At 54.9% G+C, this 67,709-nt stretch overlaps 5 protein-coding genes across 20 annotated transcripts; 4 read left to right on the top strand and 1 right to left on the bottom strand.

Annotated features, from left to right (window-relative positions):
• Positions 1-11,137: 11,137 nt before the first annotated feature.
• Positions 11,138-15,267, bottom strand: LY6H (lymphocyte antigen 6 family member H). 8 transcript variants are annotated; one of them, XM_081070664.1, is made up of 6 exons: positions 14,949-15,123; positions 14,612-14,674; positions 14,344-14,386; positions 13,989-14,116; positions 13,183-13,302; positions 11,138-12,938 (listed from the first exon to the last, which is right to left on the bottom strand). In XM_081070664.1, exons 4-6 carry the CDS (start codon positions 14,053-14,055, stop codon positions 12,703-12,705), a joined length of 423 nt encoding a protein of 140 aa, XP_080926790.1. In that variant the 5' UTR covers positions 14,056-14,116; positions 14,344-14,386; positions 14,612-14,674; positions 14,949-15,123; the 3' UTR covers positions 11,138-12,702. The 8 variants fall into 8 exon arrangements, with proteins under 8 accessions (XP_080926790.1, XP_080926786.1, XP_080926787.1 ...); XM_081070660.1 differs by having other exon boundaries at positions 14,344-14,447; positions 14,564-14,674; positions 14,949-15,038; XM_081070661.1 differs by having other exon boundaries at positions 14,564-14,674; positions 14,949-15,038.
• Positions 15,268-20,251: 4,984 nt separating this feature from the next.
• GPIHBP1 (glycosylphosphatidylinositol anchored high density lipoprotein binding protein 1) lies at positions 20,252-23,828 on the top strand. Its single transcript, XM_081070784.1, has 5 exons — positions 20,252-20,370; positions 20,549-20,650; positions 21,224-21,343; positions 22,247-22,363; positions 22,461-23,828. The coding sequence occupies exons 2-5, from the start codon at positions 20,599-20,601 to the stop codon at positions 22,694-22,696; spliced, it is 525 nt and encodes a 174-aa protein (XP_080926910.1). The 5' UTR covers positions 20,252-20,370; positions 20,549-20,598; the 3' UTR covers positions 22,697-23,828.
• Positions 23,829-26,205: 2,377 nt separating this feature from the next.
• ZFP41 (ZFP41 zinc finger protein) lies at positions 26,206-37,657 on the top strand. Of its 9 annotated transcripts, none has more exons than XM_081069984.1 (5): positions 26,260-26,766; positions 29,227-30,568; positions 30,660-30,827; positions 35,551-35,705; positions 35,930-37,657. In XM_081069984.1, the coding sequence occupies exon 2, from the start codon at positions 29,414-29,416 to the stop codon at positions 30,008-30,010; it is 597 nt and encodes a 198-aa protein (XP_080926110.1). In that variant the 5' UTR covers positions 26,260-26,766; positions 29,227-29,413; the 3' UTR covers positions 30,011-30,568; positions 30,660-30,827; positions 35,551-35,705; positions 35,930-37,657. The 9 variants fall into 9 exon arrangements, with proteins under 9 accessions (XP_080926117.1, XP_080926110.1, XP_080926116.1 ...); XM_081069983.1 differs by having other exon boundaries at positions 26,262-27,792; XM_081069985.1 differs by lacking the exon at positions 26,260-26,766 and adding an exon at positions 26,908-27,253.
• Positions 37,658-38,487: 830 nt separating this feature from the next.
• On the top strand, positions 38,488-46,979 carry GLI4 (GLI family zinc finger 4; the record flags this gene model as incomplete). Its single annotated transcript, XM_081070880.1, has 6 exons — positions 38,488-38,659; positions 40,064-40,225; positions 41,950-42,066; positions 42,884-44,172; positions 45,188-45,273; positions 45,483-46,979. The coding sequence occupies 4 exons, from the start codon at positions 38,488-38,490 to the stop codon at positions 43,783-43,785; spliced, it is 1,353 nt and encodes a 450-aa protein (XP_080927006.1). The 3' UTR covers positions 43,786-44,172; positions 45,188-45,273; positions 45,483-46,979.
• A 2,429-nt stretch (positions 46,980-49,408) lies between these two features.
• On the top strand, positions 49,409-58,128 carry ZNF696 (zinc finger protein 696). Its single transcript, XM_081071275.1, has 4 exons — positions 49,409-49,656; positions 53,004-53,160; positions 54,807-54,900; positions 56,509-58,128. Exons 3-4 carry the CDS (start codon positions 54,867-54,869, stop codon positions 57,588-57,590), a joined length of 1,116 nt encoding a protein of 371 aa, XP_080927401.1. The 5' UTR covers positions 49,409-49,656; positions 53,004-53,160; positions 54,807-54,866; the 3' UTR covers positions 57,591-58,128.
• Positions 58,129-67,709: the final 9,581 nt, after the last annotated feature.

Here is a 67,709-nt window from a genome sequence, read left to right as displayed (position 1 = left end):
ATAGAATTCTGGGCAGATCATTTTTCTTTTCTTTTATCACTTTAAAGATATTATTCTACTGTCTTCCAGTCTCCACGCTTTTCTGATGGGAAATCAGCTGATATTTGTGCTGTTGTTCTACTGCATACTCTGGCTGATTTCAAAATTTTCTTATCTTTGATTTCAAAATTTTCTTATCTTCGGTTGTCAACAGTTTGATTCTGTTGTGCTTAAATGTAGTTTTCTTCATATTTATACTACTTGGGATTTGATGAGCTTCTTAAATCTGTAATTTTATGCCTTTCATCAAATATGGAAAATTTTTGGCCATTATTTATCCACACAATTCTCTCTGTCCTCTTATTCTTCAAGAACTCTTATTCTATTTGTGTTAGACCTTTAAATATTGGTCCACAGTTCCCTGAGGCTCTGTACAATTTTTTTCTATCTTTTCCTGTGTATTCTTCATATTGATTAACTTCTATTAGTTTTATCTGTAAGTTACTAACTCTTCTGTCATTTCCAATGTTCTGTCAAGCCAAACTGGTAAAATTTGAGTTCAAATATTGTCCTTTTTTGGTTCTAGAATTTTCATTCGATTTATCTTATAGCTTCGATGTCTCTGTTGAGATTTCCTATCTGTTCATTTACCACAAGTATATTTTTCTTTACGTCCTCAAACATAGTTATAGTGGCTGCTAATGTCTTTATGTGGTAATTACAAAATCTGGATTATCTCAGAATTGATCTCCAGTTTTTATCCTTTCTTTAGAGTGTGGGTCATATTTTCCTGTTTCTTCATGTGTCAATTTTAGATTGCTTCCTGGACATTGAAAATGATATTACAGAAGCTGAATATCTTATGTTTTTCTGAAGGGTATTAATATGTTTTTTAATCAGGCTATTAACTTGGCTGAACTCAGCCTGCAATTCTGTTTCTTCTGCAGTGGATGGCGGAACTAAAACTTCAGTTCAGTTCTATTAACTTTAGGTAGGCTACTTGGAGTCTGCTCTGCACATGCCTTGTTCAGAGGTGAGCCAGAGACTTGAGGTTTTATACATGGAATTTTGGGTTCCCCTTCTCTGGTCTATCTTTCTTGGATTTGTTCCCTCATTTTCCAGCTGGTATAGTGGTCCTGAACTCTGCCCCCTGGTTCTTCAAGTCAGGAAGACTGCATTTTCTACCTGATTTTTAGCCTCCCCACATGGCATAGACTGGAAGCTGTCCTCAGGCTGAAATTCATAGCAATAAGAAACAATAGAAATTCATAACAATAGGAAACACTTGTCCCAAGTGTTGACTACCCTTCAGTATCTACCTGCTATTGGTCACTCACCAGTACCCTCAAATAGTGGTGTTGTTAACATTTTCTGTGATTTATAGTTATCTAAGGGAGGGTGGATCCAGTAGGAGCAATTCAGCCACTATCAGATGTAAAACCGAGTAAATACAACTCAAAGGTTCTAAGATTCTAGAAGTATCAGAAATATGGGGGGGGGGGTGATTGTTTATATTTTCCTCCAATGAGTCAAATTTCATGTTATAATTTATACGGCAACTATTAAAAATATTTAAAGGCATCAAATATATGGTGATGGAAGGAGAACTAACTCTGGGTGGTGAACACACAATGGGATTTATAGACGATGTAATACAGAATTGTACACCTGAAATTTATGTAAATTTACTAACAATTGTTACCCCAATAAATTTAATTTAAAAAAAATTAAAAAAAATATTTAAAGGCTATATGGACTAAGTTAGTAGAAGGAAAAGTGGAATAATACAAATATTTGATTAATCTGAAGAAAAATGAAACAGATAAGCTATAAAAAATACAAATAATAAGATGGTAGATACTATCCTAACTATATCAATAATTTCATTAAATGTAAATGGGTTAAGTACTGGAAGTAAAGAAATGAGATTTTCAGATTGGCTTTAAAAGACAACTATAAGCTTCTTACAAGAAAAATATAAGAATACAGAAAGAATGAGAGTAAAACCATATGGAAAAGTAAACCAAAAGTAAACACCAACCAAAAGAAAATAAGAGCGGCTACACAAAGGTTTTTAAGGCAAGAGGTATTGTGCAAATCTTTATCCTATTTTTTCCTTTTAGGAAAAAAGATACTCTTTTTTCTTTTTAATTAACATTTATAGGGGTGACAATTCTTAGTAAAGTTACATAGATTTGTACAGGTGTACAATTCTGTATTACATCATCTATATATCACATTGTGTTCACCACCCACAGTCTGTTCTCTTTCCATCATCATATATTTGATGCTAATAGATATTCTTTAAAGTTATTATAAAGGGGGGGGGGGTCTTTGAATTGGAGAGTCCATCTCCTTGTGCTCTCTTAGAGTGTCTTTGTTATGATGACTAAGGCAAGAAAAAGGAATGGAAAAACCTGACGACTGGGTGCCAGGACGCCTGTCCGAAATAAAACAGTGAAAGTCTAGAGGCAGCTACAGGAGACAAGTCTAACAATGGATTATGGAGGAAACAGAAGTGGATCATTTGGAACTGGCCGAATGGACAGACAGAGGGACAGTAAGAAAAAGTTCTTCTGTGGCTGCTGTTAACTAGGCCCAGGGACAAGCTAGACCTTTATAAGAAGCTGAGATCAGGAGAAAGAAGTCAGGCTGGTTTTTCTAGTCAATGGAAAGTCTTCTTTCTCTTGTGAACAATTAAACAGATGTTACACTCACTTGAAAAGTAACTCAATCGAGAGCATTGATTATCCAAAAACCTATGCTGCCGGTTGAAGGCCATGCTAGGTAACCTTGGAATCCCAAAGGTATTCTGTGAAAGAGCTGGGACACGGGGAGAAGTAACAGCAGAAGTCTGATGACTCATCATCTGCAGGAATTCTGAAACGAACAATGTGAGGGGGCAGGCACACCACTAATTGTAGATACTGCTGAATTGAAGTAATTATTCAGAAGTAGTCATATGGACACCAGTTCCCAGGCAGTCCCCAAATGGCTACACACTTGTGTGAGCAAACACTTCCAGATGGCTTAACAACTAACTTCCTGCAGTGGGTGAAAGGGGGGCTGTTATGGGGAGAAGTAACCACCTCATCCTCACCAACCTGCAGTTGACATTCCTTCCAAGGCACTAGGAAAGTTACAAGTGCAGGTAACCCTCCCTGGCTTTGTGATACACAGGGACACACCTACTGAATGCCATGGACAGGCTGTGGCAGATACTGTAATTCAGGGGGTTTCCCTTTTCTTGGTGAGGAAGTGATTCATGCTCACCACAGAGAGGAGACATGAAGGATAGGAGGAGGGGATTTGGGGCTGGGGATAATAACTGGACTGGGCGCCCTATTCTGGGCCTTGTTTGTCTGTGGCAGAGGCGACCTTGAAGACACACTTCTCTGCCCAAGCAACCTACCTGGGCATGTTTCTTCTGATGTGGGTACACACTCTTATGGCCTCCAGCGTACTCAAGTGACCCAGGGGACACACTGGCATGTGGGCATGCCACCTTTCTGTCACCCTCTGCAGCAGTTGCATGGGAAGTTACAATGGGCAAATGGAACATCAGTTATTCAAAACAAGTGTGAAGAAATGGGAGCTGTTGGCCAAGTCATTTAAATGGTGTGTCTTTGGGTGAGTATGGGGAGATGGCAGACGGGGAGCCCCCTGGCCAGGTTTCTGGGGTTGGAGGAGGGAGTGAGGATGCAATTACACTTTATATCTTTTCCGTCTCTCAAACACTTTTTTCATTTCGCCTGAGCTGGTGGTCCCAGGACCCAATGTCCAGTTGGCAACATATGCTCCTAAATGAACTTCAGTGTGGGTCATCACTTGGCCCATGTCGCAAAATGGACAGACAGCCGTGAATGTGGCCCCATCACCAAGCAAGAGCGTTATCCCGTGATCCTTGACTGGCAAATGCTGTGACACTAGTGGGACTGAAGAGAAGTGTCAGCAAGGCTGTGGGTGCCTGCTCCAGGGTGGCATGGCTGAACCAGAGGAAAAGTAGTGATCAAAATAGGAGTGAGTGGAAGTGGGGAGATCATGTAAACAGGAGGGGCACCCAGGGGCCACGATCCCTCAAGGAAAGAGCCCAGTTTCCACGAGAGTCCTTAGAGCAAGAAAATAATACTTTTGGTGTTTCACCAAGCACCTCCCAGGAGGGGAGCAGGTTCCCGCTGATGTGGGAGCTCTGCCTCAGGGCGTCACCTGGGCAATCTGGGAGCATACGTTAGATGTACCCCTTGGTGCCTCTGTCACTGGCAGCCAGCTGGAGATTTCCATTCACAACATGTGCCTGTATTTGCTATCTGGTTGTTTTTCAGACAACCTGTGAGAAATAATGCCAGTGAAATCGTGCTGAACTGCACAAACTCTGCCCTCCGTGCAGCCACGAATCTGCTAAGGCAACTGCCTGCAGAAGGTGGGGGCAGGTGGCTGCTACCCCTAGGGTCAGGGCTGGACTTACTCCAAAAAATACACACCAGGTGTGGATGTGGACGGGATGCAGAGAATGAATGTGTGACTTAGCAGCCTGCAGGTACACTCCGGAGGTTACAGGAGTGTCTGTCACAGCCAGATGGAGTGCAGGTCAGTGTGGAGTACCCCCAGCAGAGCCCGTGCTCAGGGACACATTTCTGGAAGCATACCCCCTCCCAAACTGAACAAGCTTGTGCGCTGGCCTGGATAGGAAGTTCCAGGGGGATCTTAGGGTCTGGCTTTGGGGCCGAGGCAGGAGGAAATAACGTTCTTACCAGCTGCTGATGATGATAAGGGCCTGCTGTCCCGAGTACGGACACTAGAGGGAGCTCTCGTCCAGGGGACCAGCCTCCCGGGAAATGAGCGTGAGAGGCGGATAAAGCTAAAATAAAGGCTAATCAATCAAAAGATGACACTGTCACCAGCACCGGCAGAGGGCGCCTCTTTCATTACCCAGGAAGAGCTCCTGCATATTCATTCCAATCACTATGGCACCTGATTTCTCTGAGTTCCGAGGCCAGGCTGGGAGTGTGGTGAGGGGCAATTTATTGGGCATTACAGGGATACTGCGTCACCGAAGGACATCAATGGTCCGTGTGGCTTCTGTTGTGGTTCTCCAATCACCCGAGAACTGCAGTATAAAGGGACACTTGACTTTGCTTTTGTTCAGCTGGCTGGGCTGAGTACGTCGTCCCTCGTCCCCAAGGGAAGGTGGGCATCAGCGTCCAGTGGTCCATCAGGAACACCTGGAAATCTGCGTCTGGGAATACCTGTGCTACGCCTCCTGGGAAATGGTTGTCCCCACACCCGAGGAATGCAGTACTTGACTGAACAACGTCTCCCAACGCCCCAGTTCCTGGAACATGGGAACATGTGTAAAGGTCATTTCTGTTGTGAAGGAGCAGGAAATGATGCTGCGATTTTAAGTAGCACAGAGCAAACATTGTTTTAATCTCTGCCACAGTTGTATGGTGTGGAAAAGGGGTTAGAAGCTTATGGGTGGAATTAAATGAAAAAAAATGGGCCGATGCTGACAATATTTGGGGAGGCCGATTTGAAACCCTGGGTAGATGTATTGTATTTGACAGCTGGTTGGACAGGGAAAGAAGTGCACGTGGCCTTTGAAAAACCACACACACCAATGCGTCCACTAGTATGTAAAAAAAGCCTCAGGTAATCGCCGAGGCTGAGGACAAACTGGAGTGGAGCTGGAGGTCAGAGCTGGCCGAAAGCCGGCTGGAAAGGAACAACACGCAAACAGGAAGTGGCCTTGCTGACAGCTGGGACCCCTCCCACTAAATAGTCCACTTCTCACTGGAAGTTTTGATCATCTTTGGGCAACTGTCACTAAGCCTGAGAAAGCTGATGATATGTCTCCCTCCTGGCCAAGGAAGAAACTGACATTTAGCTGCTTGATGTCCAAACCAAGGGGAGGCCCCAAAAACAAATCCCAAATTCTCCACCAGTTCTCCAACGCAGATAATTTAAGCAGATGTCTCAAAGGGCTGTCCTTGGCTGTAACTACAGCCGACTCTCATTTTTCGTGGTAGGTCTGTTCTACGACGTCATAAACACTGAGTTATGGAATACTGAACCATTGCCTGTAGAGAAAATGCAGGGTTAACTTCCTATAAACCTGTGGACATGTTTTCATCAACCAGTCAATACATATTTACAAATCACACCTCTGATAAAGGTTAATGTCCAAAATATATAAAGAACTCATACAATTCAATAGCAGAAAACTCCATTTTTAAATGGGCAAAAGATCTGAACAAAAGATAGTCAAACGGCCAACAGATGCGTAAGAACCTATTCACCTCACTCGTCATGAGGCAAATGCTCATCAGAACCGCAGTGAGATGTTACCTCACACCTGTCAGAATGGCCATCATCAAGAAGACGAGACGTGGCGCGGATGTGGGGAGAGGAAACCATGTGCACAGTTGGTGGGATTGTAAGTTGGTGCAGCCACCATGGAAAACAGTACGGAGGGTCCTCAAAAAATTAAAAATAGAGCTGCCACATGACCCAGCAATTTCATCTGGGTGTTTGTCCAAAGGAAACAAAAGTACTGTGTGAAGGAGATCTCTGCATCCCCATGATCATTACAGTATTCTTTACAACAGCCAACACACACACACACACACACACACACACACGGCACCTGCCCAGCCCAGAGGGGCTTCCCACACCCTCATTTCCGAGTTCTGGCTGTCCCCATCTATCTTTCTTCCCATTGGCTCCTAGAGGATGTTTTTGGGACTCCAAATCTGGCCTCGTTCTCACCTGTTTTCTGCCCCAGTTCTTTAACCTGCTGCTGATAGGAATTGTCAGCAGATCAAAGGTGTGAGTGACCTCGTGAAGCTCGTGTAAGTGAAGTTGCAGCAGGGTTTTCTCGAACCAGCGGAGAGATTCTGGAATGGTGGGGGACCGGCCAGGGTAGGGAGGGGATTTGGAGAGAGAATCAGGGAATCAGAAGGACCCTGCTGGTCCCCAAGGCACACAGTACACCAGGGGCCACAGCTGGTTACTAGGACAGCACAAAACATACTGAGAATAAAAGAGAGAAAGTGTGGGTCAAGGTTTTCTAACCAGCAAGACGGACAAGCTGTTTTCAACCTCGATGAACTCAGGGCATTTTGTTCCCATGAGCTGTTCCTGAGGGCTCTACCAGAGAAAACGCTGCAGACAACCAGATCAATAAGAGAGGGTTTGTGGTGAGGACTGGTGTGGACGCTTAAACAAACACGTGTAGAATGGGGATCGTGTCAGAGGGGAGCTGGTGTAATATGTGACGACTGTGCGCAGACAACAGCCACAAAAAATGTGAAAGGAATGCACAAACGAATTCTGGGCGCTCAGTAATTAGATAGTGGGTGACGGCTGTAGGGCTGCTGTTCTGAGACAAGTGTGTGTGACATGGGATAAAATAAATGAGGAATTAGGAGATTTCTACATTCTAAAAATGTTTATTTCCTCCTGTGTCCCAGGATTTTTGGTGTGGATGATGAAATATAAAAACAGCATGGGACCTTATTTGGAAATAGGGTCTCTGCAGGTGCCATTCAGGTAAAGACTGAGGAAAGACCACCCTGGATTAGAGTGGATCCTGGCTTAGAGGGTGAGACAAGAAAGGACCCACAGAGACTCAGGGAGGAGGCCACGTGAAGACAGAGCCGAATTGGAGTGATGCAACCAGAGCCAGGGCGCACCGGGAGCCCCCAAACACTGGGAGAGATGAGGGGGGTCTTCCCTGAGAGTCCTCAGAGGGAACTGGGCCCTGCCCACACCTTCATTTTAAATTCTGGCCTCCAGGACTGTGGGAGAATATGTTTTGTCGTTGCAAGCTACCCCATTTGTGCTGATTTGTTACAGCAACCCCAGAAACTCCCACAAGAAGCATCTACGGCTGGAGCGCAGACATTGATGCCCTGAGTCCATCACAGGGCGACTTGTCCTCAAAGCCATGGCCGCTGCTCCTCCCTCAGTGCTCCTTTCCCCCCTGCACCTCAAAACCCTGTTCTCCTCCTCCCTGGGGAGGGAGGGAGCGAGAGATGGGGGAGAGAGAGACAGAGACAGAGAGAAAGAATCGAGAATAGATGACAGAGTTGATAGATAGTAGACAGATGATAGGGTAGGCAGATGACCGAGGCGATAGACAAGATAGCTTTACTGCCTATAAAGCTGTACTTTTCTATCGCAGTCACATAGAACAGCACAGAGTGCTTTATGTAGAGTAGCAGCTGCGTGTAACGTGCTGGGACTTTCCTCTGTTCCATGTTGTTAGCGCCCTTCCACACTCCTGTGTGACACTGTGGCTCATTCATTGCAACTGCTGTTGGAAATAGAATGCTTGGCTTGAGCGGAGGGCTCTGAGAAAACTACGGGGATTTGAAGGCGAGGTAACCATGGTGATTCCTGCAGGGAGCGCTGGGGACCGTCCCCAAGAACGACTGGTTTTGATTTGCTAATCTTAAGTTGGCTTCCCAGCCAGGTTCCCTCAGGTAAGCCAGCTCTTCCCTCCGAGGCTTCCCCTGGATCAAGACGCCAAAGCGGGCCGTCTCAGGAAAATGAATGATTGTCTTTTTGTCTTGACTCCATCTTGGAGTCTGTGTCTCATTGCCCAGCTGGGACAAGCACGTTCCCCAGCTCCTCTGGTAGGGGAGGGGACTCGGTGCTCAGGATGGATGCAGCACGGTCCCCGGATTTCCCTTCAGATCCGGGTGACCTGGGGAGGCAGGCAGCTGGCAGAGTGGGGTTGATAGGAAGTGTTGACCTTGGGGGTGCCAGCCGGCCATCCCGGCCTCTCCCCAGGCACCCGCCATCCCTGCTTAGTCATCCTCGTTTTGTGAAGCCCTCTTCTCACCAACTGGTCCTTCATGACTTGGGCTGAGGGAAAAAGCCATGGGAAATCACAGGGACTTGCGCACAGGGTGGAGGGGGAGGGGAGGAGGCTTGGCTGTACTTGGAAATTCTGAAACTTCAGCCAGGAGAGCCACTGGCCAAGCCCACAGGCAGGTGATATGATGCTGCCCCACCCCCAGACCTCTTTCTGGTGCCAATGGCCCTGCTCTCAGCCCCTGTCCTCTATCTCCCCGTCCTCCAGGATGTCCCGTGGGTGCCTCAGCTCAGCCCGACAGCCCTGAGCTGGTCATTGGTTCCATCTGTCCCAACCTGGTCCTCACCTGTGCCCCTCACCTGGGTGGTCCTCTCCCAGGCCAGCACGGGGCCGTCCTGGGCACCTCCAGCCATTCCATCAGCCCTCACTCTCTCCAACCCAACTGCCCACAAAACACAAGTCCTGTGGGCCCCCCACCCCCCTCCCAGCGTCTCCAAATCTCACTGCCCTAGACGGGCCCCACCGACCCTTCCAGTGCCCCTTCCCCAGCTTCGAGCAGTGGCCAGCTGGCCCTTCTGAGGGCCTGGACCTGAGCCCATGACCCCAATCAATACTTAGTTAGATCCATGCTGATCACAGGAGTTCTCGCACAGAACAGCAGAGGGGTCAGGTACAAGCCCCAGGGAGGGAACTGAGGGACGAGTTCGTCCTCCCAGATGCCCACACTCATCATTCCTCATCCACCCCGCCTGGCTAGCATTCTGCCAGGCTGGGACAGAAGGGGCCAGAGGCCTGGGTTCTAGGCTCTGCCCTTCTTCAACATACGACCCTTCCTGTGAATCTTCCAGAATCAAAACAGCACGACACGGACCGTGTGATAAAGTGCCCACTGGGATCCCACTAGGTAGCAGGTCAGAAGCATGCAGACACGTGTGGTAATGCATTCTATTCTCACGGTGTCAATGGGAGAAAGTCTTATATAATAAGTGGCATTGAGGAAAATTAGCCATTTCTTTAGAAGACGTCCCTGCCTCCTGCAACATCATAAACTCCAGGTGGACTGGCTATCTGAATGTGGTTGCCAAGTTCGTAACAATATTGGAAGAAAATAGAGACGACTTTCCTAAGATAAGGGCAGAGCCGGTTCTCCTAAGGTCAGAAGCCCAGAAACCATAAAAAAACAATGAGGTTCACCCATGGAACTTGAGAACATGCATGCATGTACAGTGAAGACACCAAAACAGACCCAAGGAAATATTTGCAAAACATACACCATGGGAAAACTGTGTCCCTAATACACAAAATGCTGCACAAATCAGTAAGACAAACACCACAATGGAAGGATGGGCTGAGAGTGTGGTCAGTCACGGGAGAAACATGATGCCTGACGAAGTCCTAACCGGTTCAGCCTCACTGGTAACTGTTTAAATGGCAATCCGGTAAGATTCTAATTTTTATCTACCAGACAGACTGACAAACATTCCTAGAGTTGGATAACATCCACTGCTAGTGAGGGTGGAAGGAATGGGCAGGACCAGAGTGTGACACAGCCTTTCTATGTGTTGGTTTTGTATCTGGGCAGCTATCCTTCGTGGTTCAGCTGTCCACTTCTCAAAACTGACCGGCAAGAATAATCACGAGTCCCCGAGGATGTGAGGATGAGGATGGTCACATCAGTGTTGCTAAGAGCAGACCCTGGACCCACAGGTAAGGGTGGTTCAATAAATCCCAGTTTGTTCGTTCAGAGCAATACTCAGCAGACACTGAAAACAAAAGGTCCACCTGGTCGTGCTGACCTGGAAAGATGCCTTTGGATAACTGTTCAGAGAAAGAATCAAATGGCTGGTGTGTTGGCATGTCCGTGTGCCCACTGGGCTGAGCTCCTGACGTGGGCTGTGGAAGGCAACCCTCCAACACCTTGTCAGGGTGGGGACTACACTGAAATGCTGTGAGAGGTGGGGCCACGGACTCAGGCCCAGCAGCTTGGAAGTGGGCACTGAGGTGTCGTGTCCAGACTCTCTGTGCCGTGCTGCCCTCCCTGGGAGCCGCCATTGACTTCTTGTTGTGAATCATTCTTAAAAGAGCTAGGAGAATTCCCCTCCCTTTTCTGTCTTAAATGCATCCCTCAAACAATAAATTCAGTGCACAAAGACTCGCGGTGGGTGCGGGGGCCAAGGCCACACCCGCCACGCCTCTGGGCTTTACTGCTCCCCACTGCCCTCTATCTTCCGGCCTCCTCGGACCCTGAACTTTCCCATTACACGGAGCGAGCTGCTGTTTTCCAGATCGCCTGCCAGCAGCACCCAGTCCCTGCACTCCCCAAAGCACACCAGACACCAATGTGGGTAGCACACTTTACTGAGGTTCGGGCAGGGGCAGGATGGGGGACATTGCAGAGCATCAGAGCGAACTAAAATAGCGGACACGTCCCCCGGCCATTTCCACCAGCAGGAAGTTGACACCAGTCTCCAGTGACCCCACTCTACTCTCTGGTTCACTCACCCTGGACCCCAGATCCCTCTCCATGGCTCACCAGAAGAGCCTGGAATGGAGGTCAAGGCCAGCTCTTAGTGGAACCATTGTTCTTTCCAAGGAACCCAGGACCTAGGAGTGACCATGGCCTGGGTCAGCCACACAGGGAGGAGGAAGAAATAGCCAACGATCTGACCCCAGAGGAAGCCTGGCGTGGCCACCAAGTGTCACGTGTCCAGTGGGTAAACCACATGTGCAGTGGGTGCAGGAGGCTGGCCTGCACTTTCGTGCAAGGATGAGACCACAGAGCCATGGCTGGAGCAGGAAGGGCCAGAAGCAGCACCCTCAGACCTGCCTCCTCCCACCCAAGTGCCCCAGTCCATCCGAGCCGTCCCACACAGGGGTGGGCTTCCTTAGCCAGATGGGGGGCTGGCCTTCAGGACCCTGCCCACCGTGCTGCCCAACTCAGGGTGAGGGTGGGGGTTGCCTGGTTAAGAGGCGGAATGCAAGCCCATGAGGGCTGTGGGGGGAGCCCAACGCAGCCCCAGCAGCTCTCAGGGGAGCTGCCCTGGGTCTCATCATCCGTGGGGCTGAGACAGAGCAGGGATAGGAGTCCCACACACACGGGCCTGTGTGTCTGTGTGTGTGTGTGTGACATGGGCGTGTGTGGATGTGTCTGCGCTGAGGCACAACGATCCACGTGCTAGTGGGGTGTGCATGGTGTAATGTGCACGTGTGTGCACATCTGTGGGCGTGAGCATGGGGACATGTGAGCATGGGGGTGGACGCAGGTGTCCCTCTCTGCAGGCAGCGGGGGGACACCGCTGTATTTGTGTGGCCAGTGTGAGCCTGTGCGTCTGGTGTCTGCAGTGCAGGCGCAGGTGTTAGGGCTCCCCCCGGGCCACCCTGTCATCTGGTGCATCTCAACTCTAACCTGCGCCCATCCTATTGCTCCCAAACCTCATGGGGCCCAAGGTCCCCCAGGCAGCCCAGCCCTCACAGCCCCCACAGCGCACCTGCTCTTTCTCAGCGCCTCATTCCCTGCTGTCTGCCAGGAAGCTTCTGCCCCCCACACCTAGGTTTGGGCCTAGGTCTCCGGACTCAGAAGTGACTTTATTTCTCCGTAGGTGGTGCTCTCATAGCTAGGCTGTTGGGCTGGGCCTGGCTCAGTCTGGCTTCCCTCAGAGACCTGGAGGTCCCAGCCCCCCACCACCCCGCCCTCACCCCCGACCTCCTGCCCACCCGACACCTGGTGTTCTGGAGACGTCCTGCTGGCTAGTACTTGGAGCTGGTGGAGAGACGGGGAGTGGTGAGGGCCACAGATGGTGGAGCCAGGCCAAGGCTGCCTCCAGCCCCAGCCAGGCCAGGCTGAGGAGGGGGTAGCCACAGGCTCCAGGGGACAAGCTCAGAAGCCCTGCAGGAGGGAGGGGAACTCAGGGCCCAGCCCGGAGGAGGGTGGGCCCCAGACTGAGCAGGAGCCCTCCGGCCAGGGCCCAGGGGTTGCCGCTGGCCCCGGACACGCCGTTGCACAAATCTTTCTCGCAGCAGTCCACGTCTACTTTTAAGATCCCAGAGTTAATGAAGCCCATCAGATAATCTGAGAAAAAATGCCGCTTAACAAAGTCGCAGGACGAGGCACACATCCTATTCACGGAATGGTCCTTCCTGCCTGAGGAAGAAGGGGAGCATGGGATTGGAGCCCCAGCTGGGCCCTCTGCCTCGTGCCCAGGACCCAGCTTGGGACCCAGAACAGCAAAGCTGAGGCTCTCAACCCACCCATGCTACCCCAACAACGTGGAAAGGGCCATGGAGGGGCCAGGGCAGGACAGGCACCTGCTCACTGTCACACAGCAGGTCAGAGGGGCTCAGAGGACCCCCAACCTCTCCCCACTCCGGGCCACGTCCTGACTTACTGCTGCTGGGATCTGTGATCCGGACGCTGGCACACACCGTGTCCGATGGCTGGCACTGCTTCGGGGTGCAATGGCTGGAGTTGGTGGTCAGTGTGCAGTCCTGGCACCATAGGCCATGAGCTGGTTGAGGCCCGAGGAGGAGGATGACCAGCGGAACTGAAGGCCAGGTGGGCCAGCCCCACATCCTCCCCACCTGCCTGCTGCAGGCACTCCTCGGACAACCGTGCTGCTGTGGGGGGGTTGGCACCCTCGGCCAGCAGTGACCAGGCCAGACTGGCACCTGGAGGGCAGGCCCTGCGAGAACCTGTGTCCCTTCCCAGGAGTCTGCAGAGAGGGTTCTACCACTGGGACTCTGGAAATTCCTGTCCCCCCTCCCTGCCCCGCCCCCACACAGCCACAAGTACCTCACACCTATGGTGTCCTCCCACACACTCCGATCCCCTCATGCACTCACCCTCCCCATCCCAAAGTCCAGTTGGTTCTAAGCTTCAAAGGACCAAACAGGACTTGATGGGCAGCCAGGTGGGGCTCTGAGAGTGCTGGAGCACAGAACCTCTGCACTGAGCAAGGGACAAGCGTGCAGGACCAGTCCGGGTTCAAGGCCCAGGAGGAAAAGTGCTCCGAAGCCCGCAGGGACCCGCGTGGCTGGAGCTGGAGCAGTGCAAGGGAGGGACACAGGAGCTGGAGTCCCAGGGGCTGGGGAGGGGGTGTGGGTTTCATGGGCACCATCGGAGGATGACAGCCCCACGGCCCCATCCTCCAGGAGACTTGGCTCACCCCAGGGCAGGCTGCCCCCCCAGACTCACCGGGCGCAGAGCACAGCAGAGAGGCCAGCAGCACCAAGCCAAGGCCCTTCATGGCTGCAGGCAGCATGCTCCAGACGGGCCTTGGGAAGACGCAGGGGCTGCGGGCGGGGGTCCTCTGGGGCGCAGGCCTGGCAAGGAGAAGCCTCGGTCAGCAGACCCAGCCCTCGGCCGAGGCCGAAGGACCCTCTCTTTTTCTAGCCTCCAAATGCAACCTCCTCGCAAGAATACACAGCGGGGTCGTCTGGGAGATCGCAAAGCCCCACCCCCAGCCCATCCCCCAGAGTGTCCATCATCACAGCATCTCCTCCAGCCAGAATAGGTACAACCCGAGATGTGCCCACCCCGCGCCCAGCACCTGTGGGATGGGGGGGCGAGATCGGGGGTGCGTCTTCTCTTCCCTGGGGAGCCGTAGGTGCGTCCGGAGAGAAAAGGGCAGGGCAAGGTGCGAGCGAACGGTACCTGTCGATGGGGGGAGGGGCGAGCGCCACGTCCCCACCCCCACCCCTGGGCTGGGGGGCCGGGAACCCCGCGCTGAGACCCCTCCCATCGCCTGCCCTGCGCGTCTCTGCGCTCACCGCTGATCAGAGCGTGGAGCGCAGGTCACGAGTCGGGGGCACACTCACATCCCTGGGGTGTCGGCACTCCGAGGCTCCGGGAGGCGCGGGGATCGGTGCCCTTCGGTCTCCCTGCGGACCGGAACCCGGGCGCAGCTTCGTCTTTCGGGGAACGCAGCCGCAGACGCGGACCCCGCGCGAGGGGCGGGGCGGAACTGGGGCGGGGGGTTCGCGGGGGCGGGGGCGGGGGCGGCGGGAGGCGTGCGGGGAGCACCCGCGTCCCTGAGGTCCGCGCCGGGTCGCTGTCCCGGGCCGTCCTGTGCCCCTCGGCAGCAGGCGCCCGCTTGACCGCTCGCGCCCGCCCTCTCCGGTTCCCACTCCCTCCACCGCTGCCACCTCCCCCTACCCAGGCGTGGGCAGGATCCCTTCCCCCTCTGCTTGGCTGAGGTCCCCTTGATATTTCTCGGAAGAACGTTTACTGCGAATTGAAGCAAAACGCACAAAGACGCAGAGAGGAGGAGGGAGGGAGTTAACGAGGGGAGGTACTCGCGCCTGTTCACAGCCTCGCATCCCTGGGGCCCCTCCCCTCCTCAACCCCATCCTAGGTTCCGATTGTGAGTGTTCGAGGCTGTTCTCCCTTGAACATCCATGACGATTCCCACCAGCAGCCGCAGCCCCGGGGACTGCCGTCTCCAACAACACTCACACCTGAGGGCAAGTCCCACAGCCTGGGCTGGGGATCAAGGCCATCTGGCCCCGCTCTGCCTGGGTTCTCAGCTTTGTCTCTCGCCTTCCCTGTCACAAAGCTCTGGGCGTGCTCCGCCTTTGCACCTGCGTCCCTTGTGCCTGGAATCCGTCTCTTGGGCAAGTGTGGGGGATCTTCCTTTCGTCCTGTCGTCATTTGTCCAGCAAATATTGATGGAGCGCCCACTATTGGCCTAGCGCAGCTCTGGGACCCCCTACAAGAAGATGAGCTGAGGGTATCTGCCGCCGTCCCAATCTTCCATTAGACGGGTGATGCCCACTTATATGTCCCAATCATGGCAGTCACTGAGCTCATGCATGTGCTCTGATCCCTGTGCATGTTCTCTCATCACGGTCTCACAACAACCCTACCATCAGGTATCGTCATCATTCCCATTTTATAGATGAGGAAAGCACAGCACCCAGAGATTGAGCTCCCTGCCATGGTCACACAGTGTGTGACAGTGACCAGGAGATACAGCCACGTTGGAACCTAAGCACTTGGCTCCAAAGCCTGTACACTTCACTGCTCTCCTGCTGCTCAACAGGAGTGAAGGCTAAGGAGGAGATGGACAGGGAACGTCTCACTTGGGAACGGGGATTTCCACAGGTTCAGCAGAACTCAAATATGAGCTGGAAGTCAAAAATCAGCAAACATCCAAGTGAAATAGCCTCCAAAGTGAGACACAGCAGAAATGGTGGTGAGTGACAGGTTTAAATTCCCACAAACTTTCTAAATCGAAGGTATCATACATAGAATATAAAATCAAATTGTTTCATAGGTTTAAGATGTATTAAAGGAAGTAACACTATTAAAACTGACCATGCTTAGCTGGACAAAAAAAAAGAACCTCTAGGAATGAAAAATCTTTCATCGAAATTAAAAGGTCGGCAGAAATCTTGAAAAAATTATGCTAAGTGAAAATAAAAATAATAAAGAAGCATATACTGTGTGGTTTCCTTTGTATGAAATGTCCAGATTAGAAAAATCCAAGAGACAGAAAGTATATTAGTGGTTGCTTGGAGCTGCGAGGAGGAAAGAATGGGTAGTTTCTGCTAATGATCAAGGGATGTCTTTTCAGGTAGTGGAAATGTTCCCAAAATAGATAGTGAAGATGATTGCAACAAGTCTGTGAATATACTAAGAATCATTGAGTTGTATACTTAAAAAGGATGAATTTTCCAGTATGTGAATTATATTTCAATAAAGTGGTTGTAAAAAAAACTCAGCAAATGTGTTAGGCAGCAAATTAGACACAACTGAGGAGGGAATTTGTGAACTGGAATAGAAATCTGAAGACATTATCAAAAATGTAGCACAGGGATTAGGAGATGAAATATAAGAAAGAGAAGTTAAGATACACAAAAGATGGTGTATCAAGAGCTCATAGAAGCCTGGTTGAAGTCTCAAAAGGAAAGAGAGTCAATATTTGAAGAGATTATGCCCCAAAATATTTCAGAATTGGTGAAAAATAAGTATTTACAGAGAAGCATGACTAAATAGAATAAACATACTCAGCATACGAAATAGAATAAACAAAAAGAAAACCCACACTTAGGTACAACATAGTGAAATTGCAGACCACCAAAGACAAAAGATAATATTTAAAACAGCCAAAATAAAGGGAGATCAACTCTTAAAAAAAAAATAGTGGCTACACTGACAGCACAATTTCAACAGCAACAATAAAGGCCAAAAGACAGTGTAATGATATCTTTAAAGTGTTTAGAGGAAAATAACTGGGATTAACACTTACATCAGTGGGCTGTGAGTGAAGCAGATTGCCCTCCGTGGTGTTGGTGGGCCTCATCCAATCAGTTGAAGGCCTGAATAGAACAAAAGACTTTCCTTGAGCAAGAGGGAATTCTGCCAGCAGATGGCCTTTGAACTTGAACTGAAACATTGTTTTTTTCTGACTCCTGTCTGTTGGCCCACCCTACAGCTTTTGGACTTGCCAGCCTCCATAATCGCTTGAACTAATTCATTAATTCCTTAAAATAAGTCTCTCTCTCTCTCTCTCTCTCTCTCTCTCTCTCTCTCTCTCTCTCTGTATATATATATACATATATACATGCCACAGGGATCTTCTGACATTTCAGTGAATGATGTCAGTCCCTTGCCTCAATCCTTTCTGTTTCCATTTCTGCAGACTTCACTGACCACTAACCTTGAAGCCATTCCCAAGCTCTTTTTCCTTTGGCCAAGACGCTGTGAGGTCATAAATGATGTTTTTTTAAGCCCTTAAGTTCTGGGGTAATTTGTTATGCAGCAAAAGATAAGACAGGTGGGTGGGGCCTGGCTTGGGTATATTGGGGGCAGGGGGCAGATGCCCAGTGTCCAAAGAGTAATGTCCAAGGAGTTGGGGCCAGTCCCTGGGAAATGCAGCTTTGGGCCTGCTCCCCAGAGAGCAGAGACCGGTGCTCTCCCACACTAGGATTGGTTGCCAGGGAAACAGAGATTCCTATCCTGGTTTCCAAGCTACTCTCCTTCCTCCCTATACACGTGGGACAGTTTCACCCTATTAGAATTTTTGCAAACAAGAATACTAGTCCGTCCTGGTTAGCAAAAGAAAGGATTTTCTTTAACAGAATGAGAGCAGAACATGTCACTGTGTGGCTTTGGCCCCTTCTGTTTGAACAGTCCCTGCAGGGAGCTGGTAAAAGCTGGCCTTGACCTCCCTTTTCCCAGACTGAGCTGCCCAGATGCCCAGATCCTGGGGACGTAGCATTGGGATCTCACCCTACTCTGTGTCCTTCTGACTAGTACCCACAGCCTGAGGAGACTCTATGGCCATGGCCCGAGTTTCACATTGTCCTCAGGATCCAGGACCATTGGCAAGCCTGACCCATAGCAGAGCCAGGTGGTCAGAATCAAGGACAGCGTTATAGGCTGCTGCTCTCCAGCCATTGGCTGCTGAGCTTCCGGTGCTCAGGGGCAGAGGGGACAGGTCTCTGGATCAGGCCCTGACCAAGAGAGGGGTGAGGTTGGGGTCATGCAGAGATGTGTAGCAGAGCTTTCTACCCGTATTTTTGGCTGTCCTGGAGGTTGTGGCTGCAGGCCTTGTTACAAAGAAGGGCCATTTCTCTAAAGACCACCTGGCCTCACCGAGAGGATCATGCAAGGGTCAACAGGGACACTCTGTGCCACCCACACAGCGATTGTTTCCTGAAAGGTTGTCAGACTCTGAAACAGAGAACATCCCTGACTTCCAGAACAGTGGGGAGATAGGATGTGGGCTGGGCTGAATGCGGCCCCCCAAAAGATATCCAAATCCTAACTCCCAGACACTGTGAATGTGAGCTAATTTCATTCACAGGAAAAAGGTCTTTGTAGATGGAATTAAGGATCTGGAGATGGGGTCATCCTGGTTTTAGGATTGGTCCCTAGATCCAATGTCTGGTGTCCTAAGAGACAAAGGACAGGGAGCCCTGTGACAGAGACACACAGGGAGTGGCCATGTGAAGACCGAGGCCGAGATTGGAGTTTTCAGTCAGATCGGCTTCATCGCAAGCCTAGCTCCTTATGGGGCTGCCACCTGGCTCCCAGCGGCCAAGAGCTCAAGGCGGCAGATCTGCTTCCCTGTCCACAGTATGTGTGGGGCATTCCCTAAGGTCCTGGAAGCCCCCATCGTAAGGTGCCGCACTCCTCGGGGCCTGGTGTCAGGAGCCCATTGAGCCTGTACTGGGAAAGGGGAGATGTCAGCAATGATCTCAGACTTGAGCTCCCTCCCCAGAGCTGAGGCCCCCAGGGGTGATGGGTCACCAAGAGGAGAGGATGGATGTTTGGGGGACAACCTCAGTGTTGGCATTTACCCAAAGGCGCTGAAAACTTGTCCACACAAAAACCTGCACATGGACGCTTAAGCAGCTTTACTCATAACTGAGAAAACTGGAAGCCGTCAAGATGTCCTTCAGGAGGTGAGTGGATAAACTGTGGTCCATCCGTCCACACACTGGAATAGTATTCAGCACTAAAAAGAAATGCGCTGTCAGGCCATGAAACGACACACGTGGAGGAACCTGAAATGCACATGACGGTGCAAGCAGCCCTCGTGAAAAGGCCACACAGTGTAGGATTCCAACGGTACCCATTCCGGAACAGGCGACACTATGGACACAGTAACGAGCTCGGTCACTGCCAGGAGGGGCTGGGGGGGAGAGAAACAGCTGGAGCACAGAGGGTTTCCAGGGCAGAGAAAGTCCTCTGGCATGAAATTCTAATGGTGGGTGCACGTCATCATACACGTGTCCAAACCCCCAGAATGTCCAACACCAAGAGTGAAGCCTGATGTAGACCCTGGACCTGGGGTGGTTACGAAGTCGTGAAGCTCATCGATTGTAGCTCACGTAAGACTCCGGTGGGGCGTGTTGATAATGGGGGAGGCGCTTTGGGGTGGGGGAGCATATGGGAACTCTCTGTATCGTCTCAATTTTGCTGGGAAGTTAAAATTGCTTTGAAGAAAATGTCTGATTTAAAAAATAGAAAGTTTAAGAACTGAAAAAAAATCAATGCTAGCCTGGACCTCTGGGACTGAGTCAAGGGCACCTCTGAGCCAGGCACTCCTCTCCCAGGCACCAAATCTTCCTCCGTAAAAGAAGGGGCCAGGACTAGCTCACATGCAAGGTCCACCAGCTCTAACATCTTAGAACTTTGGACACGCTCCCACCATCACGTGGCCTTCCTCCACCCCTCTGTGAGCTCCCTGCACTGCCCTTCCAGCACTGGTATGTCTGTGTTTTCTCCCTTGCTCACCCGCTGGCCTGATTGTGGCCATCCCCAGGATGGCCAGCAAATTCCACCGGGGACAGTGGGGACGCAGGGACGCCAAGGTCAGGCTGCCCTCCGGGAGCTCCAGCCTGGTTGGAGAGACAGGGCATCAGCCATCCTCCCCCACTCTGTGTGGGGATCAGCAAGATGAGTGTCAGGGCTCGAGGCAGCTGGGCTGAGCTGGAGAAAGGGGAGAACAGGGCCCAGGGTTTCAGCGGAAGGGTCTGTCCAGCTCAGAGACCAGGTCTTGTGGGGGCCAGAGGTGGAGTCTGGTCCTGAGCCTCACCAGCCCCAAGTACTGGGGCCGGCAAGCCAGGTCAGGGCAGAGCAGCACAGATGGACAGGACACCCAAGGCCAACACTGACTTCCCTTCCCCTGGGTCCCTGAAGTCCAGGAGGGAAACTGTCCCATTGTTTGAGGCTGGAGCTGGGGGGGCCAGGCCTGGGGGCTTCCAGGAAGCCCCCAGCAGTACTCTTTGTCCCATTTCCCACAGATGCAGAGCCCCAGCAGGACAAAGTGAGCAGATCCAGAGCTCCTGGCAGGATGAAGGTGCTCCCAGCTGTCCTGCTCGCCCTGCTGTTGTGCAGGCAACCAGGTACTTGTGGCAAGGGGACAACCCTGCTACGACAGGGGACCTCATAGTCTGGGCCCCCAGGGAACCCCATCCTGGGGACAAGACATGGCTTGGGAGAAAGAGGGGATGAGGCTGGAGTCTGAGGCCAGAGAGAGGTGGACGGGGGCTGTCTGGGCTCCCAGAGGTCCCACACTTCCAGCCCAAGCCCACTCCCGGGGGACACAGACTCCCATCCCCACCAGCCCCAGGCTTGGCCTCTCCGAAATGCAGACTTTGGGGTGCCCTCTCCTCTCTCAGCCTCAGTTTCCTTTTCTGTAGAATGGGCAGGCCACTCTGAGGGTTCAGGGGCAGGGTGGGGGGCAGCTGCTGTAAAGGGCTGGCCACAGCGGCTGGTGGTAAAGACAGTGCCTGGTCAGAGTCAGGTGCGGGGCCAGGGTGTGTGGAGACCCTGACAGCGGCCTCGCCTGTGTGGGAGGCTGCAGGCAAGGAGGACAGAGGGGTGGGAACAGGCCGGATCCAGGGGCTCGGCACTGGGCCCCGCGCGTGCCCTCTGTACCTGGACAGCGGAGGTTTACGGGCATCCCTGCTGGCCAGGGAGAGGGCGGGCACAGGATGAGGACAGTGACGACGACTTTGGCTATGACGAGGACGACGACGAGGACGACGACGACGAGGATGAGGAGGAGCAGGACGAGGCAGGCAGCAAGGGCACAGGTACCTGTCCAGCCCGAGCCCCCACCACGGGCATCCGTGCCCCTCTTTCACTACTTCTGAAGGGAGCCCCTGAGTGCCAGGCTGGGTGTGGGGCTGCAGTAATGTGGACGCACAGGCGAGGGCCGCCTGTGAGCTTGCCTTCCAGCGGGGCAGGGGAGGGGGTGAGGAGGGGACCCCGACACTCAGCACACCCCTCACCTCACTCACCCTGACTGTGCCCTTCAAGTGCCATCCAGAGTAGGGAGCCTAGAAGGAGCTCCTACTGGGATGGGCAATGGTCCCTGGGCAGAGAGGTTGAATAGGGGTTCACCAAGCAGAGAGGGGCTCAGTGGAGCCCCAGGATGGAGAGAACAGTGAATACAAAACCCTGGATATTGAGTCATGAGCAGAATGGCCCTTGGAGCAGGGCAGGGAAGGGGAAGGTGGGCTGGCCCTGGGTCAAAGGGGTGGATAGGCTCCTGCAGGTGACAGGTAGCGGGGACAATGGCTTAGAACAGAGCAGAGTGAGAGATGAGAGCCACCCCACCCCTCACCTTGACATGGAGGCCACGCTTCCTCTGTCCCATACCCAAAGATAAAGCCAAGGGTGTCACCAGCATCCAACTTACATGGCCTAGGGCTGCCAGCCCAGCCCTGCCCCTCATACCCCCAGCATGCCCCCCGCCTCCACCCCTACCCCTTGGGCTCTCTCATCCCAGGCCTTGGCCAGCGTGGCTCTGCAGGCCAGAGGAAGCATGGAGGGAGGCTCTGGCAGGGCTGGCTTTGTGGGCATCAGCTGAGAACAGCAAGGGGAACAGGGAGTGGAAGGAGGCCTTGGCAGAGAAGAGGCCGGACTTGGACCCCCGGGTGAGCTGGGGGCTCTGAGGACTGTGGCGCTTGGCCTGAGCCCACCTTGCCACACAGGATGGCTGCAGTGCTACTCCTGCCGGGCCTTGCGCAAGGAACATGACTGCAAGGAGACGCAGAGCTGCCCCCTCAGCCAGCCCTTCTGCAAAACCTTGAACTCCCAGGAGAGCACTGGTGAGCAGCCACCCTGGCACCCTGGCCCTCGGGGGGGCCTCATCCCTGCCCGGGCCTTTCCAGGGTGACACACCTTTTCTCCACTGCCCCCCCCCAGAGGCGGGTGCTTGGATTACCTACTCCGGGTGGTGTACAGACGCATGTAAACCTTCCTCCAGAAAGGTAGACGAGACCCTCATGATCACTGCCTGCTGCCAGACCTCCCTGTGCAACAGCCCACCTTGGCAAGGCCTCCAGGGCAGGGGGGCAGGGGACCCCCAGGGCAGCCCTGCAGCTGTGGCCGCCGCCTTCCTTTGCAGTCTCCTCACTGGCCTTTGGGCAACGGCGTCCTGACTGTGGCGGCACCATGTCCCCCCCCCCCCGTCTTGTACCCTGGTGGGCCAGCACCCTGTCCAATCCGATCCCCTCCTGCCCCTCTCGTCACCAGCAGCTCTGGAGAATAAACTTGGAGTGCCTCTAATGACTCAGCCCATCTGCATTTCCTCAGTTTCCCCATCTGGCATCCTCGCCCTCTTCCCACTGCCTGAGTGGCGAGATGGGCAGCACATGGGCCTCAGGTCCAGGCCTCAGCCTCTCACAGGGCAGGTCCACAGGCTTGGGCAGAGAAAGCACACACTGCATGTCATTCACTCCCCAGCTTCCCACCTCCATCCACTCATCTGCCTCCCAGCCCACCTGCAGGACGCTGTAGGTGGGGACGAGGTAGCATGAATGAAGGGTGGCTGGAGGAGCAGGAGAAAAGGGTGAGGCAGGAAGGTCAGTTGAGGTGGGACTCTCCAGCCAGCCCCTCAGCCTGGTGGGCATAGGTAGAGGGGAATGGTGGGGGCAGTGTGCTGAGGGGAGTGAAACAGGCCTGTGGGTTCCTGAGAAAAGGAGTGGGACAGTGGGAGGGTGCTGGGTAGGTGAGCACAGCCCTGCCTGGGCCAGGGGGTGGCCCAGGCCTTGTGGGTACCCCAGGATCTGCTCTGGCTGGGTTGTGCGGTTGGCAGCTGGGCACTTGGCCTTCTTGACTGCACCAAACTCTGCTTTCTCACCAGTCGGTGCCAGGACAGAGCTCTGTGCCTCAGTCTCCCCATCAGAGCAGTTATGGAACAAGGCTTAGAGGGCCCCTAGATCCCCACCAGCTCAACATCCCTGGGTTGGGAAGTCCAGAGCCCTCTCCTGCCTGTCGCCTCCCCAGCAGGAAGCATAGTCTTCCACTCTCCATTCTCCCCTTCCCTTAATGGAAACCTCAAGATCTAGCAGGCAAAGGTGGCAGGCTTTTCCCCCTTCCTCCTTCTTGCTGGTTGGAATGATGGCTGGAGCTCAGCATCCACATTGTACCACGAGGCAGCATACTGAGAACGGCAGGGCCGCATGGAGGAAAGGGCCTGGATCGCTGATGATCTGAAGCCATTCTACCATCCCTACACTGCCTAACCCAGAACCCCACTACCTGGGAGGGAAATAAACTTCTGCTGTATTGAAGCTGGTTATTTTAGGTTTCTCTGTCACTGGCATTTTTACATACTCTCACACACACTCATGGACACTCGCTCACAGACAGCTCCTGTTAAGTTACAGCAGATGAGAGCACAGCTCAGGGGTCATGCTGCCTGGGTTCAAATGTTCAACCCACGCTCTCCAACTCACATTCCAATACCCTCCAGCTCAATCTCCAGGTGAACCCCTTCACCTCCCCAACTGGTTTCCTTGTCTGCTAGGTGGGAGGGTAGGTGAGCCCCCCAGTAGAGCTGCAGGGAGAATAATGAAGTGCCACATGTAAAGGGCTTAGAGCCCACGTCTGGCAGAGTGCGCTTAGCAAATATGACCTATTGCTGTCAACACGACCACGATGCCCTGGGTGCCACCTGTGTGCATGTTGGTGGGATCCCCCACCAAAGTCCCTTATGACCAAAAGAAACCTCATTAGCCTCACCTGCCTGCGTTAGGAGCACTGGGTGCTGTCACCTGTGTTAGCAGAATTCTTCCTTCACCCCTTGCCTTGGAACCCGGCAGAGGTCTGAGTGCACAGACCCCACCCACCACACTCCCCAAAGATGACCCCTCTTTAAGGCCCTTGCATCAGTTGGGAGAGGGGCTGCGGGCTCGGTCTGAAGCCATAGGGGCTGCCCTGGCCGCGGGCTCCTGCTTTGGGGACATCCTCTTCTCCAGGGTCCTGAGGCCAGGCCAGCAGTTGGGGCCCCAGTCCTGCCCCTGGGGAAGCACAACCCCCACTCATCACTGGGCTCTAAGGGGGACCTGCGGGCACAGAGGAGGCAGGGCTCAGGCCCTGGCGACCTTCCAGAGCACACCCCTCACCCCAGGCACGTGCAGGTGCTTGGCCTGCAAGAGCCTGATGCTGGAAACTTCCAGAGCCTGGTGGCCTTGGGTAAGGGCTCTGTCCTGCAGCTCAGATGCTGCCAAGGCCTCCTGCCCTTTCTCAGTGTGACTTGGGGGACCACAAGATGATAGAGGGGCCCGGAAGTCCCCAGGGCTGAGAAGCATGCGAGTCCTCCAGTCTGAATCAGCCACTTCCTGCTGTGTGACCTCGACAAGCCGGTTAGTCTCTGTGTGCTCAGGTCCCTGCTCTGAGCCCTGGAGCTGGCCCTAGGTGGAGGCTAGGCTCCTGTGGAGGCGTCCTTTCTGTCCCTCTTCCTGGCACCGGGCCTGCTCTCTGGTCCTCCTCCCTTCAGTGGCCCCCCCCCACTCATACCCACTCATTCCTAATGGGGAGGAAACGAATGAGCCCAGGGCGCTGAGGGACCCCTCCCAAGCTGCCTAACCACCCCTACCCTGGAACCAGTGCCTGGGCCCCGTGAGGGCCCTGTGTCCCCCACCCAGCCCTGGCTCGGGGAGGACACTGTCTCCTTCCCTGCTCTTCTGGGCCCACACAACCTGCCAGCTGGGCCCAGCAGCTTTGGGGGGGCCCATCCTGGCACAGACCCTCCCTGGGCACCCCTCCCCTGCAGGCTCTGTCCTCCCCTCAGACCCGGGGTCCCCTCCCCTTCTACCATTCACCACACCCGTGTTTGTCCTGTGTGCCCATGTCGCCCCCTCCTTGGGTCATTTGCCGTTCTCCACTGACTGCACCCCACCCAGGCTTGGCTCCTTGGGACTTCCTTCTGCCGGCACAGGAAGCAGGTGCCTCGGGGCGCATTTCCAGTCCTTGTTCTCCACCACGAGAACGGGATGAGGATGAGGCGATGACCCCAAAGCAGGGCATTCCTGAGGATGGAGATTCCGAGAGGCGCCCTCCTCCCTCGTGACCCTCGGGGTCTGCAAGGGCCCTTGGACCAGGGACAGGTCAGCACACTCAGGTCCTACCAGGGACTTTCCAGAGCCGAGGGGAGACCTCGGGCTCGAGTGTGTATCACAGGGCTCCTGATTGCAGAGACGGTCACATCTGGTCCAGCCCGCACTCGAGGCGCTGTCCAGCACGCAGGCTTTCTGCGTCAGGAAAGGCACCCTAGGGACAGGTGCTGGGGCCCTGAAAAGCTCGCGGGCTGTGTTCAGGGGCACTGAGCAGGAGCTGCCCGTGGGACCGGGGCTGGCGTCTACCGACCTCCGAGAATGGAGCCGGGGGTGGGGATGGGGAGCTGCGGAGGAAGTCACGTGGAAAAGCCTCCACTCGTGGTTCCCCCTTATTCACGGTCATCATTCTTCCCAGAGAGAAACCTGAGATAAGGAGGGCGCAGGGGCGAGGGATGGAGTGCAGGAGGGAGTGAGGGGGGCATACGAGTGAATGAGGGGGTGCAGAGGTGAGCGAGGGGGCGACGGGGTGGGTGAGAGGCAAGCAAGGCTGAGGGAGGGGCCCGTGGGAGCAGAGTGGGGTGGGAGGAGCTTGCTCGGGGGCGGAGCCCGTCGCGGCCGACCACCGAGAGGCCCGGGGCCTCGCCTCCTAGAGCGGCACCGGAAGGGGCGGGCCCGGCAGCAGGACCTTCCGGCGGCTGCCGAGGCCGGGCTCCCCGCGGGGCCCCTGCGCGGGACGCCCCGCCGCGCCTCCGGCCAGGGACAACCCGAGTCCCTCCGGCGTGGCGTGGGGCCCCGGCCGAAGGCATCGGCTTCCCCTGTCGAGTCCAGGCGCGCGGGCAGAGCTTGAGGCTGCGCGAGGACCCCGCAGAGGCGCCGCCCCGGCCCGGCCCGCGCAGCGGGCGAGGCTCAGCCGCCGTCGGCGGGGCCCCTGTCCCTGGCCTCAGCACAGCTGCTGGCCGCTGCAGGCCGGGGCCCGTCAGACTGTTGGCGTCACGTTGGCCCCAGCAGTGCCCTGGCACGGGTGCATGGATCTCACACCCACCGGTCACCCCGTGTCTCCTTGAGACCCAGGCTGCTGGAGGGAGCCCGGCTGCCGCTGGGTACCCACAGCTGCCTGCTCCGCCAGGTCCGGTGCAGAGCAGACGGACGACGCTGAAGCTGCACATCAGGTACCAGCACCCCGCCTCGGGCCGGAGCGCTCCTCTGCTCCCGCACGTGGACGGGCTTGTCTGTGTGGCGGTAGCAGTACCCGTGTCTACAGGCCTGTGACACGAGGGGGCCAAGACGATGGCCTCTAGTCTCCTCCGTTTGGAACAACTGTTTTATTTCTTGGTGTGCACGGCGTGTAGAGAAGGGAGTAAATCCAATCCCTGCCGTTAAGCACCTGCCACCTTGAGCTGGGCAGACAAGATAATTGCAAGGTTTCCTGAGCACCGATACGTACAGACTAGACAAGGAGCTAGAGACGCAGGGACAAAAAACATGCTCCTTGCTCTCAAGAACTCGTGCCTCATAGGGAGACTGCCACATCAGTGACAAGCCACATGTGGAGTGACAAGAGTCCTGGTAGGGGGCACAGTGCTTGGAGCACAGAGGAACCCCACACAGGCCTCAGGCCGCAGGTTCAGGGGCCCAGTGCGTGGACATAGGGCCCAGGTGAGTTTGCGCCTGCCTTGGAGAGCGGCGACCACCAGGGCACCAGGGTTGATTGCCCTTACGTATTGGTTCGTGGTTTTCACCTCGTTTTCCTCCCAAAGCTACACCCCAACTCAAACTCCTGCCTGGTTGACTGGTGCTGTGTTCCTCGGCCCTCGTTGCACCCACCCTCCCTAGGACACATGTCCCCTTCTTTCTGCAGCCCCCCCCTCAGCACAGGTGACCTTCCTTCATCTTCAGTCTGGCTCCCACCTGATGCTGAGAATGGCCTCCTCCCAGAAGCCACATCCAGTAGAACCCTCTGAGTGACACTGGCCGGAATCCACATCAGGTGTATCTAAACATTTCATTTAGAAGAAACCAGACCCTCAAACTCCTTGCTGGGAGATTTGTGCAGCCGTTTTTTGTGTTGCTTCTATGTGTGGGAGAGAAGGGAGACGCCCAGGTATCCCCTTTGACCTAACAGAGAGAATTCAAAGTACTTACACCGCAACGCATGTGTCACTTGGGATGTTATCACCCGGAGCACCACACTTTGGGTAAGACGGGCTCCCTGGGCTATGGACCCTTGTATGTAGGATAACCAGCACAGCCCTGAGATGCTTCTGCTGGAACGCCTCTGTAGTGGGGCTCGAGGATCAGAAGATGCTATGCTTTCTGGGGAGCACAGAGGAAAGGGCTATCTCCTGATCTCGTGTAGATTTCTTTCATCAGCGTCTACGGAGCCTGAAGTCTGTCCAAGCCTAATGCTGGAATTCCAGGCCTAATGCTGGAATTCCATTAGCTGGCCCCGAACAAAGACGCAGATCAGAAAAGAAATAGATGAGGACTCTTAAATGAAACGTGAGCCATGCAAGTCATGCTTCTTACATGTACCTTGGGGCCACCTGATGCCTGTTTCAACTTGCAGTGAGATTGGGATGCTTAGATGGAATCAGGGAGAGCAAATGTCAGACTTTTCAGACAATGCAAGCAAGTACCTCGCTGAGGGTTACCTGCGGTTCTGGCCCTCAGTAGTTAGGGCCAGAGTTAGCTTCGGTTCGGTGCTACAAGGAAAGCTCTAGTCACGCAAGGAAGTAGGGTGTCGGGGCTGTGTTTGGTTGGTTAGGGAGGCCTCTCTGGGAAGGGCCCTTGGAGCAGAGCTCTGAATGAGTGAGGGGCCAACCCCACAAACGCCTGCTCTCAGGGCCTGTTTTCGGAAGCAGCCAGGGGCTAAGCCAGAAGAATTGCGTATGTTTGTGGGACCTAAAGAAGGTTGGATGGCTGGAGGGCAGTGAGGGGGTCGGCCATGCAGTGGGTCAGGAATCTATAGGCTTGTAAGTGAGGGAAGCCTCTGGGGATTTGAGCAAGGATGTGATGGGTTTCACTGGCTGCTGTGTGAAGATGAGGTCATGAGGGAAGGACAGGGGCACCCACCAGGGAGCCAGCCCCCAGTTTCATCCAGCTCAGAATCCAGGCTGTAGGTGATGAGAGGTCGCTTCCACAAAGGGCACCAGTGGCTCAAGCAACCTAGCTCCCGAATACAAGAGGTGGAGAAGAAGCAAGTAAAGGGTGGGAAAAACTCCAATTTGGGGACCACAAGGTACATGTCAAATCCCACTGGACACAGGTATGAAGCCCCCCGTCCCCTGGCAGAGGAGGAAGAATTCCTTGCTTAGCAACTAAGTAATCAGTGCCATTCATAGAGATGAGGACCCTGGCAAGAGTGTGTGGGGCCAGGTCCTGGGAAATCAAGTATTCTGTTTGGTTGGGTGCAGTTTGAGATGCTCATTAGATGTCCAAGTGGAAGTCCATGAGCACGGGAGGGAAAGGGGCCATGCCCCGTGGGGCCCATCTCCCCTCCCTGAACTCCCCTCCATCCCTCTGTCCCTGAGCATGGAAAGAGCTCACTGGTTTTTGCAGACACTTGCTTAATGCTCAGTCTTGCTTCTGTCCAACAGCTAGAGGATTGGTGGCACTCTTCTTTCTTGCAGAAAGAAGCTCTGTCCCCGAGCTTTAATTACAGGCTCAGAAGAGTGAAGAGTTACGTGTAAAGCAAGACCTTTCTGAAGAAGTGGAGTTTAAAAAAAGGACTTTGTAGGCTGGACACTTGTGCCCCGACATTTCTCCTTAGCTCTTACTGGCTTCCCGTGGTCCTTTCTCTCCTGGGAACAGAGAAAGATGGAAAAGCCCACAGGCCAAAGAAAGAAGACACAGAGCCCAGAGGAAGACATACGCGTGCAGGAGGACACTGCCAAGGAAGAAAAGGTGTGCGGTGCAAAACGGCCCAGCAAAAGAGGCGCTTTGGCTAAAAAGCACCATAAGGCACCCAGCCTGAGTCCTGAAGATGAAGAACACATCTTTGATGCTTTCGATGCTTCCTTTAAAGATGACTTTGAGGGGGTTCCCGTATTCATTCCTTTTCAGAGAAAGAAACCCTATGAGTGCAGCGAGTGTGGCCGCATCTTTAAGCACAAGACAGACCACATTCGCCATCAGCGAGTTCACACTGGAGAGAAGCCCTTCCAGTGCAGTCAGTGCGGGAAGACGTTTAGGCACAGCTCTGACGTCACGAAGCACCAGAGAATTCACACGGGAGAAAAGCCCTTCAAATGTGGTGACTGTGGGAAAGCCTTTAACTGCGGCTCGAATCTCCTGAAACATCAGAAGACACACACTGGAGAGAAACCGTATGAATGTAAGGAATGTGGGAAGACCTTTGCCTACAGCTCGTGTCTTATCCGCCATCGGAAGCAGCACCCGTGGAAGAAGCACTGAGCACAGGGAAGTGGTCCGCTCGGCCTCCCGCTGCCGCGTATGCCTGTGGTGTCCACTGGGCTTTGGCCCTGTCACCTGCTTGTTGAAGACGCTGGTCTGCAGACTCCTGGCCCATTGGGTCCCCAGCCCATCCCCATGCAGCCTGGCAGGAGGCCTGTGGCTCCAAGCTACATGGCAGAGCTTCTGTGGTGAGCACTGGAGACCCGCTAGAGTGGACCAGACCCCTGCTGTCCCTGCTTGGCTGGCTGCGGTGACAGTCCTTCTTGGGCTGGAGCACCAGTCCTTGAACTCAGCCCCCATCCGCAGGAGCTGGACCCCCGGTGTGTCCTCCCGGCCCAGCCATCACCCCACATAAGTGGCTTCGCTTACCCATGTGGACCACATGGGACACAGCTCCTGGGGCCTAAATGCTGCCACCGTGGGAGCTTTGTGCCCTGGCTACGTGATGGGGGTCCCAGGATGCTGACAGCAGCTTTGATCCAGCCTGCATCTGCCACACAGGAGACCTTCAGACACAACATGTGTGCCCTGCCTCCCCGGGGCCAGCTCTCCATTCAGGTTAGTTCCACTTCTCTGTGCCTCGTCCCCACATTCCATCATCCCCCCTGGTCAAGTCCACATGCTGTGCCCGCCTTTGCTTTCCCTCCAGGAATGGTCTGCATGGGGCGCTGTGCTCTCCAGGGCAGTGCGGTTTGTCCCTGAATCTAGACAGTTTAAGGGGGGCCTTCTCATCTGCTCCTTGAAGACACTGGTCTGCAGACTCTTGGCCCAGTGAGTCCCGAGCCCATCCCCGTGCAGCCTGGCTGTCAACCCGGAGGTAATGTGGCTTTTTATTAGGAAAATGTTGATGCCTACATTTTCATTGTTGGGAACCAAACAACTAATAATGGCCTTAGTCTTTGGGGATGCCGTCCTGCAAGAAGGCCCAGTTAGGGTACAGACAGGCTCTTCCGTCAGGCAGCCACGGATGACAGGGAGGGTGCCACAGGTGGAACTGGAACAGAGTCCTACTCTTGTTCTGTCTAAAAGCTGTGACGATACGCCTCCGCCTGAGCCGGGCCCCTCCTCCCACACCCGACCTGCCTAGACCCCAGGTGATGGGAGTAACCTGTGGGCCAGCACGTCTTCCCTCTCCCCTCACCCCCCACCTGTGATTAGCTCTCACAGTCCCGGAAGTGAGAGCTGAGGAGGCAAAAGTGTTCAAAAGCATGTGCCAGAAGCTGGCTTAGGGGGGGTGCATGCCGTGTGACCCTGCATTGAAAAGGTTTCCGGGAAGGACGCCACCAGGACGCGGACATTGGGGTCTAGACTGTGCACTGGGTGGCAGGGCCGTGTCAACGTGGAAGCTCCCGGTGGGATCACGGGCCGTGGCCAACCCGGATGAGTCTGTGTCGTGAAAGGTGCTCACTTAGGTTTTCGAGAACACAGGGTCTGCAGTTCACTCCCAAATGTTTAGCAAAGAAACAGTAGTAACAATACAATATGTGCACTGAGAGAGTGACAAAGCCAGCTGGCTAAATGCCAGCCATCCTGTAAATGGCCAGATCATCACTGTTCTTGGCTTTGTAGCCAGAACTTCTCCGTCACTCCTCAGCTCAGCTGTGACATGCGACAGCAGTCACCCACACACAGTTCGGAAGTGATTGAGCCCGGCTGTGTGCCAATAAAGCTTTATTTACCAAAGCAGGCAGCATTTGGCCTGTTCTAGGTGGCGTGTGGAGAGCTCATCCCCATCCTGTAAACCTCAAAGTCCTCTGAACTGTGTAGGCGGGGGAAAGCTGGTGCGGGAAGTGGAAAGAAACCGTGGGGAGGGGCTGGGAGGGGCTCAGAGCAGGCGTGCCTGCTGCTTCTCTGCTGTGCCAGGGAGGCTGTGGCATGGACAGCAGGCGTCAGCCACAGCCACGGTGCTCACACGTGTCCCGGGAGGTCTGCATCCGCTTGGTTTGCTTTGGTCTTTGTAGAGAATTATAATATACCCTGAGACATATGTTAAATATATTGTTACAAACTATACATCATTCTAAATAATGCCGCAATGGACATCTTTTCCACGTTTAGGGCCAACAGGACGGGTCCCCAGAAGGAATGACAGGCGGAGATCATTCTGGCAAACAGCTTCCTCCAGGCTGCGCCGTGTGGGCACCCAGCAGCGCCCAGAGGGCAACTTCACCCTGGCCTCTCTGACAGCATCCTTCCCAGTCTGTTAGGAGGGAAGAAACATGCTAACCTCACGTCTTTGATCTCTGGAGAGGAAGCAGGTGGTCAAGAGCATAGGCTCTTGGGCCGAGGGCTACCGCCCTGACCCCGAGCTTTGGAGTTGTGGGGCCTTGGGCACCCTGCTTAAGCTCCTGTGCCTCGGTTTCCTCAGACGTGAAATGGGGCGCTGGCGGTGCTTAGCCTGGTCCGGGGGCTTGAGATGTGAAGTCCCAAGTGCAGTGTTGGCTCACCCTGATCGTCTGACGCTTGTCAGCTCGTCCCACGCTCGTGCTCTCGGGGAGGCGCACACTCGCTCATGTGCATGAGGTGCAGCCGTGCAAGCTGACACCCTCAGGGCCTCTGCCGGGAAGGGACAGCAGCCACCTGGGAACAACAACAGAAAAATGCTAAAGAACCAGCACACTTGGAAACTCACAAAAGTACAGTTTACAGTAATGAGAAAAACCACACATTTCAAACTAAAACAGTTAGTGGTCTTTTTGCCTCTTGTCATTTTGGTGCAGACAGATGGGCTCATCTGTCATTTCTTCTGAGTTACGATCACATCACACCACCGCCGAGCTCCGAAGCCAAATCTTTTAGATCAATCTCTTTGGTGTTTTGTGTTGATGTTCAAATGATAGCTATATTCCAGGAAAAAAACCCTTCTGAATAAACCAAGTCAAAGAAACACAACATAACGAACATTATAAAGTACTTCAGCCTCAAGGACAGTGAGAACCTCTGGGTCAAATGGAAATTTGTAGCCCTCAGTGCTTTTATTACCATAGCAGCAGAGCTGGGAATCAAGCTCAGCATCCAACTTTAACCATTATTAAAAGAACAACAAGATAAACTCAGAGAAGGGAGAAAATAATGAAGAACAGAAAATAGTAATGGGAATGGATACTGTTGAGGGAATTAAAAGTGTACAAATTGGTTCTTTGAAAGGACTGTTAAAATTAACGTTCTCTGGCAATAGGATCAATAAAGAGAAGGAGCAAATAAACCATTAGGACTGAGAAGGGGAGGATGACAGCAGGTACATCAGAGAGTAAAAGGAAAACACTGAGCCAGTGAACGTGAGAACCCGGATGAAGTGGGGTATTAGAAGCCAATGCGGGAGGTAGCCTGCAGATCCCTATACCGGTTCAACGGATTGCACTCCTGCTTTGTCGTCTTCCCATAAGAGTGCAAGTTCAGGTAGTATGTTACTCAGTTCAGGACACTGAGTCCAGTCTCACACGGACTAGAAAAGGGGACACACGTCCCACCTTATTTTATGAGGCTGGTGTGACCCTGGTATCAGATTACAGCTCAGTGTCATGCTCGTGGAGCAGAAGCGCTTCATAGAACCCCAGCAAGCCAAATAGTGGGTACCGGCTGCCGCGGCCCAGCCAGCTTAGGTCAGAACGGCAAATGCGGCTCGAAACTGATGTCATTTTTCACATTAACAGCTTTAAGGGGAGAAGGGCACCATATTATCATCTCAATAGCTGTAAAAATCTGTGTAAAATTCCACAGTCATGATAAGTATCTTTTCATAAGTTAGGCATATAATACAATTTTCTGAACCTGATACAGAATATCTTCCAAAACCTATAGCAACATTATGTTAGGGTTAAACATTAACCAGCAACGCCTTGGAAATCAAGACCAGCAGGAAAATGCCTGCTGTCACTACTTCTGTTCAGCTCTGTCCTGGAGATTCCAGGCAGTGCAGTAAGAAAGGGGACGAAGTAATATGCCTAAGGTGAGTGGAAAGTCCTAAGTGTCATGATTAGCGGATGATACTAGTGTCTACATAGAAATCCAAAAGTAATCACAGACTATTGAAATTATTAAAGGTGCGGCAAGGTTGTCACATAGGAGGTCGGTATAGTCTAAGTCCTCCTGAATGTCACCTAGGTTCTGCGACTGTGAGTCGACGTGTAACGAAACCAGTGTTACCACAGGCTAAGTGGTATAAACAGGAGTTGGGGTCCTACACGGTCTCGACAACGTTAGAACGAAACGACATTATTCAAGAGCTGCTGTATATCCAGAAGAATCGAGAGCAGGGACCCAAACAGGTCTCTACATGAAAGTTCCCAGCAGCCATTGGTAGGAACAGCCCACGTGTCCGTCCACAAATGAAAAGATAAGCTGTGGTCTCCCTGGACCATGAAATACTGTTCAGGCAGAAAAAGAATGGGGTCCTGCCACGTGACACAATGTGGTTGCACTTAGGAGACCTGATGCTGAGGGAAGAAGCCAGACACAAGGACAAATACCGCACAGTCCCGTTTCTCGGAGGTCCCTATGGCAGGCAAATGCAGAGACTGAAAGCGGAATAGGGTTAGCGAGCTGGGGCAGGGACATGGGAGCTTCATGGGTGCAGAGTTTCTGTTGGGGAGCTGACAAGGTTATGGGTATAAATGGTGGTGACGGGTGCTCAGCACTGCGGATATTTAATGCCACTGAGTTGTACTCTTAACAAGTGGTTAAAATCGTAAACAGGTGTATTTCATCGCAATGAAAAAGGTCTATTGAATTTGACATGCTGTTAACAAACTGTAACTTGAAAAAGCTGCCATCCACGTTGGCAACAAAACTGGCATTTTCTGGCAAGTGGAGGTGTATACTCTGTTGTGAGAAGTGAGAAGTCTCACTCATTAACGTACATTGGAGAAGCTTCTGTGCATGCGTGCGCCCAAAGAGACATGGTAATATTCACAGTGTGCATGAATGTCAGAAAAACTGGAAATGACCCAAATGTGCTTGGACAGTGAAGTAGGTAAACACACACCGACGTCTGTGGATCCAGAGAGAACTCTGAGCAGACACACAGTGTGGTTTCAATTTTATAAAGTGCAAAGCCAGGCAGAAGGAAGCAGTGTGCTCTTTGGGTTACTTGTGTCCTAAAACCAGAGAGAAAAGCCCACGAATGGCTCCCACCCAACTTGAGAGAATGTTTCCTCTGGCGGGCAGGGCCCTATGGGGCTCAGGTGTTGGGTGTCTGCTTCCTAAACGGGGTGGAGGGTAAAATAGGTGTTTGACCCACTGCTGTATATTTCGTTACATACACCCTAAGTGTATGTGTGTTTGATAGATTTCCCAACTTTCTTAAGTTTTTAAAAAAGAAGCGCTTTCCTCATGACCTTGTTGTCTTCCAGGTCTGAGGTCAAAGGTTAAGCCATGCGCTCCAGCCCCTCCCCACCCTTACCCCGTCACTTCTGGCAAGGACCAGTTTCCACATGATCAAAGCCATTTCCTTACTTTCACAGTTGGCTTTTTCCAACAGAGGAACCAGGTAATAATTGTGCTTCTTTATTTATTCAAGAGGTTTTTCTCATCCTTTTCAGGATGGGAGAGCAGATCATTGCAAAGGAAGAAGTTCCTGATGAGCTATGCATAAAAAGGAACCTCAAAACCAGAAAGTTCCCACATTCTTGAGTTCCAAGGTGAACAGAGGTCAAGAAGAAGAAAGGAAACCTCGTCATCCGGCCTCAAAGGACAGGTGGGGACACAGGTGTGGGGAGGGCTGTCCCTGCAGGAAAGCCACTCTTAAGGGACATGCCTGGAGACAGGGTGAGCGGAGGGCAGTGTTTCACCTGAGGCTCCGTGAAATGGGGAAACTGGAAGTGACAGTGGGGAGCCTTCACGTGGCTCTCAGACCTTTTCAAAGGTTAAGAAATGCACCGTGGGCAGACCTTCATTAGTGTCCATTCTCGCCCCTTCTAGGATGCCCCGTCAGCTCTCCTTCAACTGGTATTCTAGGAATGCGCTCCAGGTGGAAACACCCATAGGCTGAGGAAGTCCCTGGCGACACACGCAGAGACCTCAGGGTGCCCTCCCGCTGTTGCAGGGAGACCTAGAGCACTGAGCCCAGACCCACGGGGCATCTCGTGCCCACACGGCAGGCTCCACCACGGTCCAGCACGGATTGTGCAGGGATGGCTCCAGCATCACCTGACGCTAGGGCAGAGGCCACAGAGAACCTTGAATGACACGGGGACACCTGTGATGTCCTGGGGACTTGACAGCGATCATCCTTCATGCCAGTGTTCTGTGAGCTATGCCTGCGTCTGTCCTGCAGGCCTCACCCACCTGATCTGAGGAACAGCGGGAGCCAGCGCTGTGGACAGTGGGCAGTGAGGGGCTGACCAGTAACTTTGGCCTCTGGTTGCTCTTACACCGGGGGCCAGTGCATTTCTGGGGAGGCTGTGGGCAGCAAGGTGTCACCTGGGCTCTACTTCTAGTGACCTCATCTCATCTCTGTCCCCAGTTTGGGCACAAGATCATGACCTCTGCAAGTGAGCTAGATTCCCAAGAACGTTGCAGAGTAGATGTGACCAGGGGGTGGGGCTAGGGGTGGGAAGACCATGACACTGGACTTGGACATTTGCTTTGGAGCAGGACAGAGAGGTCACGGTGAGGTCAAGCTTCTCAGCGAGCCAGGATGGAGGGGTAAACAGTGACTCTGAGGCCCAAGGAAGCAGCGTTGGGACCAGAGAAGCAGTGGGCTGGGGGCCAGACTAGGAGCAGCCATTAAGAGGACGGCGAGGCCCCGGGGTCCACTGCCCGAGGACAGCGCTCTACTCCGGATGCAGCCTGTGCCTTCGAGAGCCTCTGTGTGCCGAGCTCGGAGCTCGCAGCCGCCTGGTTTCTTCCTCACAAACTGCAGCTGCCTGTTAGGGACCCACCGTGTGCTTCTCTCCTTGACCAGAGTCCCCCCAGCAGCCAGGCTTGCGAGACTGACGCTGCTTCCACCGCCACCTGCAGATATGGGTCCCTGAGGCCTGAATTGCTGTTCGTGGGGCGAGCACCAGGGGCCTCAGCCTCCGTGCACACCTTGGTGACAGTACTGGGGGTGCCCAGTGTCGGCTGCACACAGTGCTCCGCAGGAACTCCCCATCACTCCTCGCGCGCCCCGTGTCACTGCTGCCTTACCTGAGTGGCATTCTGGTCTCGTTTGCTTTTAGTGTCTGCCTCTTGATTTTAGTATTTCCTGGTGAGCTTGAACACTTGGTGTATCGGCATTCTCCTTACATCTCCCGGTGAAAAGTGCGTCTGCGCCACGTACCTGGTGGCTTGAGGTAGCCATTGGGCCATAAACGCTGTCACACAATGGGCGGTCTTGGGCCTATGGCCGTGCAGACACTCCCTAGTCTATTGTTTCCCACTGTTATTTTTATCGTCCAGAAATTTAACTTTCTAACTAGTCAAATTTGTTGATCTTTTACTTTACAATCTCTTTGCTCCTTCAGTCTTTATTGAGCAAGTGTGCTCGACACCTGGGATGGATGCTCTGCTTGCTTCCTACTGGTTTCCTGTGGTTTGCTGTCCATGTGAGTCCTAGTGCAGAGGCTGCCGCACTGGCTCCTGTGTTACTCCAGCTGCCTCCTGTCCTGCTGCCTGTTGACACCTGTTTGCTCTTGTAATAAACACCTGTCCTGATCCATTCACTGCATTCTGTTCACCTCCCTGCAGCTTGGGGTACAGGCAGGATTCCCCAGGGAGAGGCTGCTGGCTCCCTAGGAGAGAACGCTGGTGCTGTGGCCCAGCCCAAGGTCTGGCCTCCATATGCAGAGCCAGAGACCCAGCTGGTCACTGCCTCCAGTGCATCTCTTGGGGACAGCCTCACAAAAATCAGAAAAGCAGTTTCCTATAACTTAGGGTGAAAGTGACCCCCTGCAGTGACAAGATACTGTGTCCCTCTGCAGATAACCACCTTGGTGGCCCTCCATACCTGGGAAATTAAGTTAGGCTTCGCCAGTTGCTTGGTGCCTGCAGCCCTAAGCCCTGGAGGGGTTTGGGAGGCACCAGGCCAGCTTCCTGGGAGCCTGTAACTGCCCCGCCCCCAGCCCTTGCTCATTCTGTCTGCCTCTAAGCAGCTGGGCGAGGGGCGAGTCTGCCTCCCAGAAGGGCTCGTGTACAATGTCTCAGGACATTTTGGGTTGTCACAAATGAGGGGAGATGCTATTGGCACCTGGTGGGCGGGGGCAGAGAAGCGCGCAGCATCCTACCGAGGGCAGCCTCCCCGCTCCCGCCCCAGCGCAGGGCCCTCCGAAACCTCAGCTCTGGACGAGGGGGGTGGGGGAGGCGGGCGGAAAACATGGTGATTGGCTCAAAGTCTGAGTAACTAGAAGCCCCCAGGTTCCCCCTTCACGGGAAACAGGAAGGTGCCCCCACCCCGCCAAAACGAATCCAGCGGGGCGACACTGGGTGGCCGGTCAGGAGACGATGTCCAGGCGGTGAAGGCCAGGGCCCCCGCGCCTCCGTCCACGCTCGTGGACGACATGTCCAAAGGGAATTCGGCCGTGTGTACTTCCATCCCAGGCGTCGTGGCCACCGAGGTGGCGGTCCTCCGGGCGCCCAGAGCGGCCCGGAAGTGCGCACGGCCTGGGCGGAGCGGGGCATGGGCTCACTTCCGGCCGGCGCGGGCGCGGACGGCCACCTCCGGCCCGGTGGGTGAGTGGACGCCGGGCGGGCCGGTGACTTCAGGGGCGCCCGGCCTGGCCTGCGCTCGCGCGGCGTCCCTGCGCGTCTGGCCCCGCGGCTGCGCCGCGTGACCGTGATCCGGGCCCTGCCTGGACCACGGGGGGTCGATCCGCGGAGTGGCGGGCGCACTGGCCCCGGGCGATCGCCTTGTGCATTTGCGGGGCGCCGCCCCACGCGCCCGGAACCCCGGGAGCCGTCACGCCCGCTTTGCACGTGGGAAACAGGCTGCGGGAGCCTGCAGTCCGAGGCGCGCGGCCGGCGGGTGTGAGCGCAGGCCCTCTGCCCGGCCCGCTGCTCCCTGCCGCCCGGCTCCCCGACGCCGGGCCTCCCCCGCGCGCGCGGGCTCCACGCTGGGAAGACGGGGGCGGAGGAAGGTCTGCTCCGGGCCGGGGCGTTGGCGTCCCCTCCGCCGCAGCCGGTTGCAGCAGCCGGAGCGTGGGGCGTGCGCTCAGGGCGTGCGCTCGCGGCCCTGGGGTGTCGCCGCCACCCCTGCGCAGACGGCCGGGGCAGGGCAGGGCAGGGCAGGGCGTGCCCGTCCTCAGCTGAGTCCTAGGAAGCTAACCGAGAAGCTCAAGGTGCCACTTAGGGGTGGAGGACCTGCACCCAGCCCCAGCCTGTGTCCACTCACCTGGCTGCCGGTGACCCTCCCCTTCCCTAGGGCGGAGGCCCGCCGGGCGCCGACCGAGAAGGCCCGGGCACTGGGGAGACCCCTCTGCGGCCGCCTCCCCTCTTCCCACAAGCGGGTGCTGCCTGCCGGCTCTGCGGAGCCTGCACTGACTCGTCCTCCTCCTCCACCCCAAGGAAGGAGTCCTGCTTCATCGCAGCGTGAAAAGATAATCCTTCTGACATTGCATAAGCCGTTCTTGCAAAGCAAATTAAAGTACCTTGGACCTCAAAGGAGGCTCAGAGCGCTGTGGGGGTGCCGGCAGGGTACGGTTACGCGCGCAGCCTCTCAGGGCTCCCCGGGCTCTGAGGAAGACGGGTTTCCTTTCTGGGAATGTCTCGTTAAGGTTTAATCTAGAAAGTTGATGCTCCCGCAGACGGGATCCAGGTTTTCGCCATCCCCCAGGGCCAGCGGCCACCAGCGGTGGTGCAGGTTTTTCAGAGAGAACCACCGTGCTTTTCTCTGTGGGTGAGGCTGTGGGCTGGGAGGACACTCCAGGCCATTATTTGGGACACAGCGTTTCGGTGTGGTCCCTGCAGGTGTTGGTGCTGTTCCACACGGACTCATGTACCCGGACCCGATGGCCTCACACCCCAGACCCCACATGAGGGGTTCTTCCCACGAGCTCACCTGTGGCTGACGGGCTGGTGACATTGCCCCGCGCACATCCCTGTGAGCCGCTCATTGTGCCGTGGTTTTCGTTTCCCCAGGTCCCAGGTGTGCAGACCTTCATCAGGCCTTGGGGAAGATGGCAGCCCTGGGGGATGGTCAGGAGCCCCCTTGTGTCCCATCCCCTGTCAGCCTCGAGTCACCGGGGACACCTGGAGCCCACCACCACAAGGCTCAGCTTCACCTCCGTGGTCATCAACACGGTACTTGCCCGGCACACCCACCCTGCGGGTGGGAACCAAAGCAGCTCCCTAGGTTCTCAGGTTTGGGGCTCAGGCATCACTGGTTGAGTCTGGGGGCCGAGTGTCATGAACAGTGGTTCCCTAGGGGACAGTCCTCTGGGACTGCATTTCTTTGGCGAGAGGGTGGTCAGGGCAAAAAAAAAAAAAAGCAGCCTCCACGCCTGGGTCCCCTGTGACAAGAGCAAGTCCTCACATTTCCTTCTCCAAGCCTTTGGAAATCGTGTCCAGAGTTCTGGGCAAGCTGGTTTGAGTGGGGTCCCAGGAACCTTGCTCCACTCCCCTGGAAGGGTCTGGGGACGTCACAGTATGGAAGTAGCCCGTGACTGGCCGGGGGAGGATGTCCGGGCTCCGTGGCACATGGTGCCCTGGGCCCTGCTTGTGCTCAGATGTCAGGGTGTCCTGGGGTCCTCCATGCCCCACGTCCCACAGGAAGCCTGGCCTGCCCCTCTCATAGCCGAGGACACAAGTGAGCTGGTGACAGTCAGGGCGAGGGCCCAGGTTGCCCCATCCCACTGCCCACGTTCTCGTTCTTGGTGTTCTCAGTTGCAGTGAAGGGTGTAATGACAGCTGAAATTCGTGGAGCAGCAGCTGTGCTGAGTCCCAGGCTCTGGGCAGACCATGTTAGGTGGGCACTAACAAATGAGAGGTCGCGGGGGTGGCTGGGGTCAGGAATTGGGTCACCCTCTGGTCAGTCCAGGACCGGAACCTGAGCTCCTAGCCATGCCCGGTGCTGCGCCTGGCTTCAAGAGCCTGCCTGGCCCCCTGCGCGGCCCCGTGGTGGACCAGGCAGGGTGGGCGTGGGCTGGGTGCTGCCTGGAAGGAGCTTGGACGCCACCCAGCACATAAACTGCACAGGCCTTTGCTGGACTAGCTCCCTCTCCCTCCATGATGGTTTTGGGGCCCTGTCCAGAGCTCAGCCCCACAGCCCTGGGGGCCGTGCTCCCCGCCCCTTATGTAGGCAGAACTTTGAGACCCACACTTCACCTCCAGTTTTTCATGTCACCTTCACAACAGCCTGGTAAAGTAGGACCTCCTGTCCCCATGTTTCTGATGGGGACATGGAAGCGCAGATGTGAGCCAGTGGAAGCCAGCAGGAGTCTGACCACATCAGTCTGACTCAGGCCCACGCCCTTGATCCCCATCTGGGCCCAGAAACCAGTGGCTCCTCTTGAGGATGTGGAGTGGCAGAACATAGGGCTGGGAGGGGCTGTCCCGGAAGACATGCTGACAAAGCCAGGCCTGCAGGATAAGAAGGCTGGTGCCCATGCAGAGTATGGCTGCCGCTGATGGGCTCCACCGGCAGAGGCCAGCCATGGGCAGCCGGAGCCCGGAAGGCCAAGCTTGGGGCTTTTGACCTTGTCCAGGGGCCCTAAGGTGCCAGGGGCTTTGCCCAGTGGGAAGGAGTGTGGGTTGCACAGCCAGCAGTTTCAGCCCTCCCTGTGCTATGCCAGAAACAGAAGTGGGGGGACGCTGCCCACAAGGAAAACAAGCGGGGTTGACCCTAAAGAAAGGAGATGTAAGCCACCAGGCAGGCCCTCTTGCGTGGCACTGGGCAGGCTCTGGAAGGAGTGGCATGGGGGGAAGGAGGTGTGTTGGAGGGTGTGACCTAGGAGCAGGTGGCGTCCTGCCGGTTGGCTGGATTTGAGAGGAGGGGTAGTTGAGCCCCAGCTCCCCTGTGCCCCCAGGCTCCCCCAGCTGCAGCCCTGAGGTGCTGTCCCAGCCACTGAGGGAGGAGGAACTGTCCGAGCTGGATCTCCAGGAGGAGGAGGAGGTCCCGCTCGGCAGGGACACCTGCTGGCCAGGTGAGTGATCAGAACCTGCTTGGGGTGAGCCCAGGAGCACATTTACCCGTGGCTGCACCTGGCAGACCCTGCGTCCTCCACTGCTTTGGACACCAGCACTGCCAGGGCCCTGGGCCCCACTCGTCCATGTCTCGGAGCTCCCTTCTGCCCCCCCCCCCACTCCCCACTCGCATCACTGACATTTCCCGAGGCTGTGAGTGCTTCCCAGACCCCTCCCCTGAGCCCCAGACTCCTGTAGCCACCTGGCTGTGTGCCTGGGGTCTCTGATCAGCACACTGCCCCCCTCACACAGACCCGCAAGCAGGGAGTTGTCCCGGGGCCCCCTCCTGCTGTGGAGTGCCCTCGGCCTCCACTTGTCCCCCAGATCAAGCTCTGGTCCCCACCCCCTTCTCCCCACAGCCTGGCTGGGGCTGCACTAATCCAGGTCCTCAGCCCCTTGCTGCTCTTCAACCCTCCCCACGCCCCCATGTGGAGATCAGTTGGGGTGGGGGGGCTGGGCCAAGAGGCAGTTGCCACCTGGCATTGGCCAACCCTTGCAGGAGCTGTGGGCCTGTGGGCCTCGGGAAGGGCGCCCCCTTGCACAGCGCGAAGCCGCAGCCTCACTGCTGCGGGGACCTGGGTGGCACCCCTTTGAGCAGAGGCGTTGTGCTTCCCTGAGTCTGGCTGCTGTCGGGCTTGCGGGGCTCTGCGCTCAGCCTGGTGCCAGCACTGCGGCGCCCCCTGCTGACAGGTCACCTCCAGGGGCAGACAGTGGGGCCCCGTGGAGGTGGACTGGCGGGTGGGCGGCTGCCATCTGCCTCTCCGTGTCTCATTTCAGATTCTGAGTTGGAGCCCGAGCAGGCTCTGTCGTCTCCCCACCTGCAGGGTCCTGGGGAGGAGCTGGATCAGGACGGCGAGGCGCTGAGGACCCTTCTCAGGTCTCTTCCTCGTAGGCCCATGTGTGGGGACAGCTTGGAGCAACCGGCAGGCCAGCCGCCGGGGGCCGTGTCCTGTTCTCAGAACAGGGGTGCCTGGACCATGACGCTCGTGCCACAGGGAGCCTCCGGGCCCGGCGGTGGCCCCGAGCTGGGGGGCAGCTTCGGCCGGGGCTCGGGCCTCGGGGCCCGGCAGGGCAGCCCACGGGGCGGGAAGCCGCACAGGTGTGAGGCCTGCGGCAAGAGCTTCAAGTACAACTCGCTGCTGCTGAAGCACCAGCGCATCCACACGGGCGAGAAGCCCTACGCCTGCCACGAGTGCGGCAAGCGCTTCCGCGGCTGGTCGGGCTTCATCCAGCACCACCGCATCCACACGGGCGAGAAGCCCTACGAGTGCGGCCAGTGCGGCCGCGCCTTCAGCCACAGCTCGCACTTCACGCAGCACGTGCGCGTCCACAACGGCGAGAAGCCCTACAAGTGCGGCGAGTGCGGCCAGGCCTTCAGCCAGAGCTCCAACCTGGTGCGGCACCAGCGGCTGCACACGGGCGAGAAGCCGTACGCCTGCAGCCAGTGCGGCAAGGCCTTCATCTGGAGCTCCGTGCTCATCGAGCACCAGCGCATCCACACGGGCGAGAAGCCCTACGAGTGCGCCGACTGCGGCAAGGCCTTCCGGGGCCGCTCCCACTTCTTCCGGCACCTGCGGACGCACACGGGCGAGAAGCCCTTCGCCTGTGGCGCCTGCGGCAAGGCCTTTGGCCAGAGTTCGCAGCTCATCCAGCACCAGCGTGTCCACTACCGGGAGTGACAGGTGCGGACGCCCGCAGCCAGGCCTGCACCGGCCGGCTGCACACGGAAGGCCCCGGCCCGCTCACCCTTCCGGCGGCGCAGGCGGCACCGTGTGCCGAGTGTCCCGAATAAATTCTTTTTAGTTGATGGAAACCTGAGCGATTGCTGCCTGGGCAAGGCCCTGGGGCTGCTTCTGGTTCCGGAGAGCCTGTCCCCGAGAGGAGAGGGTGGGGGGTGGCGGTGCGGGAAACGGCTCGCTTAGGCTCCGATCTCACGGGACTGAGGCCTGGAAGCACCGTGACTTACCTGGAGCCACGGCCAGGGCGTAGTCCGGCGCCCCAACGCCGCTGTTGCCACATGCAGAGGCCCAGAGTGGGGCTGGGAGGACCGGCTGGCCCAGACCGAGGTAATGCGGTCCCCTCGCGGACCTGGGAGAATGCGCGTGGTCGTTCTTCACACAGCAAGTCGCAGACTGCTGTTTGCCTTCTCGCGTGGGCACTTAGCGGCGGTGGCCAAGGCCAGCGGGCTCCAGTGGAAGGCTGCGCCTGTCCGTTACTCCTGCACGTGTGCGAAGTGGCCCCGGAAGGTGGGGGCCCAGGGCTTTCCCTTCTTGCCAGTGTCGGCCGTCTTCAGATCTGCCATGTCTGCCTTGTAGCTGTTGGACTTGCAGCTCTGGAAAGAGCTCAGCTGGGTGGGGATGGCCCAAGTGTCAACAGCATGTGCCCACTCCCTGTCCCACCTGCCCCCCTTGGACAGTGTGGCACCACCCGACCCCCACCCCAGTTGAGGTGTGCTGGGCCCCTCCCCAGTTCCTCTTTCCACTGGGACCCAGTTCACAGAGCGCTGTGGTTGGGCTGCCTCACCTCTCCAGGCCACACTCCCAGGGCCCCATGGCCACCAAGTGTTTTGGGCTCCCCTGCCCTGCACCCCCACTCAGTGAGAGGGGGTGTCTCTGGACATAAGCTTCACGGGCTAGGGCACCTCCTCGAGTCATCCTTGCTGATGTGCAGTGGCAGTGGCGCCCGAAAACTCAGTGCCTTTGGCCTGAAAGATGGGCAAACATACCTGTCCTCCCACTCCTTGCTCTCCCTAATACCGCGAGGCAATGTGGGACTTCAGCCTTTGAGCAGCCGGGCCACAGAGCAGCAAGCAGGGCCTCCCCAGCTTCGTGGGGAGTGGCAGGGTCAGCCTTTGCCCTGGGAGGGTCGTCCTGCCGCTTTAGCGCCGCACTGACCGGACCATCACGCCCCTTCTCGCGTGCCATACCAACGTCACCACCAGGGGATTCATCCCCAAGTGAGGGAGAGGAGACTCGGGGGGCCAGAATTGTCTTGGGATTGTGGTCTGGAAAGGGGGCACATTCTTTGGGGACTTGGTCTGTGTTTTCCTAGCGTAACTTCTGCAACATCACTTGCAAACAGTGCCAGCTGACACCCGTCCCGGAGATGTCAACACTCAGCCTGTGCAGTGAAAAGTGGCCACGAAACCCCACGCTGGCGACTCCTGGGTGAGAACGGGGCCCGTTCCAGCCTCAGATCCTAAGAGGGTTGTGTGCCTGACGTGCAGGCTGAGCGCAGTACAACCCTGTTGGGGAGAAGCTGAGGACTGACGGTCCCGTAGCTGCTACAGAGTCCACAGGGGGGCTTCCCTGCAGGCTCTCTTGGGGCTGCATATGTTTCCGTCCACTTGTCACAGCGCGCCTTCCCCTTTGTCCAGCTCGGACCGGCTCCATGCATCCCCCTGCCTTGCTGTTTGCAAGTCTCATGCTGGTCTCAGTCCTGCGAAGCAGACCTTGTTTCATGTGGTGTGAGAACCCCCGACGGGACCACCCAATTATGTCACCCGGGAGCTTGCCGAAGAACAAGATTCCGCCCAAACCCTGGGGGGACAGATTGAGTAGGCCTGGGGTGGAGCCAGGGAATCTGGATTTCCAACACCCCCAGTGATGATGGTGCGCCAGCTTTGGGAAGTTCTGGTCTTGTCCAGCCCCTCCGTTAAAGCAGGTGCTCCAAACCCTATGAGGCTCCACCTGGACAGGCACCTCAAACCGCTGGACAGCTCTGGCTTGCGCTGGGATCTGCCCTTTCACCTCCAGTTACTCCCAGCTCTGTCCTCTGGGCCTGTCAGAACCTGGCTGCACTCGTCCACGGGAAGGGTCCACAGGAAGGGTCCTCAGGATTTGAAGGCAGCTGTCATGCCCAGGGTCAGAGCCGGCCGCAGGCCTCGTGGACTGGCCTTAGCAGTGCACGCCAGGAACCCAAATCTCCGTCCTCCCCACCCCCGCATACACCCGAGGTCTTCCAGAGTCACAAATGGAGTGCCCCTCGCTTGCCTCCCCAAGCCCTTCCTACGGCCTCAGGACCCCACGCAGCGAGTCCCCTGCTCGATGCCTCCGTCCGGAGTGGCCTCGGGACTTCCCGGAGGCCCGGGGCCCGTGCAGCCCAGCACCTCGGACAGCTCCGGGCGCGCGGCGCCCAGGTCCCCGCGCCGGTCCTCCAGGGGGTCTTCCCAGCTTCCTAGAGCGGCCGGAGGTGCTGGCGGTGCTCCCTGGGGGCGCAGCGCGCGTCCGGCTGTGGCTCCGCCCGGCTTTGAGTGGCTCGGCTGCGTGGGTCGCGGGGCCCTGGGGCCGGGGGTGGACACGGCACCTACCCCAGGGGTCCCCGAGCGCAAACCCGCGGTGAGGACTGAGGGCGCAGCCGCTGCGGGGGACGCGCGGGCCCTGGGCCCGGTTCCCAAGTGACGCTTTTCCCACTTTCTGCAGTTTAAAGAGGTGCTGGAAGGTTTCTGTGAGTTGACAATAATGCGGAAGGCCGAGTGTCCCTTTGTGAGAAACTCGTCCTACGATGTCGGGGCTGACCTGGTCTGTCCCCGGGACGGCACGTGGGCTCAGGGCCCATCCCCACGCAGCCGGCGCGTGTTGTGCTCGGACCTGTCAGCACGAGTCTTCCGAGTCTTCCGTCCCCCGGTGGCAGCTGTGTCGCCCGCTGTGACTTCACCTCCCACGTTGCCAGCCGAGGGGACACAGGCCAGGGTCCAGGGAACCGGCACTCCCGTGGAGCCCGCCGTCTCCCGTGGGCCACAGGCTGTGACCTGACATCCCTGGTCGCTTGCCGCTGCCACCTGCGGCTCTGCCTGGCCTCCGCCCCCCACCCCCGCCCCAGGAAAATTGAAGTCTGGTGTTCAAGGAGCACAGGTTTTAACAGATTCTTTTTCTTAAATAGCGTTTCGGAGTTTGTTTTCATTGTAAGAGCCATTCGTGATCTTTAAAGAAAATTTGGGACGTTTAGAAAAACTAGAACACCCCCCCACAAAAAAGAAAAGACGTCAGTCACCAGCAAGTCCAGGGAGTGTCCGCACACATTTCCGCGTCTTGTAGGCTCTGCGTGGTTTACAGTTGTTGTTTAAACAGACTGGCTGGACCTCAGCTCTGAAACGACGTCCATGTACCGAAGGGCCCAGAGTTGCCAGGAGCAGCACAGAGGCCTGGGCAGCGCGTGTCCAGCCCCCAGCGCGAGTGGGGCCTGCACCCCCGACGTGCGGAGGGCACCGGGGCTCAGGCACGAGTGACTGCAGCTGGGCTGTGCACGCAGCCCCAGACTCACCGCCTGCGTCCTTCCGTCCCGGCCCGCCTGTCGCGTCCCGCGCAACACGGGCAGTGAGGAGGCGAGAAGGGGCGGTTTGGGTTACGTTTTTAAGAAAGAAACAAACAGAGACTTAATGCTGTTAAATCTCTCCGAAGGCCAGGGGTCTCTCAGTCTCAGAGGACTGGAGCCCTGAGCAAAGCCGACTGGAGGCTTTTATTGATAAGTATACAAGGGAGTAGCAGTGTTTTGGGCACGGTCTGTGAGACTCACTTATCACGTTATAGAAACATCCCAAGCCAATTATTTTAACCTTCAAACAGCCGAAGCACAAGTTCCCATGATGTCTTACCTAAGGTCTGTACCTTCTCAGGGTCAAGTTTCTCATATTGTAACAGCTCCGTAGAGATAAGTGGAGAGAACTGATCTTTGTTGTCCTCATGACTTCTCTCACAAACAGCTGTAAGGGAAAAGCCAGGGCGCGCAACAGACTTTCCCAGGCAGGGGGAAGGGGAGGCAAGGCCCCGTCCCTTATTCTTTTAAGGCAGCTCATTAGGGGTCCCCACTCATTGAGGTTCCGCCTGGCTTAGGTTGTATCTCCCGTGAGACATCTTACCCGTCTGTGGCTGCAAACCATCTTTTGGGGACCAGACAGAGACATAAGGTGTTAACACAAGGATGGAACAGAGTCCCAGAAAGGCACAGTCACAGACTCTTCTTTCCTTAAGGAAAGACACGGAGGGACAGTTGGCTAGGCTGTTGTGCGACTACACCCGCCTTGACCACCAGCCAAAGGGCAGGTCCACTGCGCTCCGGACCCGCGTCGCGTCCCCACGTGGTGGCAGCGCTGCACGCCCGGTCCTCGAGCCCCGCGCTGCCCAAGGCGCTCCGGGCAATAAACGCAGCACAAAGCCCCCCCCCCCCCCCCCCCCCCCCGCAGGGCAGGCAGCCCACGGGTGGCCCACTGACCCTCGGGGCGCACGGCGCGCTGCGCTCTGGCCACGAGGGTGTGCTTGTCTGTCACCGCAGCCTGGCCAATGAGGGCTGTCGCCTCCCCTTTCCGTGCCTGGAAACCCAGCTGCCCGGGCGCAAAGCAGCGTCTGTCCCAGGGGTGCTGAGGCTGGGGGAAGCGACTCACGGTGCGGGACCACGGCGAGTGCGGGCAGTGGACACCCAGGGCTGAGCCGCGGGGCGCCAGGCCGCCTGCACGGTGGGGCCAGCGGGCACGAGTTCGGTGCCGGCCTCAGAGCCTGGCGCCCCCCAGCCGCGGGCACTCGCCAGCAACACGCGGTTTCTGTGCTGCCTCGGGGCTCGTGAAGGCCCCGCGCGCTAAGGAGCAGCGAGGGGGAGGCTGCGCCCACCGCGTGACTCCCCCCGTCCGACGCTTTTCTCCTGCTCTTTCAACGTGGGGGGGTTCCCTGAGATCCTGCGGCCCCCTTCCCCCAGGGCACTCCCGCTTCCCCACCAGCACTGACTTCGTTCACTCGTTCCTTCGCTCACTCCGGTCAGCTCGGTCACCGAACCAGACTTACTTCTCTGATCTCATCCTTGGACCTGGCTGCAGGGGATGGAGCCCAGTTGGGGGAGGGGAGAGCTGCCCCCAGGCAGGTGCGTGGGAAATGGACACTGGCAGAGGTGGGATTCTGGAACGCCCGTGGGGCGGGAAGACGGGGGCGGGAGGCTTGCTCTGAAGGTGGCTGGGACAATAGCCAGGGAGGGCTCTTGCACTCGAGCTAGGGACGCTTCCTTTAAGAATCCCAGAGAGAGGCCAGCGCCCAGTGACAGTCGGCCCCGTAGCCTCCCAGGGCAGACGAGCCCGCAGTCCTCCCGCGGCCTACAGCGTCGCCGGAAGTCCACGAACTGCGGAATCCAGGGAGGATGAGCTCACAGTCCTCCGGGGTCCTAGAGCGTCTCCGGAAGTGCCCGAGCCGAGGCCTCCAGGATAGCCGAGCCCACAGTCCTCCGGAGGCCTAGAGCGTCGCCGGAAGTCCCAGGGTCGCGTACTCCAGAGCTAATGAGCTCAGTGCTCCTGATCCCTAGAGCGTCGCCGGAAGTTCCCAAGTCGAACCTCCAGGGCAGCCTAGAGCACGGTCCTCCGGAGGCCTAGAGTCGCCGGAAGTCCAAGCCACGGTCTCAAGGGCAGCCGAGTGCACTGTCTTCCGGAGGCCTAGAGCGTTGCCGGAAGTACTCGAGCCGCGACCTCCAGTGCAGCCGAGTGCTCAGTACTTCTGCGGCCTAGAGTGCCGCCGGAAGTGCTCGCAGGCGGGTGAAGGAGACGGCGGCGCTTTGGGTGGACAACTTGTCTGCAGGTTAGTGGCTGGTCGGTTTGGGGGCGGTGGACGCTGGGGACGGGCGGAGCGCGGTCCTAGGCCGGGTGCAGGGCCTCCTGTCCTTCCTGGGCGCTCGCTGAGGAAGAGCCGCAGGTCCGCTATGGAAAGTGGGAGCGGGGGCGGCCCTGTGGCCAGAGGACAGCTCCCCGGCTGGTGAGACAGCCGTCAGGGGTCACTGCATTCCCACTGGGGTAGCCTTTTTTGTTACTTTTTAAAAAGGTTTGTGTTAAAAATATGGTTCACATACGTGACGTGAGTTTGAGGTGTACACCAGTCACTCAGCATTTACACCCCTAAGAGCAGCACCCGTCTGACGCCCGCGCTGGGTGTGCGGCTGTTGCCTGGAGCCCCTGCTGTACAGCACAGCCCCTGACTTACTCGTGTTACACCTGGACACGCGGCCTTCCCCTTTGGCCCGGTTGTGGTTCTTCAGTTCCGGCTGAGCGTCAGTAACTGCGTGGGGTTTGCAGACTGGGCCCCCCGACTGCCCACGGGCACACGCGGTTACTGCTGTCCCGGGGACTGTGTTCACCGTGCGGGACGTCCCGTCCCCGTGGCTGCTGAGTCACAACCAGTTTGTTCTTCTTAATCCCTCCCCTTTTATACCTAACCCCTTCCCATCTATCACCCCAATAAATCTAGTACCCATCTGATACCATACATAGTTGTTACAATATTATTGACTATATTCCTTATGCTATAATCTACATCCCCATGACTACTTTGTAACAATCAATTTGTATTTATTAATCCCTTCCCCTTTTCACTCATCCCCAACCCCCCTCCCATCTGGCAACCATCAACATGTTCTCTGTATCTGTGAGTTTGTTTTGTTTATTTATTTTGTTCTTTAGATTCCACATATACGTGAAATCACATTGCATCTGTCTTTCTCTGACACATTCCACTCAGCACAATTCCCGCCAGGTCCATCCATGCCCGTGTAGATGGCAAGAACCCATTCCCTTCTCTGGCCAAGCAAGATTCCGTTGTGTATATGTACCAGCTCCTCTTTATCCATTCTTCCGTTGACCGACCCCCAGGCTGCCTCCACATCTTGGCAATTGTAAACAAGGCTGTAAAAACATATGGACGCACACGTCCCCTTGAATTAGGATTTTGGGTTTCTTCAGATAAATACCAGAAGTGGGATGACTGGGTCCTTCACTGTCTCTTGTTATAGCCTTTGTTTTAAAGTCCGTTTTGTATGGTATCAGTATTGCTACCCCAGCTTTGTTTGTTTCCATTTTCATGAAATATCGTTTTCCATCCTTTTACTGTCAGGCTCTGGGTCTTTCAGTCTGAAGTGGGTCCCTCGTAGGCGGCATGTGCAACGGTCTTGTTTCCTAAGCCATTCAGCCTCCTGTGTCTTTTGATTGGAGCATTTAATCTATTTCATTGAAAGTGATTATTGATAGATAGGTAGCTGTTGCTATTTTATTATTTATTGTCTTGATGTGTGTGTGTGTGTGTGTAGGTCCCTCTGACGTTCCTTGTCATACCGGTTTGGTGGTGATGAACTCCTTGAGCTTTCTCTTGTCTGGGAAGCTCCTTATCTGTCCTTGGATTTTAAATGACAGCCTTGCTGGGGAGAGTAATCGTGATTGTGGGTCCTTGTTTTTCGTCACTTTGAACATTTCATGCGAATCCCCTCTGGCCGCAAAGTTTCTGTTGAGAAATTAGCTGACAGTCTTATGGGAGCTCCCTTGTAGGGCACTAACTGCTTTTCTCTTGCTGCTTTTAAGAGTCTCTCTTTGGCTTTAACCCTTGGCGTTTTAATGATGATGTGTCTTGGTGTGGGCCTGTTTGGGTTCATCTTGTTCGGGACTCTCTGCACTTTCTGGGCTTGTATGTGTATTTCCTTTGCCAGGTTAGGGAAGTTTTCCATCATTTTTTCAAATAGGTTCTCAACTCCTTGCTTTCTTCTCCTCTGGTGCCCCTATAATACGAATGTTGTTACACTTGGTGTTGTCCCAGAGGTCTTTTAAACTCCTCATTTTTTGGATTCTTTTTTCTTTTTGCTGTTCTGATCGGGTGTTTTCTGCTCCCTCGTCTTCCAAATCACTGGTTTGATCCTCTGCTCCATCTAGGCCGCTGGTGATTCCTTGTAGTGCGTTCTTCATTTCAGTTATTGTATTCTTCAGTTTTCACTGGTTCTCCTGGTTTCTATGTCCTTTTTCATGCTTCATATTTCTTTGTTGAAGTTCTTACTAAGTTCTTTGAGCATCCTTATAACCAATGTTTCGAACTCTGTCTCTAGTACGCTGCAGCCTTCATTTTGTTTAGTTCTTTTTCTGGAGTTTTCTACTGTTCTTTCATTTGGGATGCGTTGTTTTGGTTTCCTCATTGTGGCTGCCTCCCAGTTTTGGTCGGAGGGCCTTACGTAGGTGCCCTGGGGGCCACTGGCACAGTCCCCCTGGTCACCTGCTCCAGGTGCTCCAGGAGTGTCCCTTGTGTGGGTTGTGTGTGCCCTCCTGTCATAGTGGAGCCTTCATTGTTATTGGCACCTCAGTGGGTGGGATTGACCCTCAGGCTGACTGGCTGTGGGGTTGGCCATGTCCACAGCTTACAGGAGGCTGTGTGGGGGGCTTACCCCACTGAGTGGGATTTGCCCCAGTGGGCTCTGGGGCCTGTTGAGACCACCCTTTGTACGAGCCACTTGTGGGGCTAATTGGGTGGTGCTCTGCTGTGGTCTGAAGCCAACCTCCAAGTATGTTGGTTCTGGGGCCTCTTGGGAGGGGCTCCAGCGCAGGCCCAGGTCACCCACTGCCTGTGGCTGGTCGGGGGCTGCCTGGTAGGAGCTACAAAGGAATCCGCAGTTGTTTGCTGCCTGTGCTAAAGTTGGAGGAGCATGGGAGAGACCACGCTATGAAGCAAGGACGTCTACCACCAATATTATTCCTGGGGTAGGTCCACAAAAGCCAGGACACCCTGAGGCTTGTTGCCACCTGCTGCCTCCCTTAAGATTCAGCCACTGATAAAGCCTCGTGTGGTATGTGAGTTAAGTGAGGCAGGGTCTCAGGGAGTCACTAGAGAGGAAGAATTGTGGTCACCAGGTTAATGTAGATTCTGGTTTGGTGACAGTGCTGAGCCTAGAGCTACTCAGCAAACGTCTCAGAGCACACCGAGGCCGGTCACACACCGAAGCCGGTCACTGCCCCCCTGGGGCCCATGGACTTGGATAGTTTTCCAAGAAAAAGTGCAATGCAGGTGGGGCCGGCTGCTCAGGTGTAAGTGTGGGGTCCCAATGAGTGAGCAGGGCAGAGAAGCAGAACTCACCAGACTGATCAGATTCAGATTTAGCCAGAGGGGGGGGCTAAACACAGGAAAGATGGTGCCCACCTGCTGGCTGCACGGGAGAAGGGCCCCACACAGGGAAAGTGGGACTGTCCTCCAGCCCTCGCTACGAAGCCACAGACCTCAGTCTTTCCCCCGAGTGCCTCTGACGCCCCCCGAGTCACCGCCCCTGCGCTGGAGCCCAAGGTGAGTGCCTGCGAGCGAGTCTGTGCGCGGCCGTTTAAGAGGACGCCTGGGTACCCCACAGCCTCTGTCCCCTCTGGATGGTCAGAATTCCCACTGTTTTTCACAGCCACTTGTTGTGGGGCTGGGGTCCCTTGTTCCTCTGTGGGGGGGGAACCTCCACAGCCAAAAATGTCCCTCCAGATTCTCAACTGCCATAGGGAGGTTTAGGGTCAGCCAGTTTCATGTCTCTGCCCGCCTACCAGTCTCGACGTGGCTTTTTTTTATTCCTAGTTATAAAACTTTTGTTCAGTCAGACTTCAGATGCTTCTCCAGGTTGACTGTTCTGTAATTTAGTTGTAATTTAATGTGTTCACAGAAGGACATAGACACAGTGTTTATCTACCCCGGTATCTTGGATTTTCTTGAGCCAACCTTTCTTGTTCTTTGCTTGAAATTTCCAAGGTTTCTTCTGTAAACAAACTGGAGATGAAATTTTATGTAGGTAAATCTCCAAAATTTCAGTGTCAGGAGAGGTTCGTGGAGGTGGAATTGCGGTGTGACTCTAGGGCATTTGTAAGCTGGCCAATGACCGCCCTCTGAGTAGCAGGTGTGCAGAGTGCCCGTTTACCCTACTCTTCCTGCTCGTAAGGAGCTACCGTTTTTAAGTCTTTGCCATTTTCAGAGGAAACAATGGTATTTTGAATTACGTTTCTTAATTGCAAATGAGGTGGGAACGAATGTGAGACTTGTATTTTAAAATACATTAGTCACGGGCCGGCCCGGTGGCTCAGGCGGTTAGAGCTCCATGCTCCTAACTCCGAAGGCTGCCGGTTCGATTCCCACATGGGCCAGTGGGCTCTCAACAAAACAAAATACATTAGTCACTTGATTTGTGTATGTGTGTGTGTGTGTGTTATCTGTCCATGGTTTTTAGCAGTTTTCCATACTTTCTCAATATATGGCCGTCTTTATATGTTAAGGATATGAACCCCTATCTATGTTGCAAGCCCCACCCATTTAAAAAAATTTTTTTTCATTTGTTTTTTAAATTTTTATTGGGTAACAGTATGTTTTTTCCAGGACCCATCAGCTCCAAATCAAGTCATTGCCCTTCAATCTAGTTGTGGAGGGCGCAGCTCAGCTCCAAGTCCAGTCGCCGTTCTCGAACCGGCAACCTTGTTGTTAAGAGCTCATGCTCTAACCACCTGAGTCATCTGGCTGACCCTTTATCTATTTGTTTTTAAACTAAGTTTTCTTCTGTTGTTAAATGTGAGACTTTACCTTTGGTGTTAGGCTTAGCAAAATCATTCCTTAATACAAAATTGCACTATTTAAATAATGTTTTCTTGTTTTTATATTTAAACCTTCATAATTATGAAGAAAATTTTAAAATCCATGATCATTTCTGTAGACATTTGCAAACTGCTTGAAGGTGGCAAAGGAAGACGACAGTGGGTGCTGATGCCCACCTTTCCTGAGTCTGAGGTGGAGGGAACCAGCACCCCATAGAACGGTGCTTTCTGGAGTGTCTGTTCAGTCAGGACCTTGATTTCTAGTGTCGGAAACAGGCCCAGTGGGTGGGTGGCTCCTTCATGATCCCTGGAGGCAGCTCTGACCTCACCCCCACTCTGTCACTTTTTGTCCTCTTCTTCCTTTTACCCAAGCAGGTGTCCCCACTCCTGGTGTTTCTGAAGGGAGAGGAGCCCAGGCCTGGGTCTCCACACGCCATGGAGAGGGCCCCCCTGACGGACACATGCACAGGTGAGGGGTGGGCAGCCAGGCCTGGAGCAGTTGGAGAACCATCCTGGAGCTAGGGAGGGGGGGATGGCTTAGGAATCAGGACTCCCCGAGTCCCATCCTGGCAGCATCACCCCACCCCAGTCTACTTTTCCCGTCACAGCCCCCCATCTCCCTCGGCCTGCGATCCTCGCCTCGCCTGGCTCCATTCCTGTGCTCTCCTGGCCACTCTGTACACGACTCTCTTTTTCTGGTCCCTCCACCTGGAGACTTCTGAGAATGAGAATATTAATTCTTGGTTTTGTTTCCCCGGGGCCCAGCAGTGTCGGCTGGCCTGGACTCAGAGGAGGTGACCAGGAAGAATTTGAAGATCTGGCCACCTCCCTCTCAGGCTCCAGGACCCTCTATTTTGAAGTTTCAGGCCACATTGGAGGGCTGTTGAAGTGGAGGACTCATGTTTAGTGTACTGTTGTTGTGGATACGCTATCACGTGACCGTTGCTGACAGTAGTGCCACCTTCCTCAGCAAAGGGACAAGTGGTGTTTGAAGTTTGTTCACGGTCACTCATGGTTTTTGTTCTGTGGGGAGCCTAGGTGGGACACAGACATGGCTGCCCAAGTCACATGTGTACACACTCCCTCCCCACCTGGTGCTCATACTAAAGCTCTTGTCAGGGAGCTGATGGCAGGCCAGACATGATCTGCTCTCACTGCCTGGGAGGAGCTTCCTGCCTCCTGCATGCCCTCAGTCAGCCACTGAGCTGAGGGTGCACCTCAGGGCGCCACTGCTTCTGTTCAGCTGACAAGGTTTCTCCCTGTGGGCAGGAAGGTCTTCTCTCAACTTGGTTGAGGTGCTTGCCTTGTTGTCTCTGCCCTTCGAGCCACCTCCCCAAGTGCCCTTGTAGAGCCTGTGGCAGGAAATTCTAGGAAGGCTGCAGGCACTACCCAGCCTTCTGATGTCCCATGATTTTGCGGGTACATCCCTGAAGCTGTGGTCTACACAGGCACCTGGTCTGTGGCCATGAGCCAACAGGCCCTAATTTAACCAGCTTCACTGCCACCCAGACAGGACCCAAGGGCCTGGTGTCCCTCCCACAGGCCATTGCCCACTCTGGGTACTGATGTTGGGATAAGGACCCCCTTCCTTGCACAGAGTAGAGCCCTTCGAGATTGGTGGGTTGTGGAGAGTTGTCAGGGATAGTGTTGTCTTGGGGGTCAGGGGTCAGAGTGGTCAGTGGGAACCAGGAGACGTGTGCTCTCAGAGCCTTCTAGTTTCTTCTGCTTTGCTTCCCAGGCTGTGAGGCAGAACAAGGGTGCACAGCCCATCCCTCCACTCGTGAGACCAGGCAGATGCAGGCAGAGGCTCAGGCCTTTCTTGGAGTCACCGGAAAGGATCCTAACCCACCCTCCGGTCCCTCATCCATTTCTGTGCCCACAGAGGTTAGGAAGTAAGGGAGAATTGGGCCGGAACTTTGGGACAAGCAAAATAATGGGTACCTACTATCCACTGGCTTGATTAGTGTCCTGCCATTACCGTGGGTCACCAACGCCATCTCAAGTTCATGCATAACTGTGTATTGTTTCATAGAGTTTTTATGTCTAAAATCATACATCGCTGACCTTCATTTTCCAGATTTCCCAGCACAGGCATCAAGTGTTGGCCAGGCTCCTGAGCAAGGGGCTGAGAGCACAGGGTTGACACCACGGCAGGAGGTTCCAGAAGAGAGGGAACACCACGGAGAGAGAATGCCAGGACTGTGCCACAGGCCTCCCCAGCCACTGGGGTTTCTGGACCTTTGTGGGAATGAAGCTGGAGAGAGGCCCAGAGAGGTCGCTCAGGGCCCAGCTGGTTATGAGGAAACTGGGGAGCAGAATGGTCAGGAGAACAGTGTATCCGGGTCAAACACTACCCTGAATGCAGGCCCTGGGACAGATGGCAGAGGCCCCTGGAAAGGGCGGCCTCACCAGTGCAGCACCTGTGACAGGAGCTTCAAGTGCTATTCGGATGTTGTGAAACATCAGAGCATTCATTCTGGGGAGAAACCCTATGAATGCAGTGACTGTGGGAAGGCTTTCATCCACAGCTCACATGTCGTCAGGCACCAGCGAATTCACAATGGGGAGAAGCCATATGTGTGCAAGGAGTGTGGGAAAGCCTTCAGCCAGAGCTTCAACCTTATCAGACACCAGAGAGTTCACACCGGGGAAAAGCCTTACGACTGCGCCGAGTGTGGCAAGACCTTCAGTCAGCGGTCAGACGCTGTTAAGCACCAGCGAACCCATAGCGGAGAGCGGCTGTACGAGTGCCGGGAGTGTGGGAAATCCTTCATCCATAGTTCCAATGTCGTTCGGCACCAGAGGACCCACCATGGAGAGAACCCGTACGAGTGCGGCGAGTGCGGCCAGGCCTTCAGCCAGAGCTCCAACCTCATTCAGCACCAGCGCGTGCACACAGGCGAGAAGCCCTTCGCCTGCCAGGAGTGCGGGCGGGCCTTCAGCCGCAGCTCCTTCCTCAGTGAGCACCGGCGCATCCACACCGGGGAGAAGCCGTATGCTTGTTCCGAGTGCGGGCGCGCCTTCCGGGCCCTGTCGGGCTTCTTCCGGCACCAGAGGATCCACACAGGCGAGAAACCCTTCCGCTGCACCGAGTGTGGACGGGCCTTCCGTCTGAGCTTCCATCTCATTCAGCACCAGCGGGTCCACAGCCAGGAGTGAGGCGAGGGGCCGGGGAGGTGCAAACCCCAACAGCACCACCCACCCGCGGGTGGGGTGCGTCATTCCAGTGCTCTGACGAGATAATAAAGCTGTCTGGGTGCTTGAAGGTGCCTGCGTGAGAACCTGCAGTGCGTGTGTCCACAGCCCCTTGCCCAGGAGCAGCTGGAGGAGAAGGGAGTCTCGGAAGGCAGGCTTCCTACATGGAAAATGTCAGCTTTCCCAAAGGAGTGAGGAGATTTGATGGTGACACTGAAATTGTTTCATTTTTATAGCACTTTTTTCTGAGTTATAATTTACATAAGGTGAAGTGTACAGATCTTAAGTATTTGGTTTTATGAGATTTGACAAATATACCCGGTTTTGACCTTTATAACCAGGACACTATCAAGGTACAAACTGTGTCCCCTTCAGGTCAACACCCCCATCCTCAAAGGCAACCCGTGACCTCATTTCTGTTACTATAGTTTTGCTTGTCCTAGAATCTTGTATTAACAGAATGATGGTATATGCTCATATATATGTGACTTCTTTTCCTCTGCTTGTTTTGAGATTTATTCAGGTGGCAGTAATTCTTTTAGTTCCACAGCACTTTTCCAAAGGCGAGTCACTTTCTACCCCATATCAAGCTGTGTGTTTGTGTCTCCCCATCAACATAGGAGCTTGTAGCCTGAATTATCCAGCACAGGCTTGGTGCCAAACATGCAGCCCGTAAAAGTAAGTAAATGACATGCGTGGGGAGTGTAGCAGGTGAGCAGAGGACGGACAGCACAGTTCACTTGTGCACACGCCGTTTCAGAGCCTGCCGTGTACACAGGCAGCACAGGAGAGGGCGTCTAGGGTCTCTGTACGGTCACCAGGGGTTTCCTAGCACAGGTGTTTCCTGTCAAGGTTCAACATCAGTTCAGGGAAAGCAGCCAGCTTGACGTCTGCACTCAAGGAATTTACAGGTTAGAGGGGGCGGCTGAGCAGTCACTGGGACACCCAATCCAAATGCAGTAACAAATGACACAGGAGTGACAAACAGGACAATGGGGGCAAGGGAAGACAATGGGGGGGGTGCCCCCAGGGAGGTGATTCCTGAACTGGCTCTTCAAAAGATTTAGTCCGCAGCATACGGATGAGGTGGGGCACTGGGGGTGCAAGGTAAGAAACGTGCTCGTCACAGGAGCGTGCAGCTTGTAGCTGGAGAAGGAAGAGGAAAGGTGCAATGGGAAGCAGTGGTCTGGGTGAGCTCACTGCTTGTGCTTAGATGTCACGTCACAGGTGACAGGGATGGAGAGGTATAAGTGATATTTGCCAGATAGGGAGAGGTGTCTGCTGGGGGAAATATCTTGGCACAGATCATAAAACCATGTTACAATGAACAGAAAGTTGAGCCTAATGACTACGACAGATCTGAGTGGTCACCTGACCGTGAGTCCTGGGTCCAGCCACGTGCTGCAGATCTGTCCTGGCCAGGCTGTAGCTTGGTGCCACTTCATGACAACTGTTTGCTCTAGCTGAGCTGCTGAATTATTTGGGGTCCTCTGGCTGCCTGGGACTTCCAAAGCAGCAGCACAGTCTAGGGCTCTGGTTGGCCTGGTTAAGATGGGCGGCCACACAGTTGCCCAGCGTGGAGGGCACACCCCTCAGAGTGGACTCAGTGGCACCACTTGCTATTGGGCTGCTGACTCGTGGGCCAGTGGTGATGTGGGAAGCAGCCTGGGGCCTCCATGCCAAGCCAAGCCCCTCAGATAGGCCGGAGTGTGCCAGGTCCACGCTGCTTCCCATGTACCAGGAGAAGCCACAGCCGTCACTCTCAGAGCCTGTAGTGTTCCTGTTTGTGAGGTCCAGCAGTGCGCTCACAGAGGTCACTGTGCACACAGGACATGAGGCTCCTGGAATGAGGGTCGACAAGCACAATAGACAGGAAGTACAAACCATAAAGAACCACAGATACTACAACTGCCAGGTAATGCAGGCAGGAGAATGGTACTGTATGGAGTGTGTAAGGACGAATCATGGTGACGGGAAAGCAGTGGGCTGTCAGGCGAGGATAGGCAGGGTTTTTGAAGGAAAACATTTAGAAATGAAGAATATAATTCCGAAATAGAACTCAATCGGCTAGGTTAAGCAAATGAGACAGCTGAAGAAATCCAGACTACCATACAGACGAGATGGAAATACCACGGGTTGACTTGTAAAGTAGGATAAGGTTTGGCATGGGCCTGACGAGTTCCCAGGAGGAAGGAGAGCACGTATAGTGAGACCTGCAGTGGCTGACACCCATGACTCTGCAGAGTCCGATTTGATTGGCAACTGGCTCCCATGGCCCACAGGTCCCTCTGCTCCATCGGGTGAGGGCTCTATTTCCTATAGGGCTGAGGACAGGTGCCGGGCAGGACAAGCAGGGAGACACAGCCAGCCCCATCAGGGAAGATGGGTGTCCACACCCCGTGTTAGCCTGGCTCAGCCTCCCCCTAGTCGGCCAGTAAGAACCAGTCCAAAGAGAGGACAGTACCCTTAAGGTACAGCCGTCCTCAGGACCCAGGTCGTCACCTTCAACCTGTAAGCTGGGTGGACAGCTGCAGACGTGCGGATGCCCAGCTGACTGCTGTGCAGGTCTTCTCACGGGGAGCAGCTCCCACAGGGCTTGCTGCGCCTGCGGCCTCGGGCCATTTCTTCCACTAGAGCGGGCTCTGCACTCACAGGGCCGCAGTGTCCCAGCCAGGCTCTTCCCTAACTAGAGACGTAACTTTGTGCAGGCCCAGGAGGTGGGACGTGTATGAGTACCTGTCAACGGAACGGGGTGCCCAGCAAAATGGCTTTTCTAGAGAAGGTAGAAAACAGACATTTATAGATAAATATAATGAGACAGTTTATCATTAAGGGACTTTCAATAAAAGAACACTTGATGTTTTTAACTTCAGAAAGGAGAGTGCTCTCACAATGACAGGCTCAGATACCAGATGGGATCGTAGTGTTAATATAAATCTGAACATGGTGTAGTGGAGCCGACATACAGACACCAATAGTGGTGAGTGGGGAGGACTCTTAACTCGGAACCACACAGAGGCCCAAGCCCCCAGCGGGAAGAGTCATCTCAGGCCCTGCCACGGTGACAAGCCGGTGTGCTGTCAAACACTCAATCTCAGGACAGAGCAGGTAGGTGGAGGACCCTCATGGGAGAGATGAGGCACCTCAGAGCACAGACGAAGACTGACAGCACTGACCTTGCCTGCCCGGTCATGAGCCTTGGCTGTGCAGCTTGTTACCATCCTCACTGCTGTGCGGGTGGAGAGCCAGACAGCAGCAGGCATCTGAGGACGTTTCTCACATGCAAGTGAGAAATCACACCACAGAATAAATGAGTTTTTTTACAAACTCAAACTAGAGACTGCGGGTCATGTAGAAAGGTGAACGAAATGATAATCAGTAACCTCAAAGATTAAAAAGGAACTGTATCCATGAACGATAGTATTTTAATAGGAACAATTCAAAAGGAAAAAAAATCTTAGAAGTGAAACATGGCAGCCAAGTGAAAAACAGTAAGAGGGTTGAGAGGTAAAGTGGGGAAAATATTTTTCAAGGAATGAAAAGATAGGGAAGTGGTTGGTAAGGTAGAAAGATTTAGGCCAACAGCTGTTCTGGGGCAGGGGCCTGGGAAGAATGCAGTTGTCAGAATCATTTTATTCTCCCTAGAACTGAGATGAATCCCAGAACAAAAGCGTCTACCCAGACCCTCCCTCCATGAGTAATGGAGGAAAGACCTGCATGGAGGCGTGTGGGGACATGTAGGTCATCAGTGGCTAGAGGTGCTCAGATGACATCACGCTGGGCTTAGGGATGTACGTCGCTGGGCATTCTCGACAGAATCACACGTTAGAAGACAATGCAACAATGCTTTGAAAATTGCAAGTGAAAATAATTTGCAACCTAAACGTTTACACAGATGTAAATTGTCAGTCAAGTGTGGCGACAGTCAGTGCAGAACTGAAACACAAGTTCCTGTGTAAATGTGTAAATCTGTTCACTTAGGCAGCCTGCCATCCTAAAAATGGGGAAAGATTCAAAACAACCCTGTAAACGTCTCCAAGCTTTTTAACAAACTTCTTTCTCTTTTGAAAATGTTTCAGAAATATGATGGCAAGTCTAGGAGTAGGCCGTGGACGCGCACAGCTCAGTGTAAGCTCAGACGAGCTAGTGGGAGCTGCAGAGGTGGCTGTGTGTGGCATGTCTCCCACCCACAGGAGGCCTGGGACCACAGGCAGAGGGACTGCCATATGGCTGCCCAGGATTCAGCAATTTAGAAACACAATCTTCAAAAGTAACATTTACAGTAATCAGAGTGAAAAACACATCCAGAAATAAGATCCAGCTGAGGGAAAACCAGCCATGATCAGCCAGAGCAGGGGCGAACGGGCCACTTCGCTGACACCCAAACGCATGGAAACCAGGGGACATGTCATGAAGTACTCAGATGGGCTGCAGGCCAGACCAGTCGCTTCTGTCAACAATGGAAATCACTATTCACAACAGCACAGCTCAAACAGCTGACTCTGAAACCTTGATCCCGTTTACAGTGAATGAGACGCAAATCCTGGATTTGTTTACAGCACCAAATTTTTCAAAAGCAAAAGCTGCTGCGGTTTTTCCCCATCAGGTTTTCTCTTTGTTCTGCTGGACAAAGGAGCTATTTACACTATCATCTGATACACAAAGCAGGAGAAAACAGATAGGAGGGGTAAAGAAAGGTCAGCAACAACTGTATGATGCCTTCTACACTATTTTTTATTCTCTTTGAAAAAATTGTGGCTATGTTGATTGTGACCAAGTTTACAATGATTTCTGACAAGATCATTCAAAATAAAATCAGACCACAAAAAGGCAGCTGAGGGAAGGCCAGTCCTCAGGACATCAGCCTCACATCTCAGGCTGACAAGAATGTGCGAGATTGATCTCCTGCCCGTCAGACAGCAGCTCACATTACCACCCATTCTACAGTTGGGATTCGTAACATCCGCTGCAGGAAAGCCAAGACCGGATTAAAACAGGGAGGGCAGGTCCCAATTCCACTGCAAAGGCCAGACTCTGAGGACAAAGGTGATGTCACTTGCCCTTCCACAGGGCTCACCCACTTCTCACCATCCCACTTCACCTCCTCCACAGAGGAAAGGGAGGAAACAACCCTTACCTGATAACGAGGTTATCCCGACCTGGAGTTTCTATGTGGAGAGTGTACTTAAGTCTTTCAAGAGCTGCTCCAAGTCACGAGATAACAGAGTTCACATGCTGAGCACATTCCCATGTCGTGGTAAATGGTCAAAACTGCTGTTAAGACACTAAGAAAAACACACCTCCGTGTCCTGCATGTGGTCCCTGGGGACGCCAAACGTGACACTGAGAATGTGAGCGGATCAGGTCCAGGCCACCGTCACATCCCCAGCCCGTGGCTGCCCGTTCCACTAGAGCTCAGCAAGAGGGCGGCAGGGCTGCGTCAAGGACTCTAAGTAGCGAAAGGCCAAACCCACCCCTCCTGGAACTGACCCCTGTCCCCACGCAGATCGCGGAAGGCAGCACGCCTTCGGAAATTGGAAATTGGAAATACATAAACACAAAGTATATGTTTTAAAGTTTATCAAAATGACGTGGAAACTAAGAAAGGCTTATGGGTGGAAAAAAGGAAGAATGGAACATACTGAAGACTGAGTTTAAAAATGAAACAACAGCACATAAGAGATTCAAACCCGGTCTTCCTCACATCTTCCCTGATTTTTTTGGTTTGGCTCCTTCACTTTCTGTTTCTTTGAGTTTTCTAGCTTCATCTGCTCAGTATTCTCTCTTCCTTTAATCAAAAAGAAATTTAATGTGACTCCGAAGGGAGGAAATGCAAAGCCAACCCCCAAATGATGTCGTTGACAGGAAGAAACACAAACTGCACAGAAGTTATAAGATCACCTCCTCTGTCTCCTCCCCCAACCTGAAACCAGACGCCTTGCTCACCACCTGTGCCGTTTCCCCACGCGGGCAGCTCCCATCCACTTCCCACAAGTGTAGGGATGGGGCCAGTTACACTGTGCTGTTACAGGAGCTGAACCAGCCTGTTAACAAAAATCAGAATCCACCCAGCAAAGGCCACTTCTTCCCCAAAGTGGTCTGTTATCTCATGAGGGCAACCTTTTCCTTCACCGAGAACTGCTGCAAACCAGACTCTTGACCATCTCTTATCACCTCTTCTTTATCCGTAAGGGTGTAGCCCCAAATGCAAGAAAACACACGGTATATATATATAAATGTGTAAACACTATGCTGTACATCTGAAACTACTACAAAATAATACTGAACATCAACTAACTGAAAAAAATCAGTAATTAAAAAACACACATGCACAGTGCTATGATGCATTAGAGAGGACAGGTCGGTTCTCAAGGTGAGCCTGGGTCCATGTGGCAGGGACAGTCTATGGCCGGTGGTGGCCGAGTCCACCTCTAAAAGAGCAACAGCTAAGCAACAAGAGAACAGTTTGTGAGGTCTCCATTGGTTCTGACAGCCAATAGATGGCATTCATTCTTGACCACGTACTACATAGAATTAGTTTCCCTAGGAAAAGTTTCAGGTAACAAGCCCTGAGCATTTCCCCGGGTTTTTCGTGCCATCATTAAGTATCACAATTAAGTGTTCTGACTCCAGGCACAGACTGCACCGAACAGCCGAACAGCCGGTTGGCCAATTGTGAGTACTATGGCTTTAGCTGCGTCAGACCAAAAGAAGAAAGAACAGGAAAGCTGTACACTGGTCTCGCACCAGGAACACTCCACGCGCAAGGTGCCAGGAGGAGGAAGGCAGATGAGAACTCGGGAAATGAGAGGGCAGCGCCACGACGGGAAACCCGTCCCTCGGGTTCGTGGGGAGCAGGAGATTGGGGTCCAGGGCAGGAAGACGTCAGGGCGGAGGGACGCGTCCCAAGCATGGCTGTGGGCGGGAGAGGCGCGCCCAGGGGGCCACGGGGAATCATGCGGACAATGGGGGGACAAGGACGGACGGGCACGGAGGGGAATGGGACACGGGTGGGGGGAGCGGAGTCACCAAGAGCGCGACCGGGGACGCTGAGAGGAAGGGTGTCGCCGAGGGTGCGGCCGTGGCCACCGGAGGGAAGGCCGGAGCCCCATTCGGGCCTCAGCCGCCCCCGCACTGGCCGCTGCGCGCTCAGGCCGCGTCCCACCTCCTCCGAGTGGCCCCGACCCTCGCGGAGGCCACGCCCCGCCGCCGCCACGTGCAGCACTCGGTTCTGCCGCGGGGGCAGCGGCAAGGCGGGCGGGACGGCGCATGTGCGGCGGTGCGCACACCTGAGAAGACAGGTGGGGGCGGGCGGGTTACAAGAGGCGGGGACTGGGGTGCGGACACCCCTCCGGCCGTTTCCGCAGGCCTGACCGCGGGCTCCCTGCCAGGTGACGGGCGACGAGGCCTGTGGTTGGCAGCTGGGGGGCCGAGCGCCTCTGCAGGGCCGCCAGGTCGCCGGTCCGTCGGGGCGGGCGCAGGGGGCCTTCCCGGGCGGGGCCACGCGCGAGCCCGCCTGCTGCTCTCGGCCTCGGCGCCCACCTTAGAGCTCACTAGGCCTCTGGGTCCTAACGAAATGGGGACAGCGACATGCTTTTTGCTGTGTTGAACACTGAATGGGTAATGTTCGAGAGGAGCTCACATAGTTGTCGACTGTGAGCTGTGGCGGGTCCCACTAGCCAGCGGCCAAGTACCCACACGTTGGTACGTTGCGTATGCGACTGTTTTCATGCAAACTGAGGGCTGGGCGCTAGGCCGGGTGCGGGGTGCGAGGCTTCTTCGCCAGTGGGAGACGGAGGGGAACAGCCTAAACACTCAGGGGTGTGCTAGCAGCACATGGGTGTCGCCTGGGTCTGGGGAGACAGTGGGAAGAGGTGGCACTCAAGCCGGCTCTGGAAAGTTGGGTAGATGGTAGCCAGGGTGCAGACTGGGGAGGACTCCAGGCTCACAGGGCACAGCGAATGGCTGCAAACGGCCGGGACAGCGGTGTGGGCGGCTCCGTGTGTGCAAGTGGCTGAGGCTGTTTGCTCACAAGAAGACCCTTCATACAAGTGCTTTATGTGGGTGGTGGGTCCAGGAAGCACAGGTAGGGGGGCAGGGAAGTGACACAGGAAGAGGCCTGTCCCGGGTGCGTTGAAGAGCTGGTTTGAGGGGTGGGCTCACCCCCTCTTGAAGCCTCTGAGAAGAGAGAACACACCCCCTGAGTGAGTGCGATCTGGGCTCCGTCCGTCACCTCTTGTCAGTCATCCCAGCAAACCCTAGGTTGAGAGAAGCCACCTGGGGAGGTTGGAGGCAGGTGCCTGTAGGAGGAATCGGGGTGTGTGGGAGCAGCGGTGCCAAGAAGGTGTGGGCAGAGCGCCGAGAGCATTGGGCTGAGTGTGTGCGTGCACGCGTGCATACGTGGTGGAGTTGGGGAAGGGCCCGGCGGGGCATGGATGTGATCGTTGCAGGCACTGGGGTCACCGTCCGTCACGTAAGATGACAGCATGCTTCCACTGCACTTTAAAGAAAGAACTGGGCCTCAGTGGGCAGGACGGCTTGAGGGGCAGGGAGGCCTGTGGGGAACTTGGTACCTCTGACCAGTAGGAGACGGCCGTGAGGATGGCCGGCTGAGGATGTGGGGTGGGGAACAAGATGGCCGTATTTGCATGGCCACTTAAGTGGGGCTGTCTTGTGACCCTAAAGCCCCATTACAGGACAAGAAATCCACCTAAACACCTACACTCAGGGAAAACAGAGGAAGCAATTACACACATGCTCCCTCACTTTACAATTTGGTTGTGTTATAAGTTTAGTGCCTTTGTTTGAGGTTATTAAAGATGCCATTTCCCTGCCTTCTTAACAAATGGACGTTAGGTAAATAGCTGTTTCCTGGCTTTGGTAAATAATGGCCAGACAGAGCTTTCTGTCGTGTAATGGCCTCAGAGCGTGTGCTGCGGAAGCTTTGCATAGAGATGGCACCTAATCTACAATTGCGCCTGGATTTGCTAGAGCCTCGCGGAGACTGAACTCATTTTATTCAGAACGCTATAGGAAAAATAACCAAAAAAGGACACCATGAAGGCAACATCTATCATATGCTTCTTAAAAAACCCCATTGTCAGCACCAGTGACAATGGCATTACCGCTCAGTCACTGAGATTAAAAATTAGTCATACGTGGAAAATAGAAACGGGTTTTCAGGGAGAAGGAAGCTTTGGTTCCACTGAATAATGCCCCCTTTTTTGCTTGGTAAATAAATGATGCATATTTTCTGATGATATATATTTTCGAGGGTAGCTATGTGTAGGTGGCCCCAGAGTTGGAGTAAGAGTCTTGTCAGTTGACTGGCTGGGCAAGTGTGAAAACTACTTTATAAACTCATCCCAAACTGTCTGACAACAAGGTAGTCAGTAGTGACAGCAGAGGGGCCTCCATCCAAAATCGGAATCTTTCTGGATTAGGTCACAAATGAAGAAGGGTCCCTGGAATTAAGCTTTTTCCTTGTACATGTCACAAGCTCTCAGGGAGGTACAATCCTTACCCGAGGAGCCCTCTCACCCTCCACCCTGTGAGCAGCCACACACCAGCGGGGACACGCCCACCAGAAAGCCCAATCCTAGCCCTTCGCCCATCTTCCTCCACCCCTCCTGCGGCCTCCAGCACCCCCTCCAAGGCCCATACTCAGTGGGGGCCTTGCTTCCTACGTCACCGACACAGAAACAGTCCACAAGGAGTGTCTGCACCCTCCCAATTCCACACGTGCCTGCCAGTGTCCCCATCCCTCTGCCTCTGTGACTGTTCCTACCTCTGTTGAAGGCCAGCCAACCCCCCCACCCCCGGGCCTCCCCTGACCCCACAACCAGGCGTCCTGCCAGTTCTTGGCTCCCCCTAGAATATAACTCCCCGACATGGGTCCACTTCCTTCCCTCCGGTTCACTTTTGATCCCCGTCAAAGCAGCCTTTTGTCCGCACACCCCCTGACACAGCCCCGGCTGCAGCAGGCACAGAGCTCACACGTGGGTGAGACTTGCCTGGGTTCCCGCTCGGCAGGCTGCCCCTCCACAGCGCCCTGGACTGCCCCCCAGCCCAGGGTGGTCCCTT

Source organism: Rhinolophus hipposideros, assembly GCF_964194185.1.
Source record: "Rhinolophus hipposideros genome assembly, chromosome: 13".
NCBI lineage: Eukaryota > Metazoa > Chordata > Mammalia > Chiroptera > Rhinolophidae > Rhinolophus > Rhinolophus hipposideros.
Note: the sequence above shows the minus strand (reverse complement) of the source record. Positions and strands in the feature narration are given on the sequence as shown.

Bases quoted from the DNA above. Each gene is read 5' to 3' on its own strand.
- LY6H (XM_081070657.1), bottom strand. The intron at 13,303-13,988 runs GTGAGTCTGGGG...GGCCTCAACCAG, and splicing joins TCTGCTGTGCTCTGCGCCCG to CTCATGGCCTATGGTGCCAG. The intron at 12,939-13,182 runs GTAAGTCAGGAC...CTTCTTCCTCAG, and splicing joins GATCACAGATCCCAGCAGCA to GCAGGAAGGACCATTCCGTG.
- GPIHBP1 (XM_081070784.1), top strand. From the start codon at position 20,599: ATGAAGGTGCTCCCAGCTGTCCTGCTCGCCCTGCTGTTGTGCAGGCAA. The intron at 20,651-21,223 runs GTACTTGTGGCA...CCTGCTGGCCAG, and splicing joins GCTGTTGTGCAGGCAACCAG to GGAGAGGGCGGGCACAGGAT. The intron at 22,364-22,460 runs GTGAGCAGCCAC...GCCCCCCCCCAG, and splicing joins GAACTCCCAGGAGAGCACTG to AGGCGGGTGCTTGGATTACC.
- ZFP41 (XM_081069984.1), top strand. From the start codon at position 29,414: ATGGAAAAGCCCACAGGCCAAAGAAAGAAGACACAGAGCCCAGAGGAA.
- ZNF696 (XM_081071275.1), top strand. From the start codon at position 54,867: ATGGAGAGGGCCCCCCTGACGGACACATGCACAG. The intron at 54,901-56,508 runs GTGAGGGGTGGG...TTCATTTTCCAG, and splicing joins CCTGACGGACACATGCACAG to ATTTCCCAGCACAGGCATCA.